The 72,089-nt window shown below is 38.6% G+C and overlaps 1 protein-coding gene, 1 non-coding gene and 1 pseudogene across 3 annotated transcripts; all 3 read left to right on the top strand.

Moving 5' to 3' along the window:
- Positions 1–5,548: 5,548 nt before the first annotated feature.
- On the top strand, positions 5,549–5,648 carry LOC113292128 (annotated as a pseudogene).
- A 36,925-nt stretch (positions 5,649–42,573) lies between these two features.
- On the top strand, positions 42,574–44,962 carry LOC113288857 (WEB family protein At1g75720-like). Of its 2 annotated transcripts, none has more exons than XM_026537987.1 (2): positions 42,574–42,878; positions 44,058–44,962. In XM_026537987.1, the coding sequence occupies exons 1-2, from the start codon at positions 42,723–42,725 to the stop codon at positions 44,610–44,612; spliced, it is 711 nt and encodes a 236-aa protein (XP_026393772.1). In that variant the 5' UTR covers positions 42,574–42,722; the 3' UTR covers positions 44,613–44,962. The 2 variants fall into 2 exon arrangements, with proteins under 2 accessions (XP_026393772.1, XP_026393771.1); XM_026537986.1 differs by having other exon boundaries at positions 44,052–44,962.
- A 48-nt stretch (positions 44,963–45,010) lies between these two features.
- TRNAK-UUU lies at positions 45,011–45,082 on the top strand. The gene has a single exon. It is a non-coding gene; the product is annotated as a tRNA-Lys (tRNA).
- The last annotated feature ends 27,007 nt before the right edge of the window (positions 45,083–72,089 follow it).

Here is a 72,089-nt window from a genome sequence, read left to right as displayed (position 1 = left end):
ATGGATATAGAAAACATAGATGGTTTTGATGTTTACTAGGTGAACGTGTTTCTCATATCTCTGAAGCCTCCGCCAAAATGAACCTATCCTAATGGACTGAGATACTAGTCTGACTAATATCAACACACTGGCATATACAAGGGAACCAGTGATTGATAATCCTAACTCTAGGTCAACACAACTGCATATACAAGGGTTCCAGTGGTCGACTTTATTGAATTTATTCCGTTGGTCTGATGGTCTGGTCTCTTTTTTTTTTTTGTATCTCAATCACTCTAATTCACCCTAGCATTGGTAACAACTTGAATCGTGAGCCCCACCTAATCACTTAGAGAAACATAGTTTAAAAACAAAACAAAATAAAAACAGAAGTGAAAAGGACTCAACGAGATATGGTGAAACTATCATGTTATTTCTAACACCTGAGCTCTGTGCTTTTATGATAGACTCTTTAGATGTTGCCATCTAGTCAGATTGGTTCCTCAACTCCTACAACCAAAATGCTTCCATCCACTTAGATTGGTTAGTGCCATCCTTAATAGGATAAATTTCTAGGCTCTGGAGTTTATTTATGCAACGAAAAGGTAACAAAAAGTTCTACCCCACCCCCAAACTTAAATCTAACATTGTCCTCAAGTTTCTAATCAAAGAACAGTTATAAAAAAAAGAGAAAAAAAAAAGTAACATGAGGAAATAGTAAAGAGAGAAGTCGGAAAGATAGTACCTGGGTGAAGTGTAACCAAAAACCTACAAAAATATTATACAACATACAAAATCGCCTCGATGGTCAATCAAGGTAAACAGGGTCCTCCAGAGGGACCTCCTCAACATCACCTGTAGGAAAAGGCTCTAAAAAGGGCTTCAATCGCTGACCGTTAACCTTCGAAGAACTACTACCATCTGGTGTCTCAATCTCAACAGCGCCATGAGGAAAAACAGTACGGACCACAAAAGGACCGGTCCACCGAGAGCGCAACTTCCCGGGGAATAGATGCAAACGAGTGTCATACAGAAGAACTTTTTGACCTGGAGAAAATGACTTTCGTAAAATATTCCTATCATGCACAAGTTTCATTTTGTTCTTATACTCCTTAGCACTATCGTATGCATCTCTACGAATCTCGTCCAACTCATGCTGAGCTGGAGCTTTCTTTGAGCTCCTGCCTTGTCAAGTGAAAAGTTTAAGTTCTTAATAGCCCAATAGGCTCGATGCTCTAACTCAACAGGCAGGTGACATGCCTTGCCAAACACTAAACGATAAGGTGACATTCCAATGGGTGTCTTAAACGCAGTACGGTAAGCCCATAAGGCATCAGTAAGCCTCGACGACCAGTCTTTCCTATTTGGATTAACTGTTTTCTCTAGAATACGTTTAATTTCCCTATTGGAAACCTCTACCTGACCACTAGTCTGAGGGTGATATGGGGTTGCTACTTTATGGGTAATACCGTATTGTTTCATTAAAAGAGCAAACGGTCTATTACAAAAGTGTGAACCTCCATCACTAATTATAGCTCGCGGCGTACCAAAACGTGTAAGTATATTCTCTTTCAAAAACTGGACTACGACCCTGTGGTCATTCGTTTTACACGGAACCGCCTCAACCCACTTAGACACATAGTCTACAGCGACAAGTATGTAAAGATAACCAAACGAAATAGGAAATGGACCCATAAAATCAATGCCCCACACATCAAAGACCTCAATCACTAAAATAGGGTTCAAAGGCATCATATTTCTACGGGAAATGGTTCCTAACTTCTGGCAACGCTCACAAGAAACACAATGACTATGGGAATCTTTAAACAACGAAGGCCAGTAAAATCCACACTGCAAAATCTTAGCAGCAGTCTTCTTAGCACTAAAATGACCCCCACATGCATGTTCATGACAAAAGGAGATAATACTAGACTGGTCACTCTCAGATACACATCTCCTAATAATCTGGTCCGGACAATACTTAAACAGATAAGGATCGTCCCAAAAGAAATGCTTAACCTCGGCTAAAAACCTAGAACGATCTTGCTTACCCCAATGTTGAGGGGTTCGACCAGTAACAAGATAATTCACTATATTTGCATACCAAGGTGATTGGGAAACAGAGAACAATTGTTCATCAGGAAAACTATCCCTTATAGGAAGGGAATCATAGGGGAACTAACAACTAGCCTAGACAAGTGGTCTGCTACTACATTTTCTCACCCTTTTTGTCTCTAATGTCTGGGGAAAATTCTTGTAACAAAGGATCCATCTAATCAATCTAGGTTTGGTATCCTTCTTAGATAAAAGGTATTTCAAAGCAGCATGATCATAGATTATGATCTTAGAACCTAATAAATAGGATAAACTTATCCAAGGCAAACACGATGGCTAAATTCCTTCTCGGTAGTTGTAGTTCATTTGGGCATCATTCAGAGTTTTGCTAGCATATAAATCACATGAGTAATTTGTTTTCTCGTGACCTAACACGCCTATAGCATAATCTGAATCACACATAATTCAAAGGGTAGGTTCCAGTTAGGTGCCTGGACTATCGGGGTAGTGAGTAAAGTTTTAAGCTTCTCAAAAGCCTCTAAACAAGCATCATCAAAGACAAACTTAACATCTTTTGCAAGCAAATTGCAAAGAGGTCTAGAAATCAAGCTAAAATCCTTAATGAATCGACGGTAAAAACCTGCATGCCCTAGGAATGACCTAATATCTTTTACGGTTTTTGGGACCTGTAAAGTCTTAATAAGGTCAACTTTGGCTTTGTCTACCTCTATACCCTTTGAAGAGACGATGTGCCCTAACACAATTCCTGATTTAACCATGAAATGGCATTTTTCCCAATTAAGCACTAATTTTTTTCCTTACACCTAGTCAACACTAATGTCAAATGATGCAAGCACTCATCGAAAGATGAACCAAACACTGAAAAATCATCCATAAAGACCTCTAAGAACCGTTCTACCATATCAGAAAATATGCTCATCATACAACGCTGAAAAGTTGCAGGGGCATTACATAGCCCGAAAGGCATGCGTCTATACGCAAAGGTACCAAAGGGACAGGTAAAAGTGGTTTTCTCTTGGTCTTCTGGGGCAATAACGATCTGATTATAACCGGAGTAGCCATCTAAGAAGCAATAGTGACTATGTCCAGCTAATCGCTCTAGCATTTGGTCGATAAAAGGAAGGGGAAAGTGATCCTTCCTTGTGACCTTGTTCAATTTCCTATAGTCAATACACACGCCATCCCGTGGTCACTCGGGTTGGGATTAATTCATTATTATCATTCTGGACTACAGTGATACCTGATTTCTTGGGGACAACCTGAACAGGCTGACCCACTTACTATCTGAAATTGGGTAAATAATACCCGCATCTAACAACTTAAGCACCTCTTTTCGAACTACCTCTTTCATGTTAGGGTTCAGTCGACGTTGCATCTCCCTAGAAGGTTTGGAGTCTTCCTCTAAATGAATCTGATGCATACACCAGTAGGACTTATACCCTTAATGTCTGCTATAGTCCACCCTAAAGCTTCCTTATTGTCTTGAAGTACATTTACTAGCCTACTTTCCTGATCACTATCCAAATCGGAAGCTACAATCACGGTAAAGTCTCAGATGGGCCTAAAAAACACATACTTTAGAGTATCGGGTAGTGGTTTAAGGTCCAACTTGGGGGCTTTCTAAAGAAGGAATTAGGGTAGTCTCAGAAACTGGTAATGGTTCGAACCTAGCTTTCCATCTATCAGTGTCTAACACGGGGTAGAATCTAATAGAGCATTCACCTGTTCAATAGTGCTATCGTCGTCAAAATCTAAACCAAAATGGGATAGACAACTTTCTAATGGGTCTTCAGACAAAATGTTTGGTAATGACTCCTGAACTAAGGCTTCTATCATGTTCACCTCTTCAACACATGTGTCATCTAGCTCATGAGGTGCTTACTGACATTAAAAATGTTCATCTCCATAGTCATATTACCAAAAGATAAACTCATCACACCATTTCGACAGTTAATGATCGCATTAGACGTAGCTAAAAATGGGCGACCTAAAATCACAGGTATCTGGTTCTCTGGGTCAGGGACAGGTTGGGTATCTAGGACCACGAAATCCACTGGATAAATAAACTTGTCGACCTCAATAAGAACATCCTCGATAACACCTCGAGGGATTTTAACAGACCTATCAGCTAACTGCAGTGTCATCTGAGTAGGTTTCATTTCACCAAGTCCTAGCTGTAAGTATACATGGAATGGCAGTAAGTTCACACTGGCTCCTAAGTCAAGTAAAGATTTTTCTACCCGGAAGTTACCTATTGTGCAAGCAATGGTAGGAGAACCTGGGTCTTTGTACTTTGGAGTTGTGGTGTTCTGAATGATTGAACTTACGTGACTAGCTAAAAAGGCTTTCTTATGGACGCTAAGTTTTCGCTTTCGCGTACACATATCCTTAAGGAACTTGGCATAAGCAGGAATTTGCCTAATTGCATCTAATAAGGAAGGTTTATGGTAACTTGCTTAAAAACCTCCATATGTCATTAAAGTTCGACTCCTTTTTGTTGGTATTAATAGTGGGAAATGGGGCTCTAGGCATAAAATCAGACCTTTCAGGAACCGAATTCACATCATCAGAAACTTTATCAGTCTCCTCAGCTACTGGTCCTGAGAGAGATTCTGAGGGGTGAACTAAGTATGTTCACTATCGGGCATGGTTACCTTATTGTCTACAACTCTACCACTCTAAGGGTTCTAACAGCATTCAATTGATTCGATGGTTTTGCACCTAATTCATGAACTCCTCTAGGGTTGGGTTGTGTTTGACTAGGAAACTTACCTTTTTCTCTCAAAGAATCACTTATCAGACCAACCTGGGTTTTTAACTCGGAAATAGCCTGACTATTTTCTTGTCCTATCCTGTTACTAGCTTGTAGACTCTGTTCTACGGATAACTGAAATTTTGCAGTTTGCTGAGTTAACAAGGCGAGAGATTCCTCTAAACTTAGGATTTTCTTATCTGACTGATTCTGAAACTGAGTAGTCCTGAAGGATTCTTAGTATAGCCAAAACCTGGGGGAGCATTAGAATTACTAAACTGACCTTGACTTTGGCCCTTAGACCACGAAAGGTTCGGATGGTTTCTCCAACCAGGATTATAGGTTTCTGAATATGGGTCAATTTGACGGTTATCAAATCTAGTGTTATTATAAAGAGCATTGGCTTGCTCTTCAATATTCTGGCCTTCCCAAAAAGGCTCCACTCTACCACTAGTCTGGCCCACTTCTAAAGCTTCTAACCTTTTTGCTATAACAACAATTTTGGCATCTGATTCATAGCCTCCTTCTACCCTATTAACGTTTCCTCTACTTAAAAGAATTGTTTTCTGGGGTGCCCTACTATTTTCCCATTGCTGGGTTTTTTCGGCGATTTCATTAAAAAATTCCATCGCCGCATCAACAGTTTGGTTTTCAAATCCACCAGTGCATAGAGACTCAACCATGGTCGTTGTGGAATAATCTAAACCCTCATAAAGGATCTGAACTAGCCTAACCTTTTCTAAACCATGATGAGGACACTGGGATAATAAATCATTGAACCTTTCCAAATACCTATATAAAGATTCTCCCTCTTGTTGTGAAAATGTGCATATTTGCGTCCTAATAGACGATGTTTTGTGCCTAGGGAAAAACTTATTGAAAAAGGCAGATGTAAGTTGTTCATATGTCTCAATTGACTCGGAGTCCAAACTATATAGCCATGACTTGGCCTTATCTTTCAGGGAAAATGGGAATAACCTGAGTTTCAAAGCATCATCATCTAAGCATCTAATTCTTAGAGTACTACAAATTTCCTCAAAATCCCTAACATGGTAATAGGGGTTTTCATTTTCTTTCCCTAAAAAGATTGGGAGCATCTGTAAGGTCCCAGGTTTCAGTTCATAGGGTGCCTTCGTTTCAGCTAACTTAATACACGAAGGACGAGTAGTCCTAGTCGGATTCAACAAAGCTTTTAAAGTTGTCATTTCTGGCACTAGCGGAATATTAGGGATTGTCTCCTCAAGCGGACGTTCAAAAACGGACTCTTCAAAAATCGTACTTTCTAAATTGAGGTAATCGAGACATTTAGAACTACTAGGTTTCTCTTTGACAAATCTACCTAGGACGCCTCTTTTACGTTCAGGCATGCAAAAAAATTAAGGAAGGGGATTCTATTCAATCAAAAAACAAGGCTGACTCAACCAAATCAAACCTATTAATTTCTAGCAAACAAAAAGCATGATGGCTCCACTTAAATTGTTTCTAGACCAGCTTCTAATCCTTCGAAAGGGAATTCGTTACAATTTCAGCAAACCCCTATGGAATCAATCCGAGTTAAAGTAAGTTGAATAGAGGCGAGGGAAGCTCGGTGGAGCTTTGATACCCAAGGCCTCACCGGTATTACAAGGCGGCGCAGTCACGCATTCAACTTACAGGAACTGTCAAGAACTTCGAAGTATGCTTAAAAGAGTAACCAATATTTTTCGAATGACTTTCCTGTTAAGCTCGTTACCCTATCGGTCTCGTTCTAGTCAAAATTTTAGGCTTAGGTTCGCGTAGGTTACGCGTTCCTAAAGCGGGGAAGAAGATAACAGTGATGAAATCCGAACCCTTATCTTGTATGTCCAGGCCTTTCCCTTTACTAGAAAAATAAATTTCCTTATTCAGTCCTCAACATATATGCATACGAAGGAGTCCAGTAACTCGCTGACAGAGGATTCACGAGTGTTTAGAATCTTACCTCCCGTTCCAGACGGGGAATGAATCGGTTGTATTCGACTTGAGCCACTGACTCCGATGTCAAGTGTACGAACCCAAGGTGCAGAGACAATATCATAATTGTCCTCCTTCTCTGCAAACAGTTTATATTTAAAGTACCCTTCCGTAGGGTAATAAAAAAAAATAATGTCCCAAAGTCCAGAAGTTCAAAAAGAAAAGAAAAATTACAAAAATAATAAACCCTAATAGAGTTTTTTTTTCTAAAAGATAATAAACAAACCCTAAAATAAAATTGTCTAAAATAAAATTGTCTTCTTTTCTGTTCTTTTTGCTTTAATCTTTAGCTCCAAGTCTTTATGAAATCACCAAACTCTTTGGCTCAATTTTCTTTATGATCCAGAACCTGTAGACACAAGATAAATACCCAAAAACATAAAAAAATAAAAAAAAATAAAAAAAAAATAAATCTAAAACCCTAAAAACAAGTCCGCATCGGCGGCGCCCAAAATTGATGTAGTTTTGAAAGTGATAAGTAGAAGTTCGTTCAAAGACTTTTAAAGATTTGATTTCAGACTTAATTTTGGTTTCACTTAATTTTACGATAGACTGGGACTCAGGATTCCACCAATAAATCCATTCATGCGATTCATATAGTTATTCTAGAAAATTATATCTCAAATAGAATATTGACTCTGTTTCTTTGCCAAGGTAGATTTTTGAAGAGCAACGACTGTAAATCTAAAGCATGGGATATCAAAAGACTTAACCTATATAACCCATCAATTGAAATCACAACCGTTCAATAAAAACCATAAAAAAATTAATAATCCTTGTAAAAAGTCATGAAAGAATTAAATATAATTACCCATGTATGATATTAGGCTTCCTCCGTCGTCCCAGTGTTGGGTTTAGCTCCTTATACTCAAAACACTCTCAAAATAATAATTCATAGATCAAAAGGTGTTTTTATTGAAGAAATATGAGAAAAGGAATAAAAGAAGCTCAACTGCAATGTTTATAGGTGTTACAGATTTAGTGTTACAGAGATAATAAGACTGCTGGTTTACGACTGTTTCTTATGTCGTTGATATGCTACAGTTTTATGCGACTAACCTAAACAGGTCTTTGTTCTTCGGCTTCTTCTTCCTTGCACCAGTAGAGAATCTTCTCTGCAACTTCTTCTTCTCGGCTCTGTTAACCTCCCTAACTGCCCCCAACTCTCGACTCCTCCTCCTGGAACTCATGCAGCTCATATATATACACATAAACCACGATATTTTGAGAAATATTTCAATTATCTTTCCGTATTCTTCTCTGCAAGTCACAGCTTCTTCTCCCTTCCTTTTTTATCTTTACGTGGCTTCTGTTTTGTTGAAACTTCCTAAAGTAGATAAGAGTCGAAACATAGGGTAATATTTCTTCCCCAGCTTCCGACGTAACTGCCAAATATAAGCCACCATATCCAGGGAAACCTTCACCTCCCTGTTTAATCGTGCAAGACATCAAACCTTCCATTCTTTACGCTTCCAAACAACTACCTTTCCTGTTTCGATGTACTGGATCATTCCCAGTCCGTATCCAAATAGAAAGTCCACTAAATTCTCGTCCAAACCTCTTCCCAAATCTTCCAGCGAAGCTCCGAGTATATTTCCGACACTGTCTTGCTTCAAATCGATTATCTATCCCAGCTTCACCGAATCCATTAACTATACCTTTCCTGTTAAGCCAAAACAGACCCATACAAGAGGTTTTTGCGATTGAATCTCTCTATAACCTCTCCAAAAATCAAACCCTAAAACTGAACTTCGCTGCAACAAGTTTCCCACCAAAAAGAAAAAATTCAAATGTAGAATATGACGCCCCTTATCCTGCTGTTGGGTGCCTTTAACACTTAGGGTGTCCTGGGGTGTAAATATCAAGTAGGTGCCCCTTAGTAATTGAGGTGCCCCTTATCCAAATGAGGGGTGTCTTTAGTGATTTTCTCCCAAGAGCGCAAATACCACTTTTTGAGCCAATTTTGCCGCAAATCCAAAAACACCTACAAAAACATAAAATAATCAAATAAGTACAAAATCGAGCACTAACAATACACATAATTGAGAACAAAATAGACACATAAATGCGTCTATCATTGGGTTACTCTAATTGATGATCTAACGCACAACCTGTATTATTTCAATTATAAAAATCAAACAATATAATGCGGAAACCGAAATAACACAGACACCAGAAATTTTGTTAACGAGGAAACCGCAAATGTAGAAAAACCACGGGACCTAGTCCAGATTGAACACACATTGTATTAAGCCTCTACAGACACTAGCCTACTCCAAGCTAACTTCGGTCTGGACTGTAGTTGAACCCCAATCAGTCTCCCACTGATCCAAGGTACAGTTTTACTTCCTACGCCTTTGATCCCAGTAGGATACTCCTCACTTGATTCCCTTAGCTGATCTCACCAATGACTAAGAGTTGCTACGACCCAAAATCGCAGGCTTTGACAATAAACAAATTTGTCTCACACAGACAAGTCTATCAATGGATCAATCTGTCTCCCACAGAAAAATCCTAAAGTTTTTGTTCCGTTTTCTGATAATCATCAAGGTGAACATGAACCAATTGATAATCCGATCTTATATTCCCGAAGAACAGCCTAGATAAATCAATCCCCTCACAACAATCTTAATCATATGGTAGCGAAACAAGATGTTGCGGAATCACAAACAATGAGACGAAGATGTTTGTGACTACTTTTTATATTTTGCCTATCGGAGATATTAATCTCAATCCAATCAATCTGATTGTACTCGGACGATAGAAGGTGCAAGATCATATCACACAACTACGATAAAAGTAGTACCGGTCTGGCTTCACAATCCCAATGAAGACTTTAAGTCGTTAACCTGGTTTTAGAAGAAGAAAACCAAAGGTTAAAGGAGAAACGACTCTAGAACACAAACTATTATCACACGTGAGGTGTGGGGATTAGTTTTGCAGAGTTGCTAGATGTCCCCTTATATAGTCTTTCAAATCAGGGTTTCGCCTTGGTCACAAAGAAAACAGTATGCACCGTTAGATGAAAACCTGATTTAGATTCAAGCTAATATTTCTCAACCGTTAGATCAAAAACTTAGCTTGTTATACACAAATGAAATGCACGCTTATAGGTTTGTTAACCGTACCCAAACGTGTACATTGTTGGTTCAACAATAGTTAACCAAAAGGTTAGCCATATAAGCATTTCATACCAACCATATTCTTCTTCACCATAACTAGTTCAAGTGACTCAAATGAACTAGTTAAAGAGTTGTTCAATTACAAGGAAATATTATGTACTACACAAGACACAATTGAAGCAAAGATGATTTGATTCACTTGAATCGGTTCATGAACTTTATAGCCATGGTTTGCAATTTGCATTTCTTAGTCTCTATAAGTTTAAGTTCAGAAATCATCTTCAGATATATAACCTTCTTAAGTTCGCATACTAGGTTCGCGGACTTAAGCAACCGGGCAGAGTTTACAAACTCCAGCAGAAAATCTCGGCAAATACTTTCCGCCGGTTCGCGGACTGGTACTCACGCAACAAGTTTGTCAACTCCAGCAGAATTTCTTTGAATGAGAAGTTCGGAAGTTCGCGTACTGAGTTTGCGGACTTGGCAACAAACCATTCTTCCGGTTTCTCTTGATCAACAAAGTTCACAAAATTTTGTTCAAGGGATATGATTTATGCAAATATGTGTTTCCAAAACAATACTTATGTCCATCATTGGTTATGTAATCTAAACCCTCATTCCAACCATTGAAACATTCTTAGAGGACGTTATATAGTTGTTACACCATTTCTCGTCAAAGCAATTTTCAAAGTGATTGAAACATATCATGACTTTCGTCACTAGGTAAAGATAAACATGGTCGAAGCGAAACGCTTACCAACACATATTTCGAGATATAGATAGGCGAAGTATACGCGGCTCGAAATACCAAATATGTATAATCTAAGTCTATATATAGCATACGACTTTTTGTCTCAAGAAGTAGGAGATAGAGTAAATAGACTTTTGAGTGATAGATAAGTTCAAGTATTCACATACCTTTTTGTCGAGAAGTTCCACCGGTTCCTTGAGTAGTTCTTCTTCTTGTATGATGAATCGCCATGAAGTCCTTGAGCTCAACTACACTTTCTATCCTAGTCCGAGACTTAGCTATAGTAGACTAGAAATCAAGACTTATAGTTTTGATCACCAACATTGACAAACATGCTTGAGATAGCAACGCATGCGATTTCGACCGAGAAATGCTCTAACACTACCTAAGGCGTATAAAAATATTTTCTCAACAAAGAAGAACATACAAAGTCATTAATGACCATGCACCATAGTTCACATAAGATGATTGTGAATATTCAAGAATCCCATAGAAATGCGTATTACTGTCCATTCTTGAACTTTCTTCTTTGTGATTCACCAAAAAAATTCTTCTAAAAGCTTCAAATTATCTTAGAATAGAAGTACTCCAAGAATATAAGTGCCAAAGTCTAAGAGAAGTGGAACAAGTGTGACGAAACGGAGCACAACACTCAATAACAAGAGACGGGACAAAGACCAATCTTATATCATCCAAATTCAAGAATTCTCATCTCCATTTTGAATATAATTCAAATAGGAAGAGAATTAAAAAATAATGAGGTCATTCCGAGTTCGTACGAAGAAGTTACGGCCAAAACAAGTTTATCGAATATCGACGTCTACGGGCCAGTATGCATACCGGTTAGAAAATGAATGTTCGTGACATGGAGCAGTATGCAAACGGGTTTGCGAACAAAATTCCCTGGATTTTGATTTTAAATGATGGTATGCATACCTGATATGTGTACCACGAAGTCCAAACATCCTGAACTACTATTTTCAAACCTAAACATTTATGAACCTTAAACACAAATCAAGTTAGGTAGAAATGAACGATAACCAAGGTACATGGATCATTATAAGTACTCTAAGCAAATGATAAAAACACAAATCTTGCTCAAGTTTACATACATACCTTTTAGAAGAATCCAATTGAATTCTACATCCTTACCAAAGATTCAAAATCATACCTAATGCAACACGTGCGCCCCAATTATCGTGCTTCCCTCACCGTATACATAGCAGGGAATTTATTAATGAGGATGCACTTCCAACACAATCAAGTTGTGTTGAGGTGAACAATGTCTTGCTCACCATGGCACCAAGAAAGAGTTTCTTTCCAACTACTTTTGCATTCAACAAAATTGAGAAACATCCAAGAATCTGTTTTTGCAAGTTTTACAAAAGACACTAGAGAGATACACAAAAAATGGAGTCCCTGATGTCTCATTTTAAAACTTAATAAAAACAGTATCTGCAGATTATGTTTAGTACTACGCAGGGAAACTCTTTTGGTGTAAGGAGACATCCTGACATGTTTACAACAATAAACAAAAAAATTATGAAGACACGGTATATCAGGGTTTGAATGATGAATAGAGTCATGTTCTGAGATGATACAATATGGTATATGAGATTTAGACTCATATTGCACTATATCCAGTTCGTTACAAATTTTTCGGATACAGACGAGAGGAGTATTAGTCTCACTAATAAGTAGATCAATATCAATCTCAAATTCTCAACATGGAGATTATTCACCATAACTTGGTTTAGTTTATCAAGAGATTCTCGTTCTTTCTGGAGATATGACTCAACATCAAAAGATAAACTTTCAAGTTTCCCTTCAAGCTCTGAAAACACTTTAAGGGATTTTAAACCTGCCGGAGGTCTGGATAAAATTTCTTTTACAAATTTAATTAAATCAGTCATGGAAGAGAATTCTGGAATCCCTGGATCTGGTGGTGCATTTATTGAGATAGCCTTACTATCCATAGAGTCATATTACTACAAATACAGACTTATGAGGTATTCAACGTGTTTTCCTGCTCTGATACCAATTGAAAATGCGAGGGACTAACAACCACAACCAATATTTCTCTTAGAAATCTGTATGGACAAACTCCAATATAATACCAAGAGAATCAACTAGACAGTCAGACTCAATCAATGGAAATATATCCAAGAGTTATATCTCAATTTCTTAATTCAATCTGCAATCAAATAAATAGGAATTTGCGAGCCCGATTGAATATAATAAATAACTTGGACGGTATCAAAAACCAATATCCAAGTGTCAATCAATTGAATCAACAACCAAAGGTTGGATTCCCAACTGATTGAACTTACGCACAACCTGTGATATTTCAATTATATAAATAAATATAACGCGGAAAAGAAATAACACAGACACCATAAATTTTGTTAATGAGGAAACCGCAAATGCAGAAAAACCCCGGGACGTAATCCAGATTTGAGCACCACACTGTATTAAGCCGCTACAGACACTAGCCTACTCCAAGTTAACTTCGGACTGGAATGTAGTTGAGCCATAACCAATTTCATACTGATCAAGGTACAATGGTGTTCCTTACGCCTCTGAATCCCAGCAGGACTCCGCGCACTTGATCCCTTAGCTGATCTCACCCACAACTAAGAGTTGCTACGATCCAAAGTCGAAGACTTTATAAACTAATATGTCTCACACAGAAAAGTCTATTGAATAGATAAATATGTCTCCAACAGATATACCTATGAGTTTTGTTCCGTCTTTTGATAAATCAAGGTGAACATGAACTAGTTGATATACCAGACTTATATTCACGAAGAACAACCTAGAAATATCAATCACCTCACAATAATATTAATCGTATGGTAGCGAAACAAGATATTGTGAAATCACAAACGATGAGACGAAGATGTTTGTGACTACTTTTTATCTTGCTTATCGGAGGTTAAATCTCGAGCAAATCTTAGAGAAGATAGTACTCAATCACGATAGAAAACAGTAAGATCACAACACGCAACTATAGAGAAAATAGTTGGGTCTGGATTCACAATCCCAATGAAGTCTTCAAGTCATTAACCTACAGGGTTTAGGAAACACCTAAGGTTAAAGGAGAATCGACTCTAGTCGCAACTACTATCACACAGGAGGTGTGGGTATTAGGTTTCCCAGTTGCTAGATTTCTCCCTTATATAGTCTTCAAATCAGGGTTTGCAATCAATGTTACCTTGGTAAAAAAGAATTCAATATTCACCGTAATATGAAAACCTTATTAGACTCAAGCTAATATCTTTCAACCGTTAGATCGAACTTATTTTGTTACACACAAATGAAAATTGACTTCATTTAGATATGAGCAACCGTACTTAAACGTGTGCACCTTTTTTGGCTCAATAATAGTTAACCGAACTTAGCCATATGAACACTTTCATATTAACCATATTCATCTTAACCATAACTAGTTCAAATGACTCAAATGAAACTAGTTCTAGAGTTGTTCAATTGTTTATATTCTCATAGAAGTATGCAAGACACAAATGAAGCAAAATCGATTTTGATTTATATGAATATTATAGCCACGGTTTGCAAAGGATGCCTTATTATATAAATGTATTAGTTCATGAACAAACCGATTTTAGAACATAACCTACTCAAGTATGCAAACGGGTACGCATACATAAGTGGCCGGACTAAGTTTGGGTTCGCCAGTATGCAAACGGGTACGCATACCTCCAAACATTTGAATTTCCGGGATTTGAACCTCACACCAGTACGCATACTGGTATGCATATTAAGTCCCCGGACTTTCACTAAACCAAACAGTACACATACGGGTATGCATACCATGGTTCCCGGACTTAGACTACATATATGCACGTAGCATACTATGCTTTATCCAATCATGGTTATTTGTTCTAAACTTCCATTTCAATCGTTGAAACATTCTTAGAAGACGACAATAGCTGTCTCACACAAACTATTAGGTTCAAAGCAATTTTCAAGTGATCGAATGATCAATACAAAACATTCCGAGTCTACATCAATTGACTGTCTCATGTAAGATGTTACCAGGTGATTTTCACATGATCATCTTTTGACTTTGGTCAAGAATATAATATGAACTTGGTTAAAGCGAAAGCTTACCAACACATATTTCGAGAAATATGTAAGCGAGATAAACACATGCTCGAAATATCAAATGTGTACAATTGAAGTCTATATAGTTATATGACTTTTGTCTCAAATAAGAGATAGAGTAGAGAGACTTTTGAGTGATAGATGAGTTCAAGTACCCACATATCTTTTGTTGATGAAGTTCCACAAGATCCCCATCGTAGTTCTTCATCTTCAATCGATGAAAGTCGTGAAGTCTAATACTCAACTACACTTACTATCCTAATCCGAGACTTAGCTATAAGTAGACTAGAAATCAAGACTTATAGTTTTGGAAACTAAATTTGACAAACAATATTGAGATCACAACGCTTGCGAGTTAGACCGAGCAGTGCTCTAACAGTCTTCACTAAGGAATTCTTGAATCCTAGCTAAACTATCTTTTACCAGATAGTTCTTGATTTTCGGATCATATTTTGATTATCGTAGTTCTTGTCTATTCTAAGGTACGTCTCTTTGTCTATAAGGTCATTCAAGAACTATTGATTAATGAATAAGTTTGATAGTACCTATAAAGATTTATTCGTCTCTAATTTTGTAGTTCCGCGAGATTAACATGCAAATTTATTTTAGACTGATCTTATTAGGTATCTATATAAGATTTGAAGAGATTTTGATAAACCTTTTTCTTGTTGAGAATTATTTTAATAACCCTTTTTATTTTGGAGTTTCCTCGAAGCAAAGATTTTCATTACCTTGGTTGAAACATATTTGAAAGAAATCAAATAGGTATCATGCTAGAGACATGGAAACACTAGTCTTAACAAAGAACTATGGATCATCTTCTAAAGAGAAATGGCGTTCTATTAGAAGATTTACGAGGGAAACTTCTAAAGAGAATTCATATTTTGTTATGAGTTTTACAAGTTGTTGAATATAAATAAAACAAGTCAACTTTGATCCTATACCGTATTCTTTGTATCTATTAAATCTAGTCCGAAGTTTGGTAGTACGCAAGTGGTGTAAAAACTTAAATCAATATATGTACAGTATGGACTACGTCCCGGGGTTTGTCTACAATATTTTAGTTTCCTAGTTAGCAAAATTTTCAGGGTCTTATGTTTTTTTTTTCTGTATTACATTGTTTATTAGTAAATTAAAGTATAACAAGTGGCACGGTAATAAACTAGATATTTTTATCTCAGTTTTTTTATATCCTAACATGACTTTTTCTTGTTGAATTCATATCTTGAAAACATTACAATACTTCGTCTTGTTGGAATTCAGATCTTGCATAGTTCAGGTACAGACTAGATTGTCCTCGGATATTGATTTTTGAGATCATCCAAGGAATTTGTCCATATAAGTTCACAAACAAAAAGGTTGGTGGGTGTACTAGGTACCCTCTCCTTTTCACGTAGTCTTGGTAGCGTGGTGATATGCACATCTTCTAGTCTGATATCATCCAACGAGCAACATTTAATCTATAAATAATCAATTTCAACCTCATTTCAATCCACACCTTCTCTACACTTCTAAAATTTTCACTTATATTTCTTATAATCTAAATAAAAATTCACCATTTCAACTTACATATTTGAAAAAGTGGGGGTCTAACAACACCACCCAATATTTCGCTTAGCAATCTGTATGGACTAACTCCGCAATACTTTCTAGAGAATCAACTAGACAGTCAGACTCAATCTAGGTAAAAGTATCTCAAGGAGTTAATATCTCTCTATTGTTTTGATTTACTCGAGCTAATAGAAATCAGCGAGTCTTTAATCAAACACAAGGAATAACTTGGATGGTACCAAAGACCAATATCCAAGGATCAATCAATGACAATCAATAACCAAAAGTTGGATTACTATAATTGATGATCTAACGCACAACCTGTATTATTTCAATTATAAAGATAAAAAAATATAATGCGGAAAGAAATAACACAAACACCAGAAATTTTGTTAACGAGGAAACCGCAAATGCAGAAAAACCCCGGGACCTAGTACAGATTGAACACACACTGTATTAAGCCGCTACAGACACTAGCCTACTCCAAGCTAACATCGGACTGCAGTGTAGTTGAACCCCAATCAGTCTCCCACTGATCCAAGGTACAGTTGTACTCCCTACGCCTATGATCCCAGCAGGATACTGCGCACTTGATTCCCTTATCTGATCTCGCCCACAACTAAGAGTGCTACGACCCAAAATCGCAGGCTTTGACAATAAACAAATCTGTCTCACACAGACAAGTCTATCAAAGGATGAATCTGTCTCCCACAAAAAAACCCTAAAGTTTTTGTTCCGTCTTTTGATAATAATCAAGGTGAACATGAACCAATTGATAATCCGGTCTTATATTCCCGAAAAACAGCCTAGATAAATCAATCACCTCACAACAATCTTAATCGTATGGTAGCGAAACAAGATATTGCGGAATCACAAACAATGACACGAAGATGTTTGTGACTACTTTTTATATCTTGCCTATCGGAGATATTAATCTCAAGCCAATCAATCAGATTGTACTCGTACGATAGAAGATGCAAGATCAGATCACACAACTACGATAAAAGTAATATCGGCCTGGCTTCACAATCCCAATGAAGTCTTTAAACTGGTTTTACAAGAAGAAAACCAAAAGTTAAAGGAGAAACGACTCTAGTACGCAAACTAGTATCACACGTGAGGTGTGGGGATTAGTTTTGCAGAGTTTCTATATGTCCCTTTATATAGTCTTTCAAATCAGGGTTTCACCTTGGTCACAAAGCAAACAATATCCACCGTTAGATGAAAACCTAATTTAGACTCAAGCCAATATTTCTCAACCGTTAGATTGAAAACTTAGCTTGTTATACACAAATCCACGCTTCTAGGTTTGTTAACCGTGCCCAAACGTGTACATTGTTGGTTCAACAATAGTTAACCAAAAGGTTAGCCATATGAGCATTTCATACCAACCATACTCTTCTTCACCATAACTAGTTCAAGTGACTCAAATGAACTAGTTAGAGAGTTGTTCAATTGCAAGGAAATATTATGTACTACACAAGACACAATTGAAGCAAAGATGATTTGATTCACTTGAATCAGTTCATGAACTTTATAGCCACGGCTTGCGATTTGCATTCCCTAGTCTTTATAAGTTTAAGTTCAGAAATCATCTTCCGATATATAAACTTTTTAAGTTCACACACTAGGTTCGCGGACTTAAGCAACCGGGCAGAGTTTACAAACTCCAGTAGAAAATCCCGGCAAAGACTTTCCGCCGGTTCGCGGACTGGTACTCGCACAACAAGTTTGTCAACTCCAGCAGAATTTCTCGGAATGAGAAGTTCGGCAGTTCGCGGACTGAGTTCTCGGATTTGGCAACAATCCATTCTTCCGGTTTCTCTTGATCAACAAAGTTCGCAAACTTTGGTACAAGGTATAGGACTTATGCACATATGTGTTTCCACAACAATACTTATGTCCATCATTGGTTATGTAATCTAAAATCTCATTCCAACCATTGAAACATTCTTAGAGGATGTTATACAGTAGTTACACCATTTTTCGTCAAAGCAATTTTCAAAGTTATTGAAACATATCATGACTTTCGTCACTAGGTAAAGATAAACATGGTCGAAGCGAAACGCTTATCAACATATATTTCGAGATATATATATATAGGTGAGGCATAATCGGATTGAAATACCAAATGTGTATAATCTAAGTCTATATATAGCATACGACTTTTTGTCTCAAGAAGTATGAGATAGAGTAGATAGACTTTTGAGTGACAGATAAGTTCAAGTCTTCACATAACTTTTTGTCGAGAAGTTCCACCGGTTCCTTGAGTAGTTCTTCTTATTGTATGATGAATCGCCATGAAGTCCTTGAGCTCAACTACACTTTCTATCCTAGTCCGAGACTTAGCTATAGTAGACTATAAATCAATACTTACAGTTTTGATCACTAACATTGACAAACATGCTTGAGATAGCAACGCATGCGAGTGTGACCGAGCAATGCTCTAACAATCTCCCCCTTTGTCAATTTTAGTGACAAAAATATCAATACATATGGAATACAAAAAATATAAAGAAACTTTAGTAGCTCCTATTCCACATGTCTAATCTTCAACATTCCTCGAAATCTTCGTCACTTCCAAGTACTCCAGTGATCCCAAAGGTTGTAAGTTTAGCATCACTGTTGTTGAAGATCCGTAGCTATAACAATAAGAAAGCATCGGTCTTGATCATTGTTATATAGTGTCGTAGTATTATTACACAGTGTCAAAGTCCAATTGTATCACAACTACAATAATAATACTATGGTGATATGTATCACTCCCCCTTATTCAATACTCCATCTCACATGGTTCCACTCCCTCTTACGCAATGATCAAAAAACCATATGTATTTGTAGTGTGAACTACATATTAATTCTCCCCCTTTTTGTCAATAAAATTTGCAAAGGTACAAGAACAGGATCATAATGAAATTTCCTTACGATACATTTCATGACTAAAAGAAAAAAATACATCCCATCTAATTTAGATGCAATCATATAGCCGAAGTTAATAACATTCATCAAGGAGTTTAAAAGATACAAGATAACCCCTATAAAATTCCATAGCCGCACACCCCTCAAGATATGACCATTAAGCACAAGTTCAAAAGAACTCTCCACCATTTGATGTCATTCCCAAGGGAACAACATGAGCGACCTTAATTTCAAAAGAAACGAAGGATTTTGAAACAGAAATGACACTAACCAGACAAAAACAACCCTAGAGAAACTGAATTGGAGTAAACCTACTGGAGTTTCAAACTCAATTGCCCAAAATATAGAGATTAGCATAGGGGCAAGAGTTATAGATATATTTTAATGAACCAGAACAACACCAATAGATTGCCGCAAGTGTTGAAACGTAGCAGTGTCTAATGGTTTGGTAAGAATATCAGCCAACTGTTGTTCGGAAGGCACAAATTCCATACTTATGATACCATTTTCATAGAGATCACGAATAAAATGGTACCTTATGTCAATGTGCTTTGTTTGAGTGCTCAACGGGATTCTCAGTGATTTGGATCGCACTAGAGTTATCACAAAAGATCTTCATTATTCCAGTATCAACTCCATAATCAGCTAGCATTTGTTTCATCCATAGGATTTGAGTACAACATGATCTAGCAGCAATATATTCTACCTCACATGTAGACAGGGATTGAGAATTTTTCTTCTTGCTATGCCAAGCTACAAGATTCAGTCCTACATAGTAGAAACCCCCTGATGTATTTTTTCTGTCTTCTACACATCCTGCCCAATCAGCATCTGAATAAGCAGACAGATCAGTGTTAGTATCAAAAGTGTAAGATAAACCATACCCAACAGTGTGATTAATATATCGAATGATCTTTTTTGCAGCTGCAAGATTGATGAGTGCTAAAAAGTGCATAATTCTATATATTTTTCTTGGCATTTAACTCATCTTTTGTGCATTAATTCTACATTTTATCCCATATTCTGTATTTTCATTGTTTTGAAGAATAAATATTTTTATTGATTAATTTTGTATTTTTAGGTACTAAATAAAGCTTGGATGAATTGTTGAGCGAAAAGAGCAAAGAAACGGTCAAGACTCCCGCAGGAAGGCAGCGAAGAATGATGTTTGCAAGAGCCGGATAAACTAGAAGTGGGCTTGAAGAGGAAGAATTATTCTTAAAGAAGATATGGGCTTGGCATACCCAAGGCCCAAAACCCTTACCCAAATCCATTTCCAATATCCATACCCATTTCCATGAGAACCGTCAGATAGGATCCATCACATCATCCTACGGTCGCCTCATCATCGTTCATCAAACTCTGAAGTTCCTGTCAAACATCATAGTACCTAACTCCAATCTAAGCCGTCAGTTTTGATATATCATACATCCAACGGTCGCTCCAAGCCTGCTTCCATCTTTCCGTTAGATCCATTTCAGAAGTGACAATCCAACGCTTATCCTCGTTGTTCATCAACATTTGCTACACCCGCCTAACAGTACAACACCAAACCCACCTTCACCTAATCGAACCAAACACACCCTTCTCCCAAAACCATCGACTCCACCTTCTTCCCCTCTCCATCTGCAGAACCCATGTCCGCCATCATCACCACCACCTTTTCCCAACCACTTTCTCTAACAAATCCGAGAACCCATAATCACAATCATCCCTATCTCCACTTTTATCAACCTAATCCGTTGTTCTCTAGCGCTGTGAAAGATTAGGTCGAAGACAGTGGAGTAGGAATTGAGTATGGATGATTCGACACTACATCTCACATCACAGGAGCATGGGAAGAGCAGGAGAAGACGAATAAGAAGCATGGGTCGACGAATTTGATTGCTATCAGTGTTTAGGTAAAGTTTAATTTCAACTTTTTTTGAAACCCTAAATTCTGTGAAATTAGGTATTTGGGGGAAACTCATGTAAACTATAAATATGGATGTGTGGGTGTTGTACAAGGTATGCCTGGATTAGCCAGAGCACCACCAAGAGGACTGGACTAGCCAGTTCCTCAATTATCCATGTTCTGTGAATTTCAATTATAGTTCTTAATTCAGTTAATTTCAATTTCAAATGTTAATTATGTTCAGCATGTTCTAATTTGGTTTGCTGGGGTGGATATGAAACCCTTAATCTTCTGCTAATTTGATTCATGTTCATGGAAGTGTTCTTGCTGTGCTTAATTGCTTAAGGGTAGATTTAATCTTTGTACTACAACATATTACTTTTACCTTGTTTGTTATATGCAACCTAGGTAGTTGGAATACTTCTATGTTGCTGTGCTGCAATTCAAGCTTAAATGAATAGATTTATTATTTGATTAGTTGTGCTTTAATCAGACAATTAATGCTTAGGATAAACACTTCAATTGTGATTATTTATCCATCTTCATATCACCCTGGATAAATGGCAGACTTGTATCTTGTCCAACATCCATTACAAGGGACAAGAACATCACCGTAAATGAATTACTTAGCTAAGATTAGGTGGTGGATTCAAAAAACCTAGTAGTGTTCCCACAACTGTTTACTTTCATCTTCTTTTATTCACTACACTAGTTCACTGCCTTTGGCTCAATGTCATTGTTTCACAGTTATTCCTTGGTTCACTATCTCACTGCCACTTAGTTACTTGTTTAGATAACTTTAGCTTAGGAAGATTTCAACACACACCCTAGTCCCTGTGGAATGACCCGTATTTGCACACACATACTACAATCGACATCGTGCACTTGCGGTATAACCGCAGGCCCTGCCATCTTTATCTTTGCTCTTCATTTTATACACCAATCCGGGCCTGCCAAGTTTTTGGCGCCGCTGCCGGGGACTTGGCGTTGTGTGTTGAAGTTTCTTGGCTTGTATCTTAGCTATTCTTGCACTTTCTTAGCTGTACTTGCATTTATCTTTTAGCTTTTTCTCTTGCTGTTCATTTGCATCATCACTACATCTGCATCTTCTCTGCTCTAGTAGCATTTGCATTTTGCATCTTCTTTGCATACTGTTCTGCATCATAACTTGCATCCTTCAATTAATCTTACTGCCTCCTGCATTCACATAATCTCTGCACTCTCAACTGAGCTGAACTGAAACTGCCAACTCCACTACAGTCCAAGCATATTTGCATTCTGCATTTCTGAACTGCACCTGCATCTGGCATCTCAGTTTTTGCATTTGTGCATCTGGCAGCCCCTTATCAGTCCAACTTCCTGCTCACTTTGATATTCAACTGCATCAGTTAACTGACTGCAACTGCAGCTCTTTCATTTGGCCTGAACTGCACCTGCACTGCCACTGCCACTGCTAACCAAGCAATTTTGCAGTTTTGCATTCCATTCAGCTCCATCTGCAACTGCACAACTGCATTGCAGTTCTTCAATTTTGCTCACTTTGCATGTCTTTTTTGTGTACTGATCACACACATTTGAGTGTACAGGTAGCTGGTGCTGTTACTGAGCAAAGGTGTGGGCTGAGGCAGAAATCAGCCAAATATAACCCAGTTTACTGGGTGTGGTAGTCCAAATACCCTGCTGGGCCTGTTGCTGAAGCCTGACCCTGCTTTGCTGATCTGCTGGGTTGGGCTGGACTGGTGTTGTTGGAGTAGAAGTTGTGAACCAACTGGAGCTGCTTGTGGAGTTGCACAGAATTTGAACCAAGCCCAACTGGGCTTGTGCAACAAAAAAATAGGGACCAAAGCCTAACTGGGCTTCCCTCCAAAAAGGTAAGCCTAAACCCAAACCCAAATTTATTGGGCTTGTAATTTTTTGTGGGTTTATATTGTTATTCTCTTTTGGGCTTGTAATTTTAATTATCTTTTTGGGCATGTAATAATTATTTTAATTTTAATTTTAATTCTTTCTTTATTTGGGATTGTAATAATTTTAGTTTTATTTTTTGTGGGTTTGTAATAATTAGTTTTATTTTTATTTCTTTCTTTATTTGGGCTTGTAATTTAGTTGTTTGTTAGGCTTGTAGTTTCTTAATAGTGGGCTTGCTCTAAACTTAACTTTTTGGATTTTGGGCTTGCCTCTTTTGTGAACCAAACTTAACTAAATTTTGGGCTAAAAAAAAAAAAATTGCTTCTAATTTCAAAAACCAAATTTTTGCTCCCCATCTTTAAAAACCAAAATGGGCTTTGCCCCTTGCCTTTAAAAACCAAATTTTCATCAACCAAATAGTGGGCTTTGTGTCACACTAGTTTCCTTTTTTGCAAATATGGGCCAACCTCATGCTCTCCATGAATACATGTTTCCCACAATAAAAATTCCATTATCATGTATTGTTTTACCTCAAACCGATAACTTTTTTAAAATAAATGCAAGCATGATACAAATACTTCCAAAATTTCGAGGGTTCGATTCTGAGAACCCCTACACTCATGTAAGAGAGTTTGAACACATTTGTCGGATTATGCAACCTGAACATATGTCCGAAGACTCTCTGAGATTGCGTTTGTTTACATTTTCTCTAAAGGAAAGGGCCAAAACATGGTTTTACGGTTTGAGACCACAATCAATCAACACTTGGGACCAACTCACAGATCTATTTTTCAAAAAATTCTTTCCACATCATAGGACCATCGCTATTCGTCAAAGTATCAATTGTTTTGTCCAATTGGATGAGGAAACTGTTTTTCACTATTTTGAACGTTTTAATGATTTGTTGAGCGAATGTCTGCACCATGGATTTGAGAAGTGGAGACTTGTCGTCATCCTCTATGAGGGACTAGACTTTAAATCTCGAGTCATGGTTGAGTGTATGTGTAATGGTGAATTTCTTGATAAAACTGTGGACGATGCATGGAAATTTTTAGCTGAGATTGCAGAGAAAACCCGTCAATGGGAATCCATTAGGGAAACTGAGACACTGTCACATGATATAGGTGATAACGAATTGAACTTTGAAAATAGCATGTCTAGTCCTTCCCATGTATATGATATTGAATATGAACCTAATCTAGAGGAACATGAGTTGACTAATGACACCACAACTGCTAATAGGGACAAGTATGCATATTACTATGATGATGATGATGATAATGTTATGTTAGAAGAACATGTCTATGCTGAAAATGTTGTGGAACCTTTGGTTTCAAATACAATAGGCTTTTCTGCCCCGACCTTCATGAATGATATTTCTTCTAATATTCCATATGCATGTGATGTTGATACTGATTTTGATATTGTGCAATTATCCTGTGAAGAGCATGACTTAGGTAAATCTTCTGTTGACACTAATGATCCTATGCAGGAAAACATAGTTGATGTGTCTGATTCCATACTTAAGCCACAATATATTGCTTCTGTTGATGATAATTTGAATATATTGGATAACCACGATTCTGAATTAGGACTTGTGCAAATTTTTTGTGATGATGAGCATGCTACACATCTTGAGTGTGACTTAGATAATGCTGATGTGACTGATAATATTGATACTCTTGATCTCATGCATGTGAGACACTTAGATGTCACTTTCTTGCCTAAGTCACAATCTGATAGCCTTCCACCCAACCTAGAGTTGGTTTGTACCCATATTGTCAAACCAATTTTTCTGAGAGTCCCTAATCTAGGTTTGGAACTGTGTGCTTCCCAAGTCCTTTTGGACTATTTTGCATCTAAGTATAATATCTTTGAGGAACCACAGTTGGAATTAGCATGTGTACCCGTCCCTAGCAAAGTTCATTTCGAATTAGACCTTGTGCATGATGAACCCCAAAAACTGCGAGATTTTGTATCCAAAATTTTATCTGTTGAAAAATCCAGGTTTGGGGGTAGCTCGTTTTGTTTCACAGCTTCACTTGCATGCCTATCATATTATTATTGTGTGAAGCTGTTGAAATCTTTACACTTTGTCTTTTGGGTTGATCCTCAACTCTTTAGATTGTTAGTGTATGGTGAATTTTTTGTATATAATCCAGTAGATAAAAATTTTAAAAAATCCTTTTGTTCCTTTTGTATATATTTTGCTAATCCAATATGATCTCGGCTGACATATGTTGGATTCTTGCCTTGAATAACGGAGTTCTAATCTTGCTTTCGCCGAAATCAGGTATTCTCTTTCCTTTTTCTCTACTCAACATGATCCTCTTCATATGTTGTAATTTTGTTCATATTTTGAAACATTGAGGACAATGTTTAGTTTAGGTTTGGGGGTGAAAAGTAGATACTTTGATAATATGCCATAATTGAAAACAAGAATTCCTTCTTTTTGAAAAAAACTTAAAAATTCCAAAAAAAAAAAAAAAAAAAAAAGCGATGTATATATTCAGAAAAATACAAAAAAAATAAAAATAAAAAAAAATCAAGTATTTATCAATTCCATCCTCTCTTGTTCCAAAAATAAAAGAGAGTAGTCAATGTAAATAAGAGTCATCTTTTGTGTTTTTGTGTTATAAGCAAGGAAGGGTGTATGCCATTGATGTACAACGCGAGTAATTGTGAAATACCTCCAACTCATTCACAATTCTCGTAAAGTCCGGACAGCTAGCTAGATTTCGACCTCGATTCTTAGCCTGAGAAACTATCTCTTGGTGATTAGTAGTCATAACATCCGATCTTTCTTTACACATGTGTAGATACACTTTACACTCTTATCACATGTCTTTATTTGTTATCAGTGCTAGGATTGTGCCTTTGATAGCTAGATTGACATCTCCATTTTGCTGTGAGCTTCTACTGTCTTGCACATGTCACATTTCATGGAATCTGAGCTTATATTTTGTCCTAGAACTTTGTAGGTACGTTCTAAGCAAACCTTCACGAGACTCCAACTCGTCCACTAGGGACACTTAGTGGTTTAAAAGGCTTAGTGCATACGCTAAATGCATTCGAGAGACCAGCGACATTGGTATAGGTAGGATTTCCTTAGTTTTGTTTTACTTGAGGACAAGTAAAATTCAGGTTTGGGGGTATTTGATGAGTGCTAAAAAGTGCATATTTCTATATATTTTTCTTGGCATTTAACTCATCTTTTGTGCATTAATTCTACATTTTATCCCATATTCTGTATTTTCATTGTTTTCAAGAATAAATATTTTTATTGATTAATTTTGTATTTTTAGGTACTAAATAAAGCTTGGATGAATTGTTGAGCGAAAAGAGCAAAGAAACGGTCAAGACTCCCGCAGGAAGGCAGCGAAGAATGATGTTTGCAAGAGCCGGATAAACTAGAAGTGGGCTTGAAGAGGAAGAATTATTCTTAAAGAAGATATGGGCTTGGCATACCCAAGGCCCAAAACCCTTACCCAAATCCATTTCCAATATCCATACCCATTTACATGAGAACCGTCAGATAGGATCCATCACATCATCCTACGGTCGCCTCATCATCGTGCATCAAACTCTGAAGTTCCTGTCAAACATCATAGCACCTAACTCCAATCTAAGCCGTCAGTTTTGATGTATCATACATCCAACGGTCGCTCCAAGCCTGCTTCCATCTTTCCGTTAGATCCATTTCAGAAGTGACAATCCAACGCTTATCCTCGTTGTTCATCAACATTTGCTACACCCGCCTAACACTACAACACCAAACCCACCTTCACCTAATCGAACCAAACACACCCTTCTCCCAAAACCATCGACTCCACCTTCTTCCCTCTCCATCTGCAGAACCCATGTCCGCCATCATCACCACCACCTTTTCCCAACCACTTTCTCTAACAAATCCGAGAACCCATTATCACAATCATCCCTATCTCCACTTTTATCAACCTAATCCGTTGTTATCTAGCGCTGTGAAAGATTAGGTCGAAGACAGTGGAGTAGGAATTGAGTATGGATCATTCGACACTACATCTCACATCACAGGAGCATGGGAAGAGCAGGAGAAGACGAATAAGAAGCATGGGTCGACGAATTTGATTGCTATCAGTGTTTAGGTAAAGTTTAATTTCAACTTTTTTTGAAACCCTAAATTCTGTGAAATTAGGTATTTGGGGGAAACTCATGTAAACTATAAATAGGGATGTGTGGGTGTTGTAGAAGGTATGCCTGGATTAGCCAGAGCACCACCAAGAGGACTGGACTAGCCAGTTCCTCAATTATCCATGTTCTGTGAATTTCAATTATAGTTCTTAATTCAGTTAATTTCAATTTCAAATGTTAATTATGTTCAACATGTTCTAATTTGGTTTGCTGGGGTGGAGATGAAACCCTTAATATTCTGCTAATTTGATTCATGTTCATGGAAGTGTTCTTGCTGTGCTTAATTGCTTAAGGGTAGATTTAATCTTTGTACTACAACATATTACTTTCACCTTGTTTGTTATATGCAACCTAGGTAGTTGGAATACTTCTATGTTGCTGTGCTGCAATTCAAGCTTAAATGAATAGATTTATTATTTGATTAGTTGTGCTTTAATCAGACAATTAATGCTTAGGATAAACACTTCAATTGTGATTATTTATCCATCTTCAGATCACCCTGGATAAATGGCAGACTTGTATCTTGTCCAACATCCATTACAAGGGACAAGAACATCACCGTAACTGAATTACTTAGCTAAGATTAGGTGGTGGATTCAAAAACTCTAGTAGTGTTCCCACAACTGTTTACTTTCATCTTCTTTTATTCACTACACTAGTTCACTGCCTTTGGCTCAATGCCATTGTTTCACAGTTATTCCTTGGTTCACTATCTCACTGCCACTTAGTTACTTGTTTAGATAACTTTAGCTTAGGAAGATTTCAACACACACCCTAGTCCCTGTGGAATGACCCGTATTTGCACACACATACTACAATCGACACCGTGCACTTGCGGTATAACCGCAGGCCCTTCCATATTTATCTTTGCTCTTCATTTTATACACCAATCCGGGCCTGCCAAAGATGAGATTCCTTTGGATTTGCCTGAAACCTGGCACAACAACCAACACTTCAAGAAATATCATGCCTAGTAGTTGTAAGATACAAAAGGCTACCAATAATAAATCGATACAACTTTTGATCCACTTTTGCTCCTTTCTCATCTCTATGTAGTTTACCAGTAGTGGGCATAGGTGTTAATTTTGGGGAAGATTTATCCAGACCGAACCTTGTCACAAGGTTTCGAGCATACTTCTCTTGGGATAAGTAAATTCCATCCTTATGTTGTTAAATTTGTAATCCTAGGAAGAATTTTAATTCTCCAACATTGCTCATTTCAAATTCTTTAGCAAGAGAGACTTGGAAGTCCTTTGCAAATTTTTCAGAAGTTGATTCATAGATAATATCATCTACATAGATTTGAGCAATAACCACATCTTTCCCACTCCATTTGGTAAACAAAGTTTTATCAGCTCCGCCTCTTGAAAAACCTTTTCTAATGAGAGAAGTGGTAAGTTTTTCAAACCAGGCTCTAGGTGCTTGTTTCAACCCATACAATGCATTTTTGAGCTTTAGCACATGATCTGGGAAATAAGGATTTTCAAACCCCTTAGGTTGAGCGACATAGACTTCCTCCTTTAAAATTCCGTTTAGGAACGCGGATTTTATATCCATTTGAACAGCTAAGAAAACAATCATGAGCTAACAAAATACGAATGGACTCAAGGCGTACCACAGGAGAAAAGGTCTCGTCAAAGTCAATCCCTTTAATCTGTGAATATCCTTGAGTGAAAAGTCTAGCTTTGTTTCTGACAATCGTGCCAAATTCACCAGACTTATTCTTGAATATCCATTGGTACCAACGATATTTATATTGGAGGGACAAGGTACAATCTCCCACACATCTTGTCTTTGAAATTGATTTAACTCTTCATGCATTGCATTCACCCAAAAGGGATCGTTCAGAGCTTCATCAATATTCCTTGGTTCTACTTGTGAAAGATAACAACCAAAATTGCACATATTTTAAAGTTGTCCTCTTGTTTTGGCTGTATAATCTCTTCCTACAATAATACTGTTTGGATCATGATTCCTTTGAACCCATAGATGTCATGGAGGGACACGTTCTTGTTTGTCAGGAATGGCTTGATCAGTGCTCTTCTCCTCGTCACTAGAAATGTCAGGATCAGTAACCGTTGGGATAACTTCAACTGATTCTGGAATTTATTTGACTTTATCAATTGTCTCGGTTGGAGGAAATTTAGCAGGAGGATTATCATGACGAAATTTACTAATGCCATCGATGATAACATTAGCATATTCCATCATGACTCGTGTTCTGAGGTTAAATACTCGAAAACCACGACTATCAGAAGCATAACCAAGAAAGATACCTTCATCACTTTTGGTGTCGAATTTCCCTTTCTGTTCTCGATCTTTCAGAATATAGCACTTACTTCCAAACACCCTGAGATAGTGTAGGTTGGGTTACCTTCCGTACCACAACTCATAAGGAGTGTTAAGGGTTTTAGACCGTAAATACACACGGTTCATCAAGTAACATGCTGTAAAAAAGCTTCTCCCCAAAATCTTAATGGTAAGTTTTTGTTATGGAGCATTACCTTGGCCATTTCCTAAATATTCTTGTTCTTTCTTTCAGCAAATCCATTAGCTTGAGGAGTAATAGGTGGTGAGTATTGTTGAATGATCCCCAGTTCGTCACAGAATTCAAATACTTTGGTGTCTTTGAATTCAGTTCCAAGATCTCTTCTAATTTTCTTTAGTTTGCGACCTTGTTCGTTCTGGATCCTTTTAACAATAATATTGAATTCACCAAGAGTTTCATTCTTATGAGATAGAAATGCAACCCAAGTGAATCTGGTGTAATCATATACCATAACTAAAGCATACTTCTTACCAGCAACAGCGGGTTGTTGAATTGGTCCGAAGAGATCCATATGAATTAAATCAAGTGGAGCTTTAGTGAGAATATCTCGAGATGATTTGTGGTGAACTTTCGTTTGCTTAACCTTTTGACAGGCACCACACACACCTTCAATCTTTGCATTGATTTTGGGAATGCGTCTAACAAGTTCTTTGTTAATGATCTTAGTTAGAAGACGATAATTGATGTGACCAAAACGCTCATGCCAAAGATTTGTAGATTCCACCTTAGTCAAATTGCAACGATTTCTAAACTGAGTATCAAGAAGATAACGGTTGTTTTTACCACGAGTTCCTTGAAAAATTACTTTCCCAGTTTTGTCTACAATGTCACATCCATTTGCATTGAATACAACTCGATGGCCTTTGTCACAAATTTGACTAATAGAAAGAAGATTAGCAGTCATACCTTTTACGTATACTACATCATGGATTTCTGGAACACCGGGTAATTTGATCGTTCCCTTCTTGCTGATGTAGCAAAAACTCCCATCTCCAAACATTGCAAGACCTCCTTCATAGTCAATAGACGAAACAAACCATGTGAGATCACCTGTCATATGTCTACTACAACCACTATCAAGAAACCATTGAAAATGAGACGTAGATCTTAAAGCAAAGGCACCCATACTATTAGTACTTCTCTGTTTAGAGTTTCCTGATGGTTTTGTATGTCCTTTCAGAATATCAAAAAGTTGTTTAGTTTTCTTACAAAGATTACTTGCAACATTCAGACTCTTTTGAAATGACATACAAACCTGTTGAAGGTGATTGGAAGAATCACAACAACAATACGGGCCAAAACCTTGAAGTTTGTCTGAGTGGTTCCTAGTCATCTCAGTTTTCTCAACAACCGGTCATTGATTACCTCCTGATTTACGACTATTCTTTAAAGAGGAACAACTGGAGTTTCTCAGATTCACCAAGGGACTATTACCAGACATCAAATCCTTAAGAATTGTAATTTCTGCAACAAGACCAGAGTTGATCCGAATTTGTTCATCCAGCCCTTTTTGAAGAGTAACCAATTTATCAGACTTTTTTCTACTGTTGGTTTTTAAACCTGGTGAAAAGTCAATTGAGACTTTATTGTCCATATAGTCAGATCGCTACAAACACAGACTTTTAAGGTCTTTGAACGTGTTTTCCTGCTCTGATACCAATTGAAAAAGTGGGGGTCTAACAACACCACCCAATATTTCGCTTAGCAATCTGTATGGACTAACTCCGAAATACTTTCTAGAGAATCAATTAGACAGTCAGACTCAATCTAAGTAAAATATCAAGGAGTAATATCTCTTCTTGTTTTGATTTACTCGAGCTAATAGAAATCAACGAGTCTTTAATCAAACACAAGGAATAACTTGGATGGTACCAAAGACTAATATCCAAGGATCAATCAATGACAATCAACAACCAAAAGTTGGATTACTTTAATTGATGATCTGACACACAACTTGTATTATTTCAATTATAAAGATAAAACAATATAATGCGGAAATAGAAATAACACAGACACCAGAAATTTTGTTAACGAGGAAACCGCAAACGCAGAAAAACCCCGGGACCTAGTCCAGATTGAACAAACATGTATTAAGCCGCTGCAGACACTAGCCTACTCCAAGCTAACTTCGGACTGTACTGTAGTTGAACCCCAATCATTCTCCCACTGATCCAAGGTACAATTCTACTACCTACGCCTCTGATCCCAGCAGGATACTACGCACTTGATTCCCTTAGCTGATCTCACCCACAACTAAGAGTTGCTACGACCCAAAATCGCAGGCTTTGACAATAAATAAATATGTCTCACACAGACAAGTCTATCAAAGGATCAATCCGTCTCCCACAGAAAAAGCCTAAAGTTTTTGTTCCGTCTTTTGATAATAATCAGGGTGAACAGGAACCAATTGATAATCTGGTCTTATATTCCCGAAGAACAGCCTAGATAAATCAATCACCTCACAACAATCTTAATCGTATGGTAGCGAAACAAGATGTTGCGGAATCACAAACAATGAGACGAAGATGTTTGTGACTACTTTTTATATCTTGCCTATCGGAGATATTAATCTCAAGCAAATCAATCAGATTGTAGTCGTACGATAGAAGATGCAAGATCAGATCACACAACTACGATAAAAGTAGTATCGGTTTGTCTTTACAATCCCAATGAAGTCTTTAAGTCGTTAACCTGGTTTTAGAAGAAGAAAACCAAAGGTTAAAGAAGAAACGACTCTAGCACGCAAACTAGTATCACACGTGAGGTGTGGGGATTAGTTTTGCATAGTTGCTAGATGTCCCCTTATAGTATTTCAAATCATGGTTTCGCCTTGGTCACAAAGCAAACAATATCCACCGTTAGATGAAAACCTGATTTAGATTCAAGCTAATATTTCTCAACCGTTAGATCAAAAACTTAGCTTGTCATACATAAATGAAATGCACGCTTCTAGGTTTGTTAACCGTACCCAAACGTGTACATTGTTGGTTCAACAATAGTTAACCAAAAGGTTAGCCATATGAGCATTTCATACCAACCATATTCTTCTTTACCATAACTAGTTCAAGTGACTCAAATGAACTAGTTAGAGAGTTTTTCAATTACAAGAAAATCTTATGTACTACACAAGATACAATTGAAGCAAAGATGATTTGATTCACTTGAATCGATTCATGAACTTTATAGCCACGGTTTGCAATTTGCATTCCTTGGTCTTTATAAGTTTCAGTTCAGAAATCATCTTCAGATATATAACCTTTTTAAGTTTGCACACTAGGTTCGCGGACTTAAGAAACCGGGCTGAGTTTACAAACTCCAGTACAAAATCTTGGCAAAGACTTTCCGCCGGTTCGCGGACTGGGTTCGCGGACTGGTACTCATGCACAAGTTTGTAAACTCCAGCATAGTTTCTCGGGATGAGAAGTTCGGCAGTTCATGGACTTGGCAACAAGCCATTCTTCCGGTTTCTCTTGATCAACAAAGTTAGGAAACTTTGGTTCAAGGGATATCACTTAGGCACATATGTGTTTCCACAACAATACTTATGTCCATCATTGGTTATGTAATCTAAACTCTCATTCCAACCATTGAAACATTCTTTGAGGACGTTATACAATTGTTACACCATTTCTCGTCAAAGCAATTTTCAAAGTGATTGAAACATATCATGACTTTCGTCACTAGGTAAAGATAAACATGGTCGAAGCGAAACGCTTACCAACACATATTTCGAGATATAGATAGGCGAGGTATACTCGGATCGAAATACCAGATGTGTATAATCTAAGTCTATATATAGCATACGAATTTTTGTCTCAAGAAGTAGGAGATAGAGTAGATAGACTTTTGAGTGACAGATAAGTTCAAGTCTTCACATACCTTTTTGTCGAGAAGTTCCAGCGGTTCCTTGAGTAGTTCTTCTTCTTGTATGATGAATCGCCATGAAGTCCTTGAGATCAACTACACTTTCTATCCTAGTCCGAGACTTAGCTATAGTAGACTAGAAATCAAGACTTATAGTTTTGATCACTAACATTGACAAACATGCTTGAGATAGCAACACATGCGAGTTCGACCGAGAAATGCTCTAACAATATTATCTATAATACACCATTTTATAATGTATCGTAATGTGATTTCTTAATTGCAACTCAATATGGTCGAAGTAACAGAATTTGTGGTGCAAAATTTACCATAGCCGAAGATGGATGCACTTCAAGGAATTATATCGTTTTTACTCTTTATCTTATCAATGGTGCACATTAACAAGTACACTCCTTTTGCTAAAACATATTTGATGGATTTAATGAAGAAACAATGAACTTCATAAATCGTGATGCACAAGGGTTGGCAACTTGTTTTTGTGTGATTAACAAATATATGCTATAATTTGTGCCTTTAACCACGTGACTCAATCGAGTAAGAATGATTGGTGAAGCTAATAAGAGTATGATAGTCAGATCGCTTGGGGAATGACAAAGACTCCACGAAAAATCTTTTTGTTTCTTAAGTTGTTTTCGCATCCTTATGGTGTTACACAAATAGAATCAACTCAATGCTCCTCCACCAGTTGCAACTCAATGAAGGCGAATATTTAAGATGTTTTAGATTTAGTTTTAGCCCTTAATTATATCTGTAGTTTCCTAATTTTTAACTTTACTGAATTAAATGTAAGTTTTAGTCAAATATAACCGATAACTTTAAAATATAAGTCTAATTTGCGAATTTATTTTTTAAGTCTAGTTTCGAATTAATTAACAATACTGCGGCATTTTACAAGATATAAACTTGGACAATAAAAACTTAAATAAATACATCGATGAAAATCCTGGACAATCTTTGGATTCCTGTTTATCTTCATTTGACGTAGCTTCCAATGGATGCGCTATTGAGGAGATTTTTCTTGGTTTTGTGACTAGTACTATGGTTAACTTTCAAAAAAAAATTCATTTTAGCTGCAGATCTGACTTGGTTAACATCCAAAACTTGAAGACTTCTTTGCTTTTTTACATTCTCTATTTCTTTATGACTATTACATATCTTGTTAATAGCAGCTTGAAGTACATGACTCCGGAAAAATCAAGTTGGGCAGTAATTCTGCCATTGAGGAAAAAAATATGGAAATGAAAGGTTTTAACAAAAGTTGTGTAAAATTTATAAAAGTTTTAAACGTATAAATGAAATTTGAAATTCACAGATTTATAATCGGTACTGAAAAAATTTTGTTGGAGATATAATCTTTACCGAGCGGTGGACACTCTACCGTCATCCACGTGAACTTTTTCCCATGCAGTAGAATCTCTATCACTCAGGTCATTTCGATAGTAGCTCGTTGAGTTTGCTAGGGAACCTGTCATGATTATACAAAAGAAAGAAAAAATATTATCCCGTACGAACCGGCCTTAATATGCTTAAGAGAAGCGATAGTGAGGTGGGTAAAGGGGCAAAGTTGCTCATTTCCGCCCCAATGGGATGCTCATATGGATAAATAGGACTGGCAGATCCCCTTCTAGGCAGAACCGTCCGGTTTCAACTTGAGCCGATCAATGCAGGTTTGTCCATTCTCTAATATTTCTCCGAGATATAATATTTTTATATTTTCAAAGCTTAAATTAGTTAACTATTAGTTTTAAGTCATGTTTTAATTTAAGAAAATGATTATATTACCTTATATACAAAACATGTCTGGCTAGTTGCATCTGTAATTCGTTTACCAATGCGTAAAAGATTAGTTAAATGGAAAGGAATCCACCTTAACCAAACAGGAAGATTCATCTTAGTTAACCATGTTCTTAATTCCATTCCAACTTATATAATGAACTCTTTTCTTGTTTCTGACACCACCATCAAAACAATAGAAGGGTCTCAAAGAGATTTATGGTGGGGTAAGAGTTCTTATGGAGGCAATTATCTAAGAGGGCAGGAAAGAGTTTGCACCCATTAGTCATAAGGAGGTATGGGATTTCGTAAACTTAAACACATGAATGTCTCTCTTCCAACAAAAACTACTTGGAATCTCATTCATTCATCAAATTTTGGGCAAACATACTAAAGTGTAAATACTTTAGTAATTGTCATCCCCTTCACTATAAAAAAAACTAGTCACCCATCTTAGGTATGGAATAACATCTGTACAGGGATAGATGTTATTGAAAAACACTTTATTTGGGAGGTTAGAAATGACCATAAGATCAGTGCTTTTAATGATAATTGGATCTGCAATGCATCTTCACCTTTATGCATTTCTCATCCTAATACCAACTATTTTGTAGCTCAGTTTATTGATCACAACAAACATAGTTGGAATGAAAACCTGGTAGGGTCTTTTTTCAGTAGTGATAACTGGTAGAAAATTATGAGAACTAGAATTCCATTTACAGGCCAAGATAGACTAATCTGGCCATATACTAGAAATGGTTCGGCATCTGTTAAGTCTGTGTATAGGGCTATCACCAGTAATCCTAATAATACTACTTCTGTCAATAATCTTACTATTCTTATAAGAAGCTATGGAGTTCTCCAGTTTTACATAAGGTCCAGATCTTAATATGGAAATGTTTTGAAGATATCCTTCCATTTAAATTTAGGCTTGCATTCTATCGTCCTAACCAGAAGGTTACTGCAGCATGTGTAATGACACTCTGCATGAATCTGCAGAGCATATCATTCTCCACTGTTGGTTTTTTAGGTCTGTTTGGGCTTCAGTTGCTTACGGAAACTTAATCCTTTCTGATTCTGAGACAAACATATCTACCTCCGATTGGATTAGGAAATGGTTATCTGGTAATTACAGTTCAAAAAAAACTTGTTATATATTTACAATGACTTGGTGTATTTAGAAGGAGAGATGTTGTAATGTCTTTCAAGAAAAACAGGTTAATCACGTAAGTTTATCAAGATTTTCCTGTAGATTAGCAAATGAAGTTCTGGATGCTTTATCAACTCAAGATACTAATAGTCAATAACAACATGTTGTTCTCACTGATAGGATGTTTGATGTATTGGAAAACATTCCTGAGGATTCAATGGTAGTACATGTCGATGCCTCATTTGATCTAAACACTCACACTTCTGGTATTGGTATAATCTTGACAGACACAGAGGGTAACTACAAGAGATGCAAAACCATCTCAGGTCTAGCAAGTGATGCAGAGGAGGCGGAAAGCATGGCAGATTTGAAAGCTGTCAAATGGCTCAAGGTGCTGAATTATTCAAGGATTACTATCAAAGGAGATGCCAAAAATGTTATTTCCTACTTAAATAAAAGTTCTAACCAGATTAGCTGGTCTAGTTACTCTATTTTAGATGATTGTTTATTTTTTATGAACTTATTTTCTTTCTAAAACTTTGTTTATTTTGGTAGAGAACTTAATGGCTTAGCATATAAAGCAGCCAAATATAGTAGGAAGAATGTTGTAACATGTGAATGAGGCAGCTCACCTCCTCATTTCATCTTTTAACTATGTACTACAATTCTTCTTAATATATTTTTCACAAAATTGGTTTATTAACCCTTGAATTTAAATTCCTGGGTCTAAAAGACAAGTAAAATAAGATATTGTTTAAATACCCATGACTATTTAAGATAGTTGTCTAATATCCTAAGCTGGATATTTCACCCAATATAACATAAATAACTTTTCATGATAGACTAAAACACCCTTCGTAATTAGGAAGTAGAGTTTTCCAGTGAGGTGATTCCTCTAATCCACTACACACTCTAACTTTAACACAACACCGACATCCGATAAATCGATCTGAAAAAAGTTATTATGATATTTCCACGTACAAACACGTCCCTAACAATGAAAAAAGAATAAGGTGGCATGAGTACTTCCCATTGAGCCTCAAGCCCAAGATGTAAGCTACTGCCATATGCATATGTAGCCGACCTTGCTAATGCAATTTCAAATAAAAATACTACGCGACAATACAAAAAAGTACGCATCATTTCATGATCAGTTAGAGAACACATCTAAAAACATACTCTTATCAGTGATTAGAAACAAGTATTTAAGAGACACACACAAATTCTTTAACCAAAAATATGTATACTAATACATTACTACAACAACAAGTCTTATCGTGATTACAAGAAACCTAAATTGGTGGTATCCCGGGACCTAGACCCCGCTTCTTGTACCTGGTAATATAACACCTGAACTAGTAAAAATCGGATACACAGAGACCAACCTGTTAGACCATTGTTCGGTTGAACCCACCAGCATTGGTATGTCAAGTTAGTTGTCAATTTTAGTTTCCAAAATGTATTCTTGATTTAGTTTACTAAAGACAGTTCCGGACTAGATTAGGTCTAAGAAGATCTATTCTTAAAGGATGAAGACTGAAGATTACAAGAAGACATCAACAAGGACTTCATCAACAAAGGTATGTGGTGATTGATTTCATTTGGATTCTTGTTCAATTCTACCTTTATAATCTATCGAAACAAATGCTCACTCTATGGAACAATTCCTATGACGGTTAATGTACATTTATGTATACATACTCGAGGTTATTTGAACCACGACTTTTGTGACAATAACCTTTATTCCTGGAAAGGTTCTCATATTATATTGAATGAGCTTACGAATTCAACGAGCCAAGAATCACTCAATTCCGAGTCATAAAGATGAAGTTATGAGTGATTTATTAAAGTAATAGTTACAAGTGTTGCTGTAACTGTTACAGTTCGTTAGTAGGAAACAATCTATGCACTGTTTGTAACGGTTCACGGACTTGGGCCCAATTACGTGACTAGAAGTATTTTTTAGTCAAATTGTTTCCTTATCTAGGCAAGTTGGCTATTAATCTAAACATATTTGATTACCATATTAAAGTGTTTGTGATTCCTTCCTAAGTTAAAATGTGATTTATTCACATAAATACAATATTTGCTAATTAATTATTTAATTAATTATTTTGGCAAGAGTTGTAACTTAGAAAAGACTCCCAAAATTAGGAGAGTCTTGAAAAAGGGAAATAGCTTTACGTATCTTCCAAGTTACCTTTCACTATAAATAAAGAGTTCGTGAATGCTACACGTTTTCATCCCCTTTGGAAAATTGGTGTAAGCTCATATGATTTTTTTCCATGTCTTCTGTTCTTCGTGAACAAGAGTGAGATAAAAGTCTTTGTATTGGGGATCACAAAGCCGAGTTGGATTTAATCTTCATGATTGATCATACAACTTGTAATCTAGGTTTTTCACCTCTTGTCTATTCTAAGGTTTTCTCTTCTCATATAAAACCATTCAAGAGTTGTTGATCACAAACCCTATGTTTTGATAGATTTCAGTTTCCGATCATATACCAACACTTGTTAGTCGAAATCGGAAGCTAGAAAGAAAACTTTGATTAAGGTATCTCGTAAAAATCCTTAAGAAGTTTTAAACAAGATATCTCTAGATTTATTCTAGTTGTTCTTGTTGTATAATTATTAGGGTTTTCTTAACTTGGAAATTGATCTTTGGAATCACCCAAGTTCACTTACGAAAATCAGGTTCACGGACTCCTTGTGTGTACGTATACTGATTGTAAGTTAAAATCCTAATCTACAAGTTTGTTTCGATATTGCTTTTACCTAGTAATTGTTTTTCTCAAAACAAACACAAGATTTCCAAAACATTGATTTACATCTAAAGGGAAATCAAGTCGGTGTTTTGTGCAAACAAAATTCAAATCGTATCAATCATGTTGGTGTATCTTCTAAAGAGAGCCTTGAGTTCTGCTAGAAGATTTACTAGAAGAATTCCTAAAGACAATCAGCGTTGTGCTAGGAGTTTTATTGAGTGCTTGAATACATCTGAAGCATGTATTACATCTAGTCCGAATAGGTAGTAGGAAATAGGTGTAACAGCGTATAATCAGTGTGTGTTTATTCTGGACTAGGTCCCGGGGTTTTTCTGCTTTTGCGGTTTCCTCGTTAACAAAATCTCTGGTGTCTGTGTTATTTTTTTTCCGCGTTGTATTTGTTTATATAATTGAAATATCACAGGTTGTACGTAAATTCAATCAATTGTGAATACGACCTTTGGGTTGTTGATTAAATTGATTGACACTTGGATATTGATTTTTTATACCGTCAAAGTTATTTCTTATGTTCAATCGGGCTCGCAAATTCCTATTTGTTTGATTGCGGATTGAATCGAGAAATTGAGATATAACTATTTGATATACTTTTCTTAAGATTGAGTCTGACTGTCTAGTTGATTCTCTTGAAAGTATATTGGAGTTAGTCCATACAAATTGCCAAACAATTATTGGGTGTGGTTGTTAGACCCCCGCTACTTCATAACCAACACTAGAGACGCCATAAATATTAGAAAGATATGTCACTCTTCAAACTTACGTTTTTCTTTGAAATATGACTTCTTTGGTGTCAAGGCATCCACTACACAAACCAAAATCATCATAATGTAAAAGCCATTACACTAACCAAGATTTTTGAAATTGTCATAACATAAAGCAGTACCTGTATATATCATTCAAATAAATAATGTCAGACAGATAAAATAACAAGATTTGCTTAACTTTGCAAGTGCATTTTGTTAACAAAAATTTCCGTTTTAACTTACATTTCAGAGTCACTTGACAGGAAAACTGTGTTGGAGTCAAAGGCCTGACTTATAAGGGCACCAATCCATGATCCCCAAGTTCCATTTCCCAACCTTAAATGCCCATGTTCTCTATAAACATTACATTTTGCATTAATATAGGTATAGATGGCACCTATCAAGCCAATGCGTACGTACTATGAAGTTCTCATATAAGGGAACCACTTCTTAACTGAGTTTGCATTTAATCAATGAGCAAATGCATACAAACTATAAAGCTCAATCATGTACTCAAAGTGCCTCTATAGAGGGCTTGTACAATATTTAGTTCTCATATAAGGGAAACACATCTTAGCCGAGTTTTCATTTTCCTCATTGATCCAAGCATAGAGAACACCTTGAAATACAGTATCGATGGTGCTGCTAAGAGAACACCTCTAAAATAGGATGAAACTGATTTTGTTCCTAGCTTAAACTTGGATGAATACCAATTTGACTGAATCTAAAACAGGATGAAATCATTTTCATCCTGATTAAAGATGGATGAAATCATTTTCAACCAAATCTTAAACACGAAGATACCAGTTTCATCCTAGCTTAAATGATGATACCAGTTTCATACTAGTTTAACATGAATGAAAACAAAATCATCCAGGATGATACTGGTTTCATATCAGTTTAAACATGGATAACAATTATAAAACACGATGCTACCAATTTCATCTAAAACTCGAACGGTACCAGTTTCATACTACTTTAAACATAGTTAAAAACAAATTCAACCGAATCTAAAACAGGATGATACCAGTTTCATCCCAAGAAAGAAAAAATACTAGAATGATACTGGTGTTAATGTTGATGATGCTCTCAGTATTTGTGGTGGTAGAGAAAGATAGTGGTGTTGATTAGTTGTTGGTGTTGGTGGTTGTTACCGTCGGTGATGGTGGGGGTATTGTACGTAGTTATAGTTTTGTATCGTTATAGTTGATGGTGGTGGTGGTGATTGTAGCTAATCGTGTAGAGAAAGATGAGATCGAAATGATGGAGAACATAAGATGTCGACGACGATAGAGGTGGTGTTGACGGGTTTTGGAGATGACGAGAAACCAGAAAATATAAAGAAAAGAAAAACCAAAAAATTATTGTCAAGTTCAAATTAATTTACTTTTTGTTCATTTGATCCAGACGAAATTTTACTCGTCTATTACGACCTGAATTTGAAGATTTATGGGCATTTGACCCATTTTTTCTATATTTTTTTACTTAGCAAAAATAAAATAAAAAAAATCTAATTTGCTCCTTCACATGACACGGTAAATAAGCAAACTAACGTTATTCCACTGGCTTTGCTATGCTCTGTGCTACTCTAATGTGGCTTTAAACCTAAGGTTCCGCAATCACCAAACACCACCAACGCCAATACAACAAGTAAACAACACTAGGATAGTGAAAGGCAACTTAAATGCTTATAAAAAACATCCTTTGGATTTAGGCATTTTAAATCCCGCATTAAGGTTTCCCAGAAAAGGAATAACGCAACCGAAATAGACTATTCAACTGTTCTAACTTCTAACACTTGAATTTGTCGACATTGACCAAGCAACTTCTTCCACTTCCTCATAATCACACTTTGATTTGATTTAAATATCATCATGTTTTTTTAAGGCGCACTAATAACTAACTAGTGAGTAGTGAATAACATCCCCAATAGGTAAACAATATAACAATCTCTTGTATTTTGTCTCACTCATTGCACCAAACCAACTATAGCTCCCATTTGATGTGTACACTTCGCCAAGTTGTGTGTAGACAGTAGACCCATAGCTTCCTTTCGTTGGCCCCAACTTTTAACTCTGTCGCTGTATACTTTGTACTGATGATGATCATTCCTTAATCATACGAAATGTTTAATACTGTAATATGTATTTGACCACAGTGTTACTATGTCAGTGAGTAACACAACTACATTTTGTAACAAAGAACGGTAAGACTCTAACTAGGAGGTCAGCTGCTACCACTTATCAAGTGGCTCTCAAATCCTACATTTATATTATTTTCATAAAATTATTTTTCGATTAACTGTTTGGCCTTTACCTTGGATCCTGGTTTCCCTCCTGGCTGGATATAACATTATTTGTATTTCTCATCTTTAAATGGATTTGTTTTGCTTTGTAGTATTTATTCATGTAGAGAGTAAGCGAACCAATTTCGATACAAGTCAATTTAGTGAATTAGGTGACTAGTCTCGTTCCTTTAACCGTTTGTTTAATAAATACTTCCTATTAAATCTCCACCCTCGGATGAGTGAAGGCGGAATCTCCACCGACCGATCTTAACGAATTCAAGTGAAGTGGACGCGAAGAAAAGAAGCCAACTTCTGCCAACCCCATCTTGATCTTCTTTAATATCTAAACTCCTCTTTTCATTTAAACAACTTAACAAATCTCTCCCTTTCAATCCTGTTCTCTCTTTCTTATGTAGCTTCTCCCTATATATATACACTTTTGTCCAAAACATATTTAGGAAATCAAGACAAGTATCGATCATCATCGATCACCAGAGTGCGTATTTGCCAATAGCTATAACAGAGCTATTAGCAATGGATTCTAGTAGTGATGAAGGAACAACGGTGATGATGAGGAGACCACGATCAGAGATTGACACCAGCGCTCCATTCCGATCAGTCAAAGAGGCTGTTATGTTATTTGGTGAGAGAGTTTTAGTTGGTGAAGTCTATGCCAACAAACTCAAAGAGGTTTGTATATCTAAGTTGTCAACCTTTATAGCAATGTTTTGAAATATTGTACTAATTCTGAAATTGAATGCGGCTGATGTTTTGAAAAATTAATGATATCCAAGTGTTGGAATGTCTTTCGATGGATATCCAGTTAGTTGTCTGATCATATTTGGATATGTACATAGAAATCAATTAATAATTATTATAGCTAACATTTCTACTAATATAGTTAGTCCATGTAATTGAATTTCAATAGGATTAGATTACTGCACAAAACATTATGAAACCAATGCAAGACAGCAAGAGCATTACAAATTAGTAGTTCAGTACATACTTCATATCCCAAGTATAGATATTGCATACTTGGCCATTTTTACTAACATGTCACGTACTTTTAGTTTGTTACTTTGATTTAACGGAAAATGGGTCATTTGGCCAAAAATTTTAAAAACATGGTTCAAATGGACGAGTAAAAATTAGTATGGGTGAAATGGACAAAAAAAATAGTAAGGATGAAACTGGATTCATCGCGGCTTAAACTTAAAAAATAGCAAGGATGAAACCGGATGCATCCTGATATAAATTAAAAATAAGAAAAAATATTTGAAAATGGGTAGGATAAAACTGATCCTGGCTATTTTTATATTTTTGTCCATTTGAACAGTATCTTTTTAATTTTTGTCCATTTAAACAATATCAAAATGTACAAGTCTTCTTTACCCAGAAATTATTGATTTTGGTCTTTTTAACCAATTTTGTGTTGATTTAATTAGACCCTTCGTATAATTAATCTATTCATACTTAGCTGATTGAATGAGAGAATTTGTTAATAACCAAAAAAAAAAAATATAACGTCGCTTCTAGTTGAGTACATTCCTATGGTTGAGCTATCCTTACTCCACAATCCCTAGTGGCTAGTAAAAGCTGCAGACTTTGTTATTTTTTACGTGTAGTCTATTCGCCCTTCACACCTTTCGGCTTTATCTTCTTTTTATTATTCTTTTGTTTAAGTGGGTAGGAATCAAAATGCCATAATCGCTTTGCCCTGCCTTGGAATTTAAATTCCAAAATTAACATCATTGAAAATTATGCACCATTTCATCCAGACTACATTGCAGGAGTGCAATTTTGGTGCACATGGTTAGCGTGCAATATTGATGATGGCTAATGTTTGGGCTTTGTTGTTATTAGTTACAGGGTGCAGCTGCAACAATTCACAGTGACAGCATTAATCATGGCCCGTCTAAGCTTGGGACCGTAACCGCTGAGCTAGAAGAGACAAAGCAGAACCTCCAAAAAGCAAGAGAAGAGGGAATGTTAATGGCAAATAGTCTTAATTCGCTACAACAAGAACTGGAACAAACAAAAAAAGAACTTCAAAAATTGAAAGTAAGAGAAAATGATTTCATTGAGAAACAATGGATAGAATCTGAGGATATCAAAGATATAAGGTTCATCGATATTAAGCCAACAACAAATGTCGAAGTCGAAAAAACACGAAGAATTAATGTTGAAGAACAAGATGACGAGGAGTTTGAGCTGCAAAAGAAGAGATATGTAAAGTTTGCCAGTCCTCCGTCATTGACTAGAGTCATAAGCAGTCCTGGTGAAGCTGGTGATGTACTAAAGAGAAGCCCGTCTTTGCAAAAGAAAAAGAAGAAGCCACTAATCCCATTAATTGGTGGAATGTTTTCTAAAAAGAAAACAAATCATCAACAAGCTGTCTATCCAAAGAGTACAAAAGCTGTCTGATTCCATCTTGGATTTGTTTGTACGTTTGTTTTGCGAGCAACTCTACATATGAATTGAGGATTTCACAAACAAATAAGGGCCTCCTCGCAGACATGGCATTTCGTTGATCTTGAACCGTTCAGTGGTTTAGTAAAACGTATGCTATGCAGTTGATGAATTTTCAAAAAACTTTTTTATTGTTTTGAACTTTTGATATAGTTCATTGTAATTCTTGAAATAAACTATTAGGAGAGATATGCAAGTGAAAATGTAATTTTACATGTTGGTTCCTTGGCCTCCAATATCGTTTATATAAGACTCTACTTAGCCCTCACTGTTATAAAGCTAATGAAAAATTACTTATTCACTTATACATTTGAATATCAATTGAAGTCAAAAAATGATGCACCAAAACAGTAGCCGACTTAGCTCAGTGGTAGAGCGCGTGACTTTTAATCCCGTGGTCAAGGGTTCGATCCCCTTAGTCGGCGTGCCTTTTAGATACAAAAGGCTTTTTGTTTAATCTGAGTACAAGTTATTAAATTTAGTTGGCAACCGTGACAACAAATTTTTGTTCTAGAAAAACAAGTAGGTGAATGGGTATTCTTTAAAGTTTTTATTTCCAGCAGATTAGTAAATTGAAAGATGTTACTATGCAAGAGTTACATACAACTCTGGATGGATGGGATTTGAATTTCAGTAGGATTTTGAATGATCATGAAGTGGATGATGTCTATCGATTGCTTTCTTTACTTCCAGAAATTAATCCTGAAAATGGAGATGACCTAAGAAAATGGAGGTTTGGAGATACATTTTTTGTTGGAGGTTTTACAAGGCATTGGAATACGATAGTTTGATCTCTTTTTCCCATAAGAGTCTTTGGAACCCTAAGATACCGCATAAAGTTGTGTTTTTTATATAGGGTTTTTGTTACAGTGCTGCGCCAACTCTAGATAAGTCGAAGAATATGATTTTGGTGAATGGTTGTCTGCTACGCAAGAAACATGCTGAAGCTAATCGTCATTTGTTTCTGCTCTGTAAAAATACCTGGTCAATATGGTTATATTTTCTGAATGGGTATAAAAATGTTTCTACTATGTGGGAGTGCAATTTTTCAGAAAAACTATGTGGGAGTGCAATCGAAATAATGGCAAACACTTATCCAGGAAAAGTAGATTATGGGATTTAATATCCTTTATCATCTGTTGGACTGAGAGAAATAATAGACATTTCAACGGTAAATACAAAGATTTTGATGAGATAATCGATAGCATCGGGATTCTCATGTTCAACTGGTCAGTGTGCTCGGATTTATTTGATGGTTTCTTACTCAGTTTAGTACTAAGCAATTGATATGTTGTTCTCTACTATAATTGAGCTTTGTACCCGCTTCTTTAACAGTCGCAACACCCCTTTTGTGGTGCAACTGTTTTTCTTCAATTTAATTGTTATTTTTGAGTCAATTTTCCTTTTTTACGGAAAGCGTATTCCCTTGAAACAGTTTTTTGGGGAGACAAAGAAAAGCTTTCCTGAAATTAAGTGAAAAATAGAATTAAGATCACATTTTTATAAATGGGTCTACAATTTCATGAAATTAGATTTATTAAAATAAGGAGAAAACATGTTATTTCCATGAAAAAATGGATAATTAAATGAAATTAGATGACTGTCAAATGATGGTTAAAAGATCATATTAATCTCATCAAGAACTGCTCATCTTATTGAAATCAACAGTAAGGTTTCCTCCTTGAAATCGATTAAATTTCAAGTTTTTACGAAGAGAGTCAATCATGTGGATCACAATATCACAAAGTTTTCGTTACAACACAGTATTCGAGACTGGTGGAAATCTTCTCAACCGTCAACTGCATTTTCCCGCTATTAGCTTCTGATCGTCCGTATGTGTTTTGTCTTTCTCTCTTGTTCCTGTGTTTTTTTTTGTTTTGTTTTGTTTTGTTTTCCTTTTGATGCTCTTCTGTTTCCTATATTGAGATGCATACTACCAATACCAAATAAATTTTAACTTTAACGATGTTGTATTGATTACAAAAGCACACCAAAAATTCATTACTACTCAGACTACCACCCTTCCACATTTTTTCAACATATGCTTATGGTATATAATTTGTTTTCTGATTAATGAGGTGTAAATTTAAGTTTAACTTGATGTAATGTTATACTAGAAGAACATGTACGGGATGCACTTGTTTCCATCTTGAATTCTTTTATAAACACAAATTATAATCTTTTTTTTGCTTAATAACGAAAATTTAATGTTTTTTTCTGAATATATATTTTAAAAAAATCCAATTTGTATTTTAAAATATACGAGGATGTTAAGTATTTTGATCTATTATGATCTTTGTAAACATGTATATACATTTTTGTCCTCAAATGCAACCATAATGGTATCTGTCTAATTGGAGGTTATACTGGTATCAGAATTATGCCAAAAAAAATCTTTATATTGTTATAGTATAAGATATTAAACAAAAATTAAAGGGGAAGATTCATATGGTATATCTCACGTTATCTCATAAATTCAGTGCCATTTTTCTTTTATAAATTTCAGATAACAACTTATATGAAGATAGTTTTTTGTGACAGACAGGAAAATCACGCATAGCGCGCCAGGGCGCGCAGGCTATAAATTCCCCGATAATGCTACTATCCGAGCCTTAAAGCAAGGAAAATGCACGTCCATTTTCCCTTGCAAGCATGCTCGTGAAGCATGATGAAGCTAAACTTAGCTTCCACACCGTTCCAACTTACCTTTGTTCTATGAAGGGTTTAAAAGCTTGAAGGCTATGTCCGATGTACCCTACATACATCACTGGCTTCCGAGTCTTTTCCAGGCATAAGGCATGCCTTGAACTTATGTATAGGCCATTGCATGCCTATTTCCATCTCTCTTACCTAGCATAGGCATTTATGAGAGCGTGCACTTGTATTTCTCGTGCCAAGGTTGCATCAGTTAGGCTCATGTCGTGCTTTCCTTAGTCTTATGCAAGCTCCGCTAACTTGCATATTAATGTAGCTTACTTTCTTGGCCATGCCCAACTCGCAATTGGAGCATATGCCAACTCCCTATAGCTTTATAGGCAGTATGAGCATTCGAGTAATGACATGCAACTTGTCTCATCAAGGTTGGAAACAATCATCTCCTGCGTCGAACTATCGATATAGATGATATGAGAGGCTAATATGTCGCAATCATCTCTCAATTAGATGATATGAGCGACAAAGTACTGGATCGGGAACGCTGCAACTTATTGTGGCTGCCTACGTACCATTCCCTTACTCTAAAGGGATCAAACACTGACCGTAGTTCATCCGCGAAGGGACAACAACTTAAGACAACTCGTTTTCAAGGTCGTAGCCAAGCAATAATGGTAATGACCTAGTCCGTGTAGGCTGTTCCGTCAAAATGCATCCAAGTGATGCATATTTTATCCGCGGCATGGCATAGTGATGCTCGTGCTTAATATGCTCCATTGGAAAGGCTATGCAGCTATAAATGAGGCCTAAGTATCATTTATACTCTTTTGGCTAAGTATGAAGCTTACTTAGTGCATGGTCCGCATATGCACCTTCAACCAACTACCCCTCCATATATATGTTTTAAAGACACTTTTACAATTTAAATTAGGAGAGGAAAATGACTTCACCAAGTCCACTTTTGAGGTGCTTGCTTCACATTCATGGTCGTTGCCATGTTTCTCTGAATACCCGGCCATGATGGTTGTACATTTAGTTTTGGACCACAGGCCAATTACAATGTCCGGCCATGATGGTTGAACATTTCCTAATTAAGCCAGCCTGCTCTGGCTTGATGCAACACAGTAAAGCGATATTGGACCTAGACCAATGACATGGTAATGTGCTATGTTAGCACTAGATTTGATCAAGGCCATCTACGCAACTGGCCTAATGCACCATTTGATACGAGATTGGCCTTTGGCCAATATGCCTACCCCATATGTCATTTTTGGCATCGTATTGGCATATGCCAGTGTTCCCTTTACTACACAACGAAAACTTTGGATGAAGCTCCATATTAAGCCATGATGCATCTTTTAGCATGTGTCATGATAATAACACAGGGTGTTACATCATTCATCCCTTTAAAGAATTTCGTCCACGAAATTGAAAACAAAACTATTGTGCCAACTCTTCGGTATGGATTCCTGAGAAAAATTCTCATACCAGATGCTCAAAAATCAAAAGGTTTCTTCAGTTTATCATGGAACATCATTAGGACTTTCTGAGAAAACGTCCAATACCGTATACTCAGGAATTCAAAAAGAGTCCACAACATTACCAAGAATCTCAATTGGCCAGTTGCCAAAAAGATATCTCGACCAGGTTTCTTAGATGGTTTCCCATACCACATCCACCCAAGAATCCCTAAAATTCACAAGGTTAAAAATGTCATTAAAATGACAAGATCTTAGCGAAGTACTTTGTTGAACAGAATCCAGTTGCCCTCCGTCTCTGACGGTCATCCATGTTGTCACTCGTAAGTGGGATGCTATCCTGCCCGACAACGCACACTATTTTCCAGTTTCCAACGTGTGGGGATGATCAGTCCCATTGTCTGCCTACCGTTCCAAACGGTCTTCCGGATATCCACTCGTAAGGGGGTGCCACTTTGGCCAGGAAAATTCACAACACTTAAAACAAGCTCAACTCGATTCGTCAAGTAACTGGCATAGCAGTTACAAACTTTTTCAGTGGAAAAGTTGGTCTACTCTCCAACTTTAAGTTTTCCATTTAAGTAAAATACTCGCTAATGAATCCACCCCGCATAGTCCCTAGAGTTATCTCGGAACTTTCTCTGATACCAACTGTGACGGACCGGAAAAATACGCCTACCGCGCAACCCATAACTTCCCCGATACGCCACTCTGATGCTACTATCTGGGCCTTAAAGCTAGGAAAATACACGTCAATTTTCCCTTGCAAGCATGCTCATGGAGCATGATGCATCTAAACTTAGCTTCCACACCGTTCCAACTTACCCTTGTTCTGCGAAGAGTTTAAAGAATTAGAGGTTATGGCCGATGCACCTTACATGCATCGCTGGCTTACGAGTCTTGTCCAGGAATAAGGCATACCTTGAACTTACGTATAGCCCATTGCAGGCCTATTTCCACCTCTCTTACCTAGCATAGGCATTGCTGAGAAAATGCACTTATCTTGCTCGTGCCAAGGGTGCATCATTCAGGCTCAGGTCGTACTTTCCTTAGTCTTACGCAAGCTCTTCTAACTTGCATATTGATGTAGCTTACTTTTTTGGCCATGCCCAACTCGCAATTGGAGCATATGCCAACTCCGTATAGCTTGATAGGCAGTATGAGCATTCAAAGAATGACATGCAACTTTCCTCATCAAGCTTGCAAACAATTTATCTCCTGCGTCGAAGTATCGATCCAGATGATATGAGAGACCAATATGTCGCAATCATCTCTCAATTAGATGATATGAGCGACAAAGTGCTAGATCGGGAACGCTACAACTTATTGCGGCTGCCTACGTACCCTTCCCTACCCTAAAAGGATCAAACACTGACCGTAGTTCATCCGCGAAGGGACAACAACTTAAGCCAACTCGTTTGCAAGGTCGTAGTCAAGTAATAATGGTAATGACCTAGTCCGTGTAGGATGTTCCATCAAAATGCATCCAAGTGATTCATATTTTATCTGAGGCATGTCATAGTGATGCTCGTGCTTAATATGATCTGTTGGAAAGGCTATGCGGCTATAAATGAGACCTAAGCATCATTTATACTCTTTCGGCTAAGCTATGAAGCTTACTTGGTGCATGGTCCGCATATGCACCTTCAACCAACTACCCCTCCCTATATATGTTCTAAAGACATTTTTACAACTTAAATTAGGGGACGCACCAAGTCCACTTTTGAGGTGCTTGCTTCACTATTCATGGCAGTTGTCATGTTTCTCTAAATACCCCGCCATAATGGTTGTACATTTAGTTCTGGCCCACAGGCCAATTACAATGTCTGGCCATGATGGTTGAACATTTCCTAAGCCAGCCTGCTCTGGATTGATGCAATACAGTAAAGCGATATTGACCCTAGGCCAATGACATGGTAATGTGCTATGCTAGTACTAGCTCTGCTCAAGGCCATCTACCCATCTGGCCTAATGCACCATTTGATGCGAGATTGGCCCTTGGTCAATATGCCTACGCCATATGCCATTTTTGTCATCGTATTGGTCTTGGCCAATGTTCGCTTACTACGCAACAGAAGCTTTAAATGAAGTTTCATCTCAGGCCATGGCGCATATTTTAGCATGTGCCACGCTAAAAACACAGGGTATTACATTTTTTGTGACGTCTGACATGATGTTCTTATATAGCTTTGCATTCATGCCAAAACTGTGCACAATCCGAAATGCATAACATCACAATTACCGCTTTGAAAATCAACCTTTGAAGATTAACGGTCGAGATTAAAGTGGTGGATAGTGAGGTTTATTATTTCGGAATGCTCTAATTTCTGACAAGTATTGTATCTTTGTAAAAAGAATATTTCACTTAAAAACTAGCTTGAAGTTCATTGTCGCTCGTGTTTTATTAGAAATTTGGTGCCAACTTTAAGATAATGTGAGATCTACCGTGTGAACGAATCCTCCCAAAATTAATATTCAAGTGAAAATTTATGTTGCTTGGTCCCCTTATCTTATAGCATGTTTGGATGTCATTTCAGAAATGGTTTTTTTACTTCTGGACAGAAATTATTTTGGATATACAATTCCAGAATGACTTTTAGAAACAGAAATAATTAATTTTTTATGAAGTACAAACATTTTATTTCTGACTTATACTTTTGGGAAAATGGATGCACTTACGCTTTTGGTGTGCAAACAGTGTAGAAATAGCGAAGGGTAAATTTAAGTGAGACCCAATAATACTTTCCTTCCGTGTAAAAACGTGTCTTCAACCTCATTTACAAGTTAACCCGACTTGGTGCAATGTTATACATATACTGTAGGGGTCTGTCTGGCGCAAGCACCAACATTTCAGGCTTTCGGCTTGCATACGTGGAACCAAAGTAATAACCGCACTCGTCTGTGTGGGGTTCCATGCCTCCATTGGATGGTAGGTACTTTCAAAGAGACTTCAATCACTGAGATAGTTTTCCGTGCCGCTTGCCCTTTAATGGTTCGAAAGAATTTGTCTTTAGGGCGTCCGAGAGAACTAGGTTGCTGTCTTTAAGGAGCAAATGCCTCTGGGATACCTCAATGCATGTATCATTGGGGACATAAAAGCTTGTTTTGTATAGACAAATAGTCGTAGAAATGAAACCAAGTTTCACTTGTTTGAGCTGATTCAACCCAGATAATGATTTGAAACTTTTGATCGATAGGATTTGGTTCATCATGTAAAATATTTCGTGGTCCTTAAGTGTCTAATCCAAATTCCTAAAAATTATACGCTCTTGATTAGCAAATGGAGGAGAGTTGGTAGACATGCATTAGAATAATTGAATAGTAGTAGAAGAAGTGCATATGAGGAGAGAAAGATAATGGGGTTGTGCATTCATTCACATGTTAACCCATGTGATGACCGCGTACTTGAAGACAAATTTTGTAGCTTTAAATTCTTAATTCTCACCACTTCTCCATCTAGCTTGGCTAGCTACAACTAGCTTATCATAAGGCAGCCGGGCAGCCGGGATACTTAATGAATAAATCAAAGGATAGTCACAAATCTCAATCATGAATCATCAACTAGATTATAAGTTGAACTAAATTAATCAACTAATCTGGTAGGATTCGGCGGCCATTTATTTCTTCTTCTTGTGTTTTAATGGCAATGGATTGGAGGGATACATTTCTAACTAGTAAAAAATAACAGTAATTTTCAATCGACTGCGATCAAAAACATATCACTAAAACGTATTTATATATTAAATATCAGTTCATGGTATTCAGATGGAACCCATCACCCCAAAAGATTTCCTCACTCTCCCTATTAACAATCGGTTTTGATGGTAATTACAATTCGATCAATTGCTAATGAACCGATTAAAGATATCACTAGACGATATCTTGGTCCCTCCTATACTTTCACTAGGCATATATATAGCCCTGCCTTAAACCATTTAGATAAGGAGGGCTCTCCACCTTTGAAGAAGACAACACTACTTGGATAGTTTATACATATCGTTAAGCGCCAACCTTGTTTTCTCTCCCTAACCACCATATAAGATTTTTATATATATACTGATTACCAATAATAAAAACAGATCGATCTAGTAGCAGCCCATCCAATGATTCGATGCTCAATGATAGACACGATAAACCAGATTAAGATTCTCTCTGTTTACATATCATATAGCTTGTGGCTATTAAGGTGGAAGCACGTTGCGGAATGCATGAACCGTAATACTGAATTATACAGTAGTATCATGCATCAGTTAGAGATTCTCAGTCCACATGGCCATGTTTTCCCTGAAGTCAAACCAAGCTTGCTGTCTTGACTGAATACGACCGGTGTCTCTAAAATATACATCACAGCTACTCACAAGGATTGACTATTTTTCTAGATGAACTTTTTTTATCAACCAAATTTTGCGTGAAATAATTGTATAGGTTTGGTGGGAGAATTCTAATTGTATAGTTAACGTGACAATGATTCATAGTTGAACGAACCTAATTGCCATTTTGTGAGCCATCTATTTGATTAGTTAAATCTATTGTGGGCCTAAAACCCCACTAGTTCCGATCAATTATTATCATCAGTACTACTGTCTACTGACTAGGGAGTACTCCGCCACCTACTCTATATGTGATTATTGACTAATGAATATAAATTTCTTTTCAAATAAAATTTCCAACTTACAAGCACGATTTGCAGGCTGATTTGCAGCAAGATCGATAGTATGGACTCCAAGCAAACCTCAGTATGTGATTTTAAACTCAAACTTTTTCTTATAAGATGATAAGATGGGTGGCTAAATTTCACACGTTTTTTTTTTTAATCGGTAAAGAAAAGTATATTGATCAGAAAGAAAAAGGATATAAAGAGTATATCACCCTAAGCAAGAATGAAAGAAAGAAAGAGAAAGAAGGAAGGAAGGTAACGGGCAACCCACCTTCAAAGCCAAACAAACAACAAAGCCAAACAAGCAACGGAGTCTGACAGGCTACACAGAAACAAACTACAAAGAATCAATACAGATATTACACCAATCTGCCATAATAGTGGAAGAGTTAACAGTATCAAACTCTCTGATTGCAAGAGCCCAAGTGAACAAGTAGTAAATAGCTTTGTTCACAATTCCAGTAACATTGCTTCTCTTATCAGGAAAAATTCTTGCATTTTTCTCCTTCCATAAACTCCAAATAATTGCAGCAGGTACCAAATTCCAGACCGCTAAATTGGATGTGTTATGTTGTGGCAAATACCAGGCTTGAAGAGAAGGAATGATAATCCTATGCACACAGTAAAACCAGTTCAACTTGCTTAAGAAATTATTCCATACTTTTTTAACAAAAGTGCAATGAAGTAGAAGATGAAAGCTTGATTCATTGTTGTTGCAAACTTCTATACGGTTATTAAAATTCATATAAAACAAAAAAATTTAGATACACCAAATTGTTAATCCCGTTACAATATTGTTTTTTTTTGGATGTGAGCACCCAGACCACGAGGGGGTACGAACGCTCACAATCAATCATTAACATCTAAAGAGATTATGATGATGGTACCCCGGTGTTGATTCATTGGCTCAAAACCTTCGGGTTTATCATGGCCTCATCCAACAACTCCATGCGTGGCGTTTGTGCATGGGATATAAGTATTAAGGAAAACAAAACATATAAGCAAACATGCGCGGAGCTAAATGAATGTAAAGTGCTGAAATGTAAATAAGACCAAGGTTTACGTGGTTCAGCACTAAGGCCTACATCCACGGGGTTTGTTGTTTTATTATGTTCTTCACGGTTACACGAATAGTTGAATGACTTTTGGGGTTTACATGTTTCTCTCCTCTAAGGGATTAACTTACACTTACTATTTCTCTCTTTCTCTCTCTCCTTCCCTTCCTGATATTTTCGATCCCCCTTCCTCTTGGTGGAGATTGGATATTTATAAGGTTAGAATCGTGGGACCCATCTCTGAAGACCGTTGGAACCTTATCTTCTTGTGTCCTTGCGTCCATCACGCGGAGGTCTGCGTTTGCCCCTTGATCCCGCAGAGGCATCCTCGCTCGTTCCACAGGTTGGTCGACACGTACACTGCTCAGAGTGTTTAATGTGGGTAGTTGAGGGGTCTGCTCGTGTCAGACAAGTGTCTTCTGCCCCTGTCAGTCCGTGTCAGCTAACTTTCTCTCCACCGTTGATCTTAGCTCCTCTTTTGGGGATGAGATAAAATAACTCCTCGGGGTTTATTCGGTGTTTCGTGACGCATCATGTTTTGATGTTTTGGCCTGCATGCTTTCCACGTACCTTTTTATATACACGTGTCTGATAGTGAGATATATGTGTACACAATTTGCCCCTTTTCTTCGGGCTTGAATGACTAATGGGTGCCTTGAAGAAAAACTATCGTCGCATATTCTTCTCACTCCTAATAACTTCTCCTAGATACTTGGGCACGTCTTTTATTCGTGCATTAACTGCTTATGTAACGGGCACGTTTCCCATTCCTCCCTTAATTTCCTTCTCTTTCTTTCGGGTATTTTAAGGATAGAAAGAGAATTTAATTTCATTCTTCCTAAACACTCTCTCATTTTTCATTCTTTCTTTAAATTTTCTGTCTGTCTTCATTGAACCTGTGACCTTAAATTCTCTGTCAGTCTTCATTGCACCTGTGATCTTAAATTTCTGTCAGTCTTCATTGCACCTGTGATCTTAAATTCTGTCAGTCTTCATTGCCCTGTGATCTTAAATTCTCCACCTTAGCATTAACCACGCCCGCTTCTCCTGTTTGTTTCTTCTACTGCTGTTTTTGCCGGTAAGTTTTTCTTTTCTTTATTTCCACCGTTTTATGCTGTGTTGATTTGTGAATTTTCTGCTACTGTTGTTCCTTGTTTGTGATGAAGAACTTCTTCTGATGCTTGCATACTAGTTTGCCCCTGTTCTTCATCTTAAATTAAGGAAGCCATTACTTCGAGGGTGAAATTGAGCATGTATACTAATTTTAGGGTTGCTACGTTATCGTGGTTGTATTGCTATGGATGTGTTTTTTGATTGTGTGTAACTTGTTCTTGATTTTATTCTTTCCGCAGCCATGTCTGACCGTCCGCGGCCTACTTATCAGACTCCTGATTCTGGGTTATCGAGATCTCCTCCGCGTCGAGAGTCTCAAGATGATGTTCGTCGGAGTCGAGTTTCTTCTGGAGCGAAAGCCTCGTCCTCTAGGGAAGAGATTCCTCCGATAATTCCGTCTGGTTCTCGAAGAGTCTTTGATCGCTCATGGCTCGTCCTCGTGATGATACTAGGAGTACGCAGGCTCCGCCCCGCGCTGTTGCTTTTGACATTCCTCCTCTACGTTCGTTAGTGCCCGAGCATCATCTACGGTCTTCTCCAACTTTTAAAGGGAAGAATACGAAGGGCGTAGCTCCTAGGGTTGAATCTTCAAAGAATCCCCCCGTGAAGAGAAAAGCTTCGGAAGCGTTCGTTAGTTCATCCGGCCCCGCCGAGGAGGATGAGGCTGCTCCCTTGATACGCAGTGTCTCTGTTAGCAGGAAAAAAGTAACCTTCAAGCATATCGATCTTGAAATATTCAAGGAAAAGCATGAGCTTCAAGCCTTCGGGGTTCGTTTCTATGCCCCTGAGGATGATATTACGTATGAGCTTATCTCCAAGTATGATTCGATGAATTTCATTTGTTAACGACGGTTGGGGCATTCGAGGCTGGTCTATGCTGCCGTTGTACAAATCGGTGATTCCTTCTACTACGACGTGCTCGCTAGTCGTGAGGGTTCTTCCACCAATACTCACAGCCGTTCCGTATCCCAACTATCGGGGAATTATCTCCGCGCCCTGAAGGAATGCTATCTGCGGAGTAAGGGGGAAACGTCGATGACTTGTTACGTCCCCAATCCCATGGAGAAGGAATGGTATACTCCTGAGAATTTCAATAACTCCTTCGGTGATTACGTCAATAGTAGGAATCGCAAGCCGTGGAGTGTCAGCCTTCGGAATCTCCCTGCTCCTCGAGGCGAGATTCGTCTGTTAAATGAGGTCAGCGATGCCAAGCTGAAGTATGTTCCTGGCACGGAGGCGTCCAGTCGTCGGAAACTCTTCCCCGCGCGAGAGAGGATCAAGCGCGATCATGACTACGAGTGGCACGCCACCGTTATCGAGATAGTTGGTCCGTGGGCTTACGGTTGGATTCCTGGTCCCCGCGGTTGGCGGCCTACCGAGAATAGTAAGCCGCGCGAATCTCCTCCTGTTCGCTATGGAGATTTCTGCCCCTGGCGTCTGAACTTTGCGGGCATGAATTTTCCTTATGCCCTGGACGTCGTAGAGGGAGACGAGGAGGATGGTTCCGGTGCTATACTCCCACCGAAGAATTCTCAGCTGCTCAGGTACGCAGATTCTAGCTGCGCTTCTTTTTTAGAACTTCCATCAGACGGGAAAAATAATTCTTTTGTGGTGTTGGTTTCAGGTATTGAAGAAGAAAAAGATTAGGCCGAAGCAGTCTTCTACTACGGTGATGGGCGAGGTTGAGGCCCAAGAAGAAGTTACTAGTCCAGTGAACGAAGAGTTTGCTGAGGACGAGATTACAGATGGGGAGGAACGTACTGGTACCTCCCCTATCAATGTCGAAGAAGAGGTCTTCGCTGGTCACGCTGGTGATGAAGGAAGGAACAAAGTTGTGGTGGCTGATGACGTTGTCATCGGGGATGTTTCCGTCCCTGCTGGTGATGTCGCGGATACCCTTCCCACTTCTCAAGAATTTTCTTTTGATCGGATGTATTCCACGGGGGAGTTCTTTGACGAAGCCCTCGATTTTCCCGAGGACTTCTCTTTACTTTCCCCCAATGATGATTGGGATGTTCTTGGTGGTGATGGTAATGGGGATGCTACTGTAGAAGATGTTGGTGCGGAGGAGCCTGCTGTGCATGTAGGCGCGGAGGAGCATGCCAACATTCGTGCTGGGGTCGGTCAGAGAAAGGAAAATCTGTCGTTGACGCGCCTGCCGATAGTCTTCCCCAGTCGCCGACGTCTGAGGGTGAGGACGCCATCATGGATTGGTTTAAGGAAAAGAATCTTCTGTTTGTCTCTCATCCCGCTCCTGTTGTTGCTGGGGAAAAGGAATCAACCGCGTATACCCGTCGCATGATGGAGATTCTAAGGCGCAGGTGTCTGAAGCCTGGGGAAAAAGGTTGACTGTTCCCGAAGCTACCCTCGTGCCGGAGCCTCCTACTTCCGTTGCCGATATGATGGCATCGCCGACGGGTATCAATATGGCTTTCCGCAGCAGCGTGTGCTGGAGGTAAATTTTCGTACACTTCTACGTGACGATCAGACGCTTCGGTGAAATAATGTTTTGTCATCTTGATGTGTAGATGATGAGGAGCGAGCATTGTAACCACGTGTATCAGTTCTTCAAAGCGAAATCTCTGAAGCTCGAGGCTAAGCTTCGTCCGAGAAAAGGAATTATCTGCGGCTGAGGTGGAAATAGAAGAGCTGAAGAAAAGCCTTAAGGAGAAAGAAAAGCTGGGTGAAGCAGAGGCTGATCTTCGTTCAGAACTTGTTGCAGTGCGCGCTGAGTTAGAGCAAACTCGTAGCCAAGTTTCCACTTTCACAGGTTTGGTTCTTTTCCCTCGCCGTATGTCGTCATTCTTTATCTCTTAGTTGTTCTGTCTGAGTCTCCCCACCCTATCTCCAGTGGGTGGCGTCCCCGAGCTGATATGGCTTCGAAACGAAAGAGTTCGGCAAAAATCTCGTATTAGAGATTTGGTTGAGAAAATTAAGAGTGAAGCTAAGAAATGGGATGCTCGGGCTGAGGTATGGCGCGCGCGGCATGTTCAGATGGTCGACATGCAAAATCTGTACAACCATGATCGTGCTTTATTTAATGGCACACTGCTGTGGACCCGTGATAATCTGCGGGAAGCCCGTGAGCGCACTTCCTTGTTGGAATCTAGGATTCAGCGTTGGAAGAAGAATTACAGACGGCTCGATCCATTCCTCTTTCAGGGGTCCAGGATAATATGCTCTGTCTTGCCAGAGAAAGAGATGATGCTCGTGCTGAAGTCTACGCTCTCAGCAATGCTCTTTCCGCGTCTCGTGCCGACGTAGCTCGTCATGCTGAGTCTGAGAGGAATCTCGAAGTGTGCATGTACAGACTCAGCAAAGGGGTCTCAGAGATAAATAAAGAGGTCGACCACCTTCGTCATATGGACTCGATGAAGCAGGTAGAATTAGATGCCTGTCAATTTACTCTCACCAACCTTCAACTAGACTATAAGAAATTATCCGCGGAATATGATCATCTTGATGAAGCGCGAGATGCGGTTGTTAATGAGTATGAAGAGGCTTCGGCTTGTGTCGAAGGTATAATCCCATTTCATCGAGTGTGACCTTGTTTTTTTCTACGCTAACTCCGTGGTGTTGTCTTTTTCAGAGCTCGAGGGACGCCTTCGCGTCACAAATGAAAAACTTGAAAAGGCTCAATCTTCCTTAGCGCAGCAGGAAGAACAGACCAATCACTTCAAGAATTTAGCAGCAACCCGCGAGGAGGCCGTTGGTGCTGCTTCTAGAGAAGTGAATCGGCTATCTTCGTTATTATCCCAAGCCCAACAGCGGACAACAGTTATTAAACACAAGGCTCGTTGTCAATTGGCTGAGGAGACGAACAAGATGCTGGAGAGGATAGAACTTGGCCTAAGGAATGAACATGGTCTCGTGAAGAACTATCCTCGTCGGTTCCTTCTGCCTTGCCCAGCTCCTCGGGCCCCTCTTCTGGTGGGAGCGTCCCATCAAGTCTTCGGAATAATCCTGCCGATGGGGCCGCCCTTAGGTAGAGATCGCAGCGTTTTGTAGGTCCGCGGCATCATTATACTTTTTGTAATCATGTAACAAGGATATTTTTTGCTGATGATCCTGTAAAAGGAATATTTTTTGATTGTGTATCCTTGACTTTGGCCTTTCACTTCTTGTAATCACCCTTTATGAAATGAATCCTCTTCTTGATATACCTACAATTTTTTGTTTTTATTTTAAGTATTTGTGAAAATCAAAACAAAAGTTTTTAAGTGTTTTTGAGTGCGATACTGAAGGAAGGTACCTTCGTGATCGTCTTGAGACCTGTCACCCCGCTGGCGAATCCTGGGCCAGAGGATTCCCAGACGGTGGGGGCCGGGGCAACGTTCTAGGATATGGGATTAAAATATTTACGCACCCATTCCGTCGACCCGTTGCCTTAAGATTGGTTGGGTATCTCTTTCTGCTGGGTGCCTTCCCCCTGGTCCTACACTTATGGACACTGATGGGGGAGCCCTGAGAGATTGTAGATTAACTACTTTCCCCAATATTGTAGGTAGATTCCACTGACTTGATAATTTGAAAGCTTGTTTGATTGATAAGTTGAGGTCTGCAATTCCTCTTCCAGAGATAGAAACATGTGGAGCGGTCAGGCTCCCTTCTTCTTCTGGTACACTCCAAGCAGATTCAAATCTGCGTTGCTTCTATGGGAAGTATGGTTTGAGCCATTTAGCATTCCAAGGATGCCGGAGGACCTCGCCTTTTAGATTACGAAGGTAGTAGGAACCGTTACCCGCAATGTCGTGGATCATAAAAGGTCCTCCCCATGTAGGTGCTAACTTTCCCCATTTCTTTTCTTGCTGATACCGTGGGATTGTTCTCAACACATACTGTCCCTCTACAAAATTCCGTAGCTTTACCTTTTTGTTGTACTCCCTTGCTAGTCTTCGTTGATAATTTTCCATCTTTTGCAATGCTACTTCCCTTCTTCCTTCCAAGTCGTCCAACCTTTCTAACATCATATCTGTTGTGAGGTTTTTCTCCCAAGCTTCGGTCTTCGTGGTTGGCATGAGGATTTCCGTAGGTATGACTGCTTCAGCTCCATAAGTTAGAAGAAACGGGGATTCCCCGGTAGCGGATCTTCGTGTTGTCCTGTATGCCCATAAGACATTGTGCAGTTGTTCGCACCATCTTCCCTTATGCTCGTCTAATTGTTTTTTGAGTATAAGGGCGAGGGTCTTGTTGGTAGCTTCCGCTTGTCCGTTGCTTTGAGGGTATAAGGGGGTGGACTTGTTCTTTCTTATTTTGAAGTGTCGAAGAGCATGTCTATATTTTTTCCCTGTAATTGCTTGCCGTTATCAGATACAATTTCAGCAGGTATACCAAATCTGCAAATGATGTTCTGGAATATGAAAGTGAACACATCCGCGTCTCTGATCCTGGCCAAGGCCTTAGCCTCCACCCATTTACTGAAGTAGTCCGTGGCTACTATCAAAAATCGTCTCTTCCCTGATCCTTCGATGAAAGGCCCGACGATGTCTACGCCCCATTTTGCAAATGGCCACGGGCTATCGACAGAGTTTAACATTGTTGCCGGCGCGTGGATTTTTTTCGCGAAGCGCTGACATTCTTCACATCGTCGGGACATCCTCGCGGCATCTTGTATCATGTCGGCCAGTAATATCCTTGCGTTTTTGCTTTGTCAGCTAGTGATCTCATGCCGCTATGATTCCCCGCGTCACCATAATGGATATCATTTAGAATTCGATGCCCCTCTTTCCGGGACAAGCAGCGTAGTAATGGTCCAAGGAAGGATTTCTATACAGGACCCCTCCCGAAGATCATATTCCCACTTTGGAGAGTATCTTCCTAGCTTGTTTCGATCCGCAGGTAAGCTTCCTTTTTCGAGAAAGGCATGTATTGTCACCCTCCAGTCATCTTCGTTGCTGAAGTCTTCGTCTTGATTTGCTCTTGACAGGATGTCCTCTTCATCAAAGTCATTATGGATGTCTTCTCCTACCTGGTCTTCGATATTTTCTTCCATCATCTTGATTGGTAGCGAAGGAGAATTGAGATGCAATCGAAGGCTCGTATACCCTTGCTATTTTAATACCTTCGGCATTTTTATCCCTCAGCATGGATGATATATATGCTAGGGCATCCGCGTGCCTGAGGTCCCTTCTGCATAAGTGCCGGAACTTAATGTTCGGGATTTGTGATGCCAATGTTTGGACCAAGGCCATGTAAGCTGAAAGGGTGTCATCGTACACATTATACTCGAGCCCTATTTGCCGTATGACAAGCTGCGAATCACTTGTCAGCCTTACATCGGTTACCCCCATCTCTATTATTATACGTAGGGCATGTACGACAGCTTCGTATTCAACAATGTTGTTGGTATGCTCTTTGAATTCCAATCTAAGTGCCTGTATAATCCTTTCTCCAGTTGGGGTGATAATGACAATACCTATTCCTGCTCCTTCCTTATTTTTAGATCCGTCGACAAAGACTTCCCATTGTCTATGACTCGCAGGTTCGAGGATATCCATTGGATCCTTGATTTCTTCCTCGGCTTCTGGTATTCCCTTAATCTCTTCGTCGTTGTCAAGGGGGAGGTCTGCTAAGAAATCTGCCAACTTGGGACTTCTGAGAATGTTGAATTTCATGAATGATGTTGAATTGGTCCAGATGGGTGTTCCATTTGGCTATTCGGCCCACTTTTCCCGTGCTTTTGAGGACTGCTTCCAATGGTGCTTTGCATGGTACCCTGACGAGGTGAGTTAGGAAGTAGGTTCTCAGTTTTTGGGTAGCCCATACCAGTGCGAGGATGAGTTGTTCAATCTTAGTATAATTTCTTTCCGCGGAATTGAGTGTCTTGCTGACGTAATAGATAGGCTGTTCTACCTTTGTATTGGTTTTGACTAATACCGCGCTGACTGCGTCCTCCGTTGCTGCTATGTACAGTGCCAAAACTCATCAGGGTCTGGCTTCTGCAGGATCGGGATTGAGCTAGATGTTCTTTGATTTTTTGGAATGCTTCCTCGCATTCAGCGGTCCATTCGAACCTGCTCCCTTTTTTAAGAATATTGAAGAAATGTTTGCATTTGTCCGAAGACCGTGCAATAAATCTGCCCAACGCTGCTATGGACCCATTGAGCTTCTGCACTTCCTTCAGATTCTTTGGGGACGGCATCTCTACTATGGCTTGAATCTTGCTGGGTCTACCTCGATGCCCCTTTTCGTCACCAGATACCCGAGGAACTTCCCCGAGGTGACACCGAAAGTACATTTCTCCGGATTCACTTTCATGTGATGCTGTCTCATTGCTTCGAAGATATTCCTCAGGTCCTGGTGGTGATTTTTACGCAGCTTGCTTTTGACGAGCATGTCGTCCACGTAGACTTCTAGGGTTCCTCCAATCCATGGCTTGAAGATAGCATCGACCATCCTTTGGTATGTTGCCCCTGCGTTTCGGAGCCCGAAAGGCATTCTGGTATAGCAATAAAGGCCATGTGGGGTATAGAACGCTGTGTGTGGCTGATCTTCTTCTGCCAGGGCTACTTGGTTGTAACCAGAATATCCGTCCATGAACGACAGTCTTCGTACCCTTCAACTGCTTCAACCAGTTGATCTATGCTCGGCAGGGGATAGCTGTCCTTTGGACATGCCTTGTTGAGATTAGTAAAGTCGATGCATATTCTAACCCCTCCATTTTTCTTAGGAACAATGACCATGTTGGAGATCCAGGTAGGTACTTGACTTCCTTGATAAATCCTGCGTCTAGTAGCTTCCGAAGTTCTGTTTCTACCGCCTCATGATTCTGGAGCCACTTTTCGTATTTTCTGCCTGAACGGGGGCGTGCCCGGTTTGATGCGTAGTTCATGTTGGATTACTTTTGGGTCAATCCCCGGCATATCTCCTAACTTCCAGGCGAACACATCCGCATATTCCTTAAGTAATTTGGTTAAGGAATGTTCTCTTCCTTCGTCCATGATGGTCCCGATTTTGACCATCTTCGGGTCTTCTTCCGTTCCTATGTTGATTTCCTTTATGGGTTCTACTGGTGTGAACACAGGCTTCGGGTTTCCGAGGACTGGGCGCTCTTTAATTGCTATTTAGCGTGTTTCTGCTCTTCGCTGGTTGTTGAGGTACTTGTTTCCGTGCTTGGACATTACCATCTTTCGTCAAGCCTTTCCTGTAGTTTCCTTAAGGAATAGGTCTACGGCTTTCTCTTTCGCGGTTTCTTGATTTCTTACTCTTCGGATTTTTCGCTGCTCTTCTTGCTCATTGTTGATATGATCCTGAGTGGCCTGGCACTCTCGCGTAGTAGCGATCGATCTCCCTTGATCTCCATTATTCCCTCAGGTGTTGGAAATCTGAGGTATTGGTGGTATGTTGCCGCAACTCCTTTGAGCTTGTGTACCCATTGTCGTCCAATAATGGCGTTGTAGGGGGAAGGGGTGTCCACCACACTGAATCGGGTATCCAGTTTCATGGGCCCTGCGTTAACCTGTAACACGATGTCTCCCAAGGGCTTCGTGGCTGCTCCATTGAATCCGTAGATGGTGTGATAAGAGGTCATCAACTGTTCATCATGGAGCTTCATCCGTTTGAATGCATCATAGAATAGGATTTACAGAGCTTCCCCCGTCTATGAGGATCTTTTTGAGGTTACATCCAGCTACTGGTAATGTTAGGACCAAGGGATCGTTATGGTCTTCCATATCTTCTTCGATATCCTCGGCATCGAAGATGATAGGAGATTCCATCCATTCTTCGTGTTCGTCCACCGCTATCCCATCGACCTTATATAACTCGCAGCGGTCTTCGAATTGCTTCCGTAACCTTTTTCCAATCTGCGCTGTGAGTGAGGGTCCTGTGGCTTCGGAACACGAGATGGTGTTGATTGTTCGGTTTTCTTCCGGAAGTTGGACTGGTTTGGTTCGTTTGGATCTGTCCTCGGTAACCTCCTTTCGTATGTAATGTTTGAGCTCTCCCGCATCAATTAATTTTTGGATCATTATTTTAAGGTTCTTGCATTTTTCGGTCTGGTGTCCGTTGAAACAGTGATACTCACAGTAATCTTTAGACTTCTCGGATCTCGGGGGCTGCTTTCCCTTAGACCATGGCCACTCTAAGTTTTCCCTCCCTTTGATCTCTCGTAGGATACGAGCATAGCTAGCGTTGAGTTTCGTGTAAACTTGATCTTCGAATTTTCGGTCGCCTGTTCTTCGTTCATCCCTCCGTTCCTTCCTATCTTCGTGAGGTCTCTCATCTGAGCAACCCCTTTTGGCCCCATTGGTTTGTTCCGCTGAATTGGTGCGGTGAGACCTCTGCGGATATGCCCTCGGGTTTTCCCGTTGAATTTCTTCAAGTCGAGCGTGCTTCGATAATTATTCGGAGATCTCCTTCTGTCTTGGGCACGCTCCCGTGAATTTCAACAAATAGGGGACTCATTCGGTCTAAGCCCCATTTGTAGCATTGATGCTTACCACTGGGTCCACGCTCCCTATGGCTTGGCAGATCTTATGCCATCTGTTTGTGTACTCCCTCGTGGTTTCCTTGTAGCCAATTGCTAGTGAAAAGAGCTTATCCATCCCGGTGTTTACAGTCTTGTTGTACATGTATGTTCTTAAGAATTTCTCTGCGAGTTGGTCGTATGAGTGGATGGAGTTTGGTGGCAGATTATCAAACCATGATAACGCCGATCCCTTCAAGCTTGACGGGAAGTATCTACAGAGTACGGCGTCGTTCTGACCCCATCTAGCTAAGACACGGTTGTAGTACCGAACATGTGCAGCAGGGTCGCTGGATCCATCATAGCATTCGAACGTCGGGACAGGGCATTTCAGTGGAATAGGGGTGTTGGCCAAGCGATGCGTTAAGGGCGTGGAGTTAGCTTCTCTCATGACCTCTTCTAACCTTCCCCCACCTTGTTTATTTTTTAATTGCCTGATCTCTGCCATCATCTCATCTCGTAGTTCCTCCATTGCACGTTGGTGCTCTAAATTCTTCAGCTCATTACCGTCTGACTCTCCATCGTCATAATCCGGGTCGGATACGCTACGTCTCCTTGTCGCGTCTTCATTAGCCGCTAGGACGACTCTACAGTCTTGGTTTGGCTCTGGTGCTTTGGAGCTTGCTTCATCAAGTTGTTGGCTGGTCTTCGTGCTTAGAGCAATCCGCTCCTTTAAATCTTGATTTTCTCTGGCCAACAGAGCTACAGCTTCTGCGTAAACCTGCTGGTTCTTCCTCAGTTCCTCAAGCTCAGCTATTAGTCGGTGTGATTGGTTGGACCCCTGATTGGGAGTCCCAACGCGTGCCGCTACAGCCGCGGTGCCTCCCTCCTCCATGGTTTGTACTAAAGGTGGCAGGGGTTCAGCTTCGGTTGCTGGTGTTTCCAAATTGGAGTGAGCGCCCCTCTGTGGTGCCAGAGCCGCCGGTATGGCTTGATTCTGATTATTTGTTAGCGGCATTCCAAAGGTTAGAAGGTGCGCGGGTTGGAATGTTCTGGATTCATCCACCCTTTCTCTTGGTTGATTAAGTTGACTCATGGCGAAGGTATTGCTAGCCTCCGCAGCCTTCGGGACTACCGCAGCCTCCCCGTACTTTATCGTTGCTGCTCTGAGAGCCGCCGCTGCAACTGAATTAGCGTTCATGGGTGAAGTGATTTCTGCAGTATCTTGCCTTCTGTTGGTCATTTTAGCTTTGTCTCCTTTCTGCTTGCTTCGGGTGATGATCGGGGTTGTCCTGGGTGTTTCTTTTGACAAAGCTTTGGATTTTCCTGCTTCCTGCGTCTTTTCCATCACGTGCCCTTTTGTTGATAATGAAATCTCGCGTAAAATTGCCTTCTTTACTCACAACACGTTCTCTCTGCATAAGTTATTTCAAACAACAGAAACGGGAATATCCGCGTGAAGCGGGTTAGTTAGCGAAATACAATTTTTCAAGAGGGAATTAATACCCGTAGGCTATAAAATACGGGTTAGAGTTTTATTAAAGGCGATCCTTAGTATAAAAACTACGAAAATTGTAAATCCGACGGATTAGAACAATAACCCGCTTAGAACAATAACTCTTATCGAAGACCAAAGGTGGGTTTTTGAACATAATACAGTTAACGAATGATCTATATGGTCCGAGCTGATAAAATCAGAGCAATCATATGCCAAATTAAAATGAAATCACAGGACAAGATAAATCTTTTACCGGGACGAAGTCCCTGTTTCTAGCGCCAAATTGTGAGCACCCAGACCACGAGGGGGTCCGAACGCTCACAATCAATCATTAACATCTAAAGAGATTATGATGATGGTACCCCGGTGTTGATTCATTGGATCAAAACCTTCGGGTTTATCATGGCCTCATCCAACAACTCCATGCGTGGCGTTTGTGCATGGGATATAAGTATTAAGGAAAACAAAACATATAAGCAAACATGCGCGGAGCTAAATGAATGTAAAGTGCTGAAATGTAAATAAGACCAAGGTTTACGTGGTTCAGCACTAAGGCCTACATCCACGGGGTTTGTTGTTTTACTATGTTCTTCACGGTTACACGAATAGTTGAATGACTTTTGGGGTTTACATGTTTCTCTCCTCTAAGGGATTAACTTACACTTACTATTTCTCTCTTTCTCTCTCTCCTTCCCTTCCTGATATTTTCGATCCCCCTTCCTCTTGGTGGAGATTGGATATTTATAAGGTTAGAATCGTGGGACCCATCTCTGAAGACCGTTGGAACCTTATCTTCTTGTGTCCTTGCGTCCATCACGCGGAGGTCTGCGTTTGCCCCTTGATCCCGCAGAGGCATCCTCGCTCGTTCCACAGGTTGGTCGACACGTACACTGCTCAGAGTGTTTAATGTGGGTAGTTGAGGGGTCTGCTCGTGTCAGACAAGTGTCTTCTGCCCCTGTCAGTCCGTGTCAGCTAACTTTCTCTCCACCGTTGATCTTAGCTCCTCTTTTGGGGATGAGATAAAATAACTCCTCGGGGTTTATTCGGTGTTTCGTGACGCATCATGTTTTGATGTTTTGGCCTGCATGCTTTCCACGTACCTTTTTATATACACGTGTCTGATAGTGAGATATATGTGTACACATTGGACTAGTCATTCCTTCGGCGTGGATTGTTTGTGTTCTTTACAAGAGACTACGACCTTGCGGCAGTTAAGAGCACCCTAGAAATAGTAAAGTAGGAGAAACTAATACTTAAGTGGGATAAGTGTAGACTTGTAGCTAAAGCTAATATTGAAGCCACATTGAATCAAGCCGATGTATAAGCTAGCCAAGCTACGGCACCAAACAATATTTAAGTCATAAAATCACATTCCTAAACCCTTTATAATACGAGCAAGTCAGGTATAGATTCTTCTCATTCCTTCTCATCAGTAAAGTCATCAATCTAGTGTTCATCAAGAAACCTTAAAGTTTTTCATTTCCCAGCAGAAAAAAATCAAACCAAACAATGGAATCAGCAGGAAGGAGAATTAGGAGCATCAAAAGCCCCAGATGTCTCCCTAGTATCATCATCAGAAACAGCAATCACAGTAGTAGTAGCAGTAGCAGCGCCGGCAGCAGGTTATTATCTCCAAAGTACTCTCCGATCACATTATTAGAACGTTTTCGTGAAGTTGTTTTTCGCTTAATCATGTTAAATGCAATTTCTAAAGACACGAATCGTCAAGAAGAAGAGGTCGTTCCAAAGCGACGAAGAACTTATTATCCTGCACCCAATCAACACCATGATGATGCGGTGGCGGAATGTATAGATTTTATCAAGCGATCAGGTTCAACATTATGCAGTGTCCGTGGTTCCACGGCCAGTAGCAGTTCTTCAGATGATATGAGTGATGCTGATCAGATTGTTTTATCGGCAATTCCTATTGTGGTGTAGTTAATTAATGTTTTACTGAGGGTTTTCATGTAATAACTTTCAGTTGAAACTTAGCAGTTAGGATGCGTGAATTGCAATCCCGCAGTTGTAAAGAAGAGCATTTCATGAGTTTGATTGAATGGCATTTGAATTTTCTTAAGAATTTTCTGGGAGAATGTATGTAGATTTGATGTTTGTATGATCCAGTGTCTCTAGAGCCATTTTCTTTTCTTGATTTTTAAGCAGTCTTTTGTTTTCGGAAGGACTTTTCAGGAAGCCGGAAAGAAACAAGAAGCCTAATTACAATTCTATCGGAAATTCTTCTCAACCTTTGCCCTCTTGTGAAATGACTTTCTCCGATATATCACCAAAAAATTCCTTATAAATTCTATATCGTTATAAATTTCAGTCAAGACGGATGAGAAGAGCCAGAATCAATTTTCCAGTCAGTTACAGTAAAAATAGGTTGACACTCATGACATATAGCTACACGACGACCAAACAAGTGCACCATTGTGGTCCTTCAATTTGGTGGTCCATTCCAATGTTTGTTTCAGCTCAAAGAACTGAGTTGAGATTTGAATTTTCCCTGAATTACACAAATCTCAATTCGAAGTACGTTGTATGAAGTTAGGATTGTGGCGGAGGAAAAGGGGTATTATTCACTATTCACTATCCCATAAAGCACTTTTGAATCTTGAGATTAGGGTATAACGGTCCAACTTCCACTAGTGTGCCGCTTCAGTTTTAGGGCGCTTAAATCCTAAAACAGCCTGCCCTTATAATGTAGTTTGCCTGCTTGACTCTCAATATGGGTCTCCTTCGACCATGTGGTCCATGTCTAAATGACGGGGAATGAGAGATCGATTTCGATCTATTATGTGCAAAACAATTAGGAAAGAGCATCGCTAATGGTAAACAAAAAAAAAAGATTAGGATTTACGACTGGAAAAAAAGATTAGGATTTTTCGGTCGAGAAACTCAATCTTCTGAGGTTAAAATTTAAACAAAAAGAAAGTTAGGATTTACGATCGAGAAAAGTTTTTCCGCCCGAGAAACTAAATCTTTGGAGGCTGAATATATTTATTGTTCGAGTCTTTGTCAAGAAAATATATCGCCTTAAGGTGAAATTTAGTCCAAAAATTCTCAGAAGACAATTATGACAACCACTTCGGGAATTATAGTCATGTGACTGCCAGGACCCAGCTTTGGGCTGCCAAGTTCAGTTAAGGGCCATTAATATGTTACGGGGGGACTATTAATCTGTTTAGTGTAATTAGTAGATAATTTCTAATTGTATTAGTCGTAGCTAATCTTGATTAGTACACTCCGTGTGAGTCACCTGAGTTGTTAGTCTTTATAATTCTTGTTCTGTAGAAGTGATGTTCATCGTGAAAAATTAATCAGAAAAGTAGTATCTTTCTCCCTCAAAAATTATGTTCTCCCAGTCTATCTCTATCCTTAGAGATCAAGAGTAGCTTATGTGCTAATTTGTAAGGCATGTCCTTATAATTGGTATCACAACACTTGATTCATGTGCGGCCGAGTGACAATGATGATCAACAAGGTTGAGTTTGAAGCTGAAGTGAAAAATTTGATTGCCGAATTGACGGTTGAATTAGAAGCGACAGTGAAGAATTCGTTTGCTGATTTGAAGGTTGCGTTGGAAGCTCTCACTGCTGAGTATAAGGATGTGGTTGATTGTGTAAATAAGATGAAACCAGATGAACCTAAACCCTCATCTGATTTTACACATGAAAGAAATCGACGCAAATTTGGAAGTAATTCCTATTGAGTCAAAATTAGTGAGTGATTTCACCCTCAATTCTTCTATCTCTATAGATTCAAATCTAGCAGATGAAGGAAATTGTAGAACTGCAGCCGAAATTCATTTCTCCAACATGGATGAAGCTAGTTTTGTAGTTGGAATTCAGAAATACAAGGGTGATTCGACGTTTCTAGCCTATCAAGAAGGTAAACCTTTCATTCCTGGTACTAAATTTATGGTGAATATTCAAAGTACAAGAGTTGTAGCTCATGAGGTAATTTCCAGCGTACATGTTTCTCCAGTTACTTCTATATGTGTTGTATTACTTAGCTTTGATTTCGTCCGAGTTATATTTGATCGGGGAAGAGAGTTTGAAGATATTAATAGGTATCCTTATTATGTTGAGGGTAATTCTGCAATCAATGTGAAATCTGTTTATGAGCTTGTTCTTCATCAAGGGTACAAGTTGGATTCAATGTTTACAAATTCAGTTGCGTTTGTGTTGGTTAAAGGTGAAGACAGTTGTTATGCTAGGTATCTCTTATGGTTAGAATATAAATTGTTTTTTTTTTGTTCATGGAGCCTGGGAAATGACAGGGGGTATACGTTGATTGCCAGTGAGTTACATAACAGCAGTGGTTATGATTTGATTGTCATGGAGATGCTTACAATGCTTAATATTGGTAGAAATAAAAGACACGAGTGGCTGGATGAATTACTTAAAGAAATGGTTAATATTCTTAATCAGTCAGAAGAGGCATCTCATATGTGTTCTTTCGTATCTATTCAAATATACACTCATTTAAATGTTGTGGAAGCTTTGCATGAAGAAGATTATATTCTAGGCATGAGGTCCTTGTGTATCTATGTTGTTGGTTTACACACAACCCTCAATTGTGCTCAGCATTCTATATTTTTTGGTTGTATGGTGGAAACCGGTAACTGTAACAGGATGAAAGCACCACTTGTTAAGAGAAACAAGATGAAAACTATTATGAACTGTCAGGTGGGATGGGTATTCGATCGAGGAAGAATTTTAGGAATTGGCTATTGGGTTGGTCCATATGGTTGCAGGTAGTAGTGTAGTGGATGCAGGTACAGTTTTTGTGAAGATCCCTCGAAGTTGTCGTAAATATTGTTACCCATTCATCTATGAGATAACTAAGTTGATGGTTGTTACGAAACTGAGAGGTGTTGTATTTAAAATGCATGGGGTTGTAATGGTGAATTGAAGTTGTGGAGAAGATGTTATTCTCTTGCAACACAAAAAGGGATTCTCTGATGCTACAGAAGTCATGTACGTTGAGTTACAGAGGGTTAATGCGAATAAGAATGAACATAGAGAGGTACTACACATTCTTTGGGTGGTTAATTGTTCTTGCACTCACCTATAAGTTACAGTTTTCAAAGTAACTATCTTGGTAACTCAATTAGTCAGTCTTATTAAGGCCATCAGAGTTATTTATGATGAATAGTGTATTACAGGTTTATATCTTGAATATTTTCCATCTGATGAGGTTTTGGTCGCAAACTCTTCCCTAGCCTTGCAATACTTCTGGAGCTGTAAGAGCAATGTCCTTGATAAGCACAAACTCAGGTTACATAACTCAAATTTTTCTAGAGAATTCGAGTTCTTTCCAAGTCATGAGTGGCAACAGTTGTACTGGGTTGTAGGAAGCAGAAGCTGTAACAAGTACCTTATAGTGGCAGCTGGGTATTTTATTGGGACTACCCGACAACTTTTGAAGCAACTTAAGTTCTCCACATCCAATGGTACAAAAACGATGGGAGGATGCGGCCATGAATTCTATGTTAACCAGTACATTGTATAAATTATTAATTCTCCTTGCACTTTCAACTCTTACTTCAGCTAAGGTTCACATTATTG

Source organism: Papaver somniferum, chromosome 6, assembly GCF_003573695.1.
Source record: "Papaver somniferum cultivar HN1 chromosome 6, ASM357369v1, whole genome shotgun sequence".
NCBI lineage: Eukaryota > Viridiplantae > Streptophyta > Magnoliopsida > Ranunculales > Papaveraceae > Papaver > Papaver somniferum.
Note: the sequence above shows the minus strand (reverse complement) of the source record. Positions and strands in the feature narration are given on the sequence as shown.

What these genes read in the sequence shown, in the direction of transcription:
- LOC113288857 (XM_026537986.1), top strand. Translation starts at nt 42,723, where the DNA reads ATGGATTCTAGTAGTGATGAAGGAACAACGGTGATGATGAGGAGACCA. An exon ending in ATGCCAACAAACTCAAAGAG is followed by an intron (nt 42,879 to 44,051) that starts GTTTGTATATCT and finishes TGTTGTTATTAG; the next exon opens with TTACAGGGTGCAGCTGCAAC.